This window comes from Mustela putorius, unplaced genomic scaffold (genome assembly GCF_011764305.1).
Source record: "Mustela putorius furo isolate JIRA1106 unplaced genomic scaffold, ASM1176430v1.1 tig00000145_pilon_pilon_pilon, whole genome shotgun sequence".
In the NCBI taxonomy this organism is placed as follows: Eukaryota; Metazoa; Chordata; class Mammalia; order Carnivora; family Mustelidae; genus Mustela; species Mustela putorius.
The window spans coordinates 32,678,660-32,739,607 of NW_025421294.1; the positions used below are offsets into that span (position 1 = coordinate 32,678,660).

The following is a 60,948-nucleotide window of genomic DNA, read 5'->3' on the forward strand; positions in this document are numbered from 1 at the left end:
ATCTCGTCTTTCATTTCTGATTTTGACTCTTTTTTCTTGATGAATCTATATACAGCTTGTCAACTTTTTCAAAAAAAAAATAGCCCTTAGATTCATTGAGCTTCTCTATTGTCTTTTTTGTCCTTATTTAATTAATTGGGCCTTTGTTGTAACCTTGTTTCTACTAGCTTCAGGCTTCATCATTCTTTTTTTTTCTAGTTTGATGGAGGCATAAAGTAGAGTTCCTCGTTTACTTGAGAGCTTTCTTGTTCTAATAGGGGCATTATTGTTATGACCTTACCTCCTAGAACTGTTTCTGCTTCATCCCATGAGTTTTGATATCTTGGTATGTATTTTCATTTGTCTCAAGTTACTTTTTGTTTTTTGTTTTTTGTTTTTTTCATTTCTTCTTTGACCCATTGGATGTGTAGCACCATGTTGTTTAATCTCTACATATTTGTGAAATATCAAGTTTCCTTATAATTGACCTGAAGTTTTAAACTCTTACAATCAGGGGCACCAGGGTGGTGCAGTTCGTTGGGCATCAGACTGGTGTGGTTCGGGTTGTGATCTCAGGGTCATGGGGTTGAGCCCTGCTTGGGGTTCTGCACTCTGTAGTCTGCTTGGGACTCTCTCCCTTTCCATCTTCCTCTGTCCCTCCCTACCACGTGCATGCTCTCTTTCTCTCAAACAAAAAAATAAATCTTTAAAAAGTTTTAAACTGTTAACAAAAGTTTTAACTGTTAAACTGTTAAAGCTACTTTTTATGATTTCAGTCTCCTTAAATGTATTAAGACTTTTTGGGGGGTTCCTGGGTGGCTCAGTGGGTTAAAGCCTCTGCCTTCGGCTCAGGTCATGATCCCAGAGTCCTGGGATCAAGCCAGGACACATCGGGCTCTCTGCTCAGCAGGGAACCTGCTTCTCCCTCTCTCTCTGCCTGCCTCTCTGCCTACTTGTGACCTCTCTCTCTCTCTGTTGAATAAAAAAAATCTTTAAAAAAAAAAAAAAAGACTTTTTTGTTGCCTAATATGTGATATATCCTGGAGAATGTTTCCTGTGCACTTGAGAAAAGTATGTATTTTACTACTTTTAGATGGAATGTTTTGTGAATACCCATTAAGTTCATCTCACCTAATACTTCATTTAAATCCAGTGTTTCCTTATTGGTTTTCAGTCTGGATAATCTGCCATTGATGAGAGTAAAGTATTGAAGTTCCCTACTGTTTATTACTATTTATTTGTCCCTTTTGGTTTGTTAATGTTTGCCTATCTATTTAATTACTCCAATTAATTTGGGGTGCATAAATATTTACAAGCGTTTAATCCTCTTATTTGCTCATTACTGTATTATGACCTTATTTGTCTCTTAATATAGTCTTTGTATTGAAGTCTCTTTCCCTTATATAAATATAGCTATCTCTGCTTTCTTTTGCTTTCCACTGGCACAGAATGTCTTTTTCTGTCCCTTCCTTCTCAGTCTGTATGAATCCTTATAGCTGAAGAGAGTCTCTTATAGGCAGTGTATAGTTCTGTCCTTTTTAAAAAAAATTCACTCTCTCTTTTAACTGGACAAGTTAGCACATTTATTTATTTTTTTACTTGAGAGAGATAACATAAGCAGGGAGAGGGACAGAGGGAGAAGAAGGGGTTGTAGACTCTCTGCTGAGTGCAGAGCCCAACACAGGGCTTGATCCCAGAACCCTGAGATCATGACCGGAGTAGAATCAGACATTCAATCAACTAAGCCACCTAGGTGCCCCTACTTTTTTTCTTAAAATACCCTCGTATTTTTAAGTAATTTCTATACCCACCATGGGGCTTGAACATAAAACCCCAAGATCAAGAGTCCCAAGCTCCACTGAGTCTATTAACTCTTAATTATTCATAGGTATGGATTTAATGCCATTTTTTAAATGATTTTCTGCCAGTTTTATAATACCTTTTGTTCTTCTATTCTTTTTCTGCCCTCCTTTTGTGATTTGATGATTTTCTACAGTGATGTGCTTCGATTCCTTTCAGTTTATCTGTTGTGTATCTACTAAAGGTTTTGGGGGCTTTTATTTAAGTATAATTAACATAGTGTGAGGTATTAGTTTCAGGTGTACAACATACTGATCTGACAATTCTATAAATTACTCGGTACTCACCACGATAAGCATAGTCACCATGCATTATTATGATATTGTCTATATTCCTTATGCATTATTTTTACTTTGTGACTTATTTTAGAACAGGAAGTTTGTATCTTTTACAGTCCATGAGCATTGAATATCTTTCTATTTGTGTCACCTTAAATTAATTTCATCAGTGTTTTATAGTTTTCAGAGTATAGGTCTTTACATCCTTGGCTAAATTTACTCCTTGGTATTTTATTTTATTTGATGCAATTTTAAATGGAATTGTTTTCTTAAATTCTTTTTCTGTTTCTCCATTATAGTGTGTAGAAATACAACAGATTTCTGTGTATTGAGTATCCTGCAACTTCACTGAATTCATTTGTCAATTATAATGGTTATTTTATTTTGCTTGGTGTGGTCTTCAGAGTTTTCTCTATGTAGCACTATGATATCCACAAATAGGGACGGTTTTACTTCTTCCTTAACAATGTGGATGCATCTTACTTATTTTTCCTAGTCTGATTATTGTGGCTAGGACTTCCAGTACTATATTGAATAAAAATGAGAGTGGACATTCTTGTCTTTTTCTTGATTTTAGGGGGGAAAAGAAGTCTGTTTTTCATCATCAAGTATGATGTTAGCTATGGGTTTGTCATATATGGCCTTTATTATGTTGAGGTATGTTCCCTCTTAACTCACTTTGTTGAAAGTTTTTATTGTGAATGGATGTCTTGTCAAATGCTTTTTCTCCATCTATTAAGAGGATCATAAGATTTTTTATCCTTTCTCTTGTTAATGTGAGGTATCACATTGATTTGATTTGTGGATACAGACTCACCCTTGAATGCCTGGGATATATCCCACTTAATTGTGGTGAGTAATATTTACATCTGTTATGTTTTCTCAGGGGATTGATCCATTTATCATTATATTATGCCAGTTGTCTCTTATTATTACAGTCTTTCTTTAAAGTCTATTTTCTCTGATACATGTAGAGCTTCCCTGCTTTGTTTTATTTATCATTTGGATGAAATAACTTTTCTCATCCCTTTATCTATGTCTATGTCTCTTTAAGGCTATAGTGAGTCTATTACTTGTATGCAATGTATAATTGGGTCTTGATAGTTTTTTCCCCATACTCTGAGCCATTGTTTTAGAAAATTTAATCCATGTACATTTAAAGCAATTATTGATACTTATTGATAACTATTGAAGTAATTATTTGATATTGGTAAGTAATTTTGTCATTTATTTTCTGGGTGTTTTGAAAATCCATTGTCCATTGTTTCAAATCCTCTCTTGTTTTGTGTTTTGATATTTTTTGATATTGGTATGCTTTGAACTATTTGTAATGTTGTTTTGCATAATTACTATAGAGTTTTCTTTTGAAGTTACCATGAAGTTTACATAAAATATTTGAAAATTGTATTTTAAACTAAAAATGAACTTGAGCAGCATCCTTAAACTTTACACGTTTTCTACCTCCGTTTTAAGTTACCGATGTTACAGTATGCATATTTTTAAATATTCTATATCTAGTAACAGAATAGTGCAGATATGGTTGTTTTTATTATGTTTTAAAACTTTTAAACTAGAAGTGTAAGTGTATTATGTACCAACATTCCATATTACAGAATCTGTCACTATATATTTGCCAGTGCCAGTGAGTTTTATGCTATCTTCTTATGTTTCTATGATGTTAATTGTCTTCTTTGTGTTTCCACTCAAAGAACTCCCATTAGCATTTGTTCTAAGGCAGATGTAGGTGAACTCCTTCAGCTTTTGTTGACTCAGGATCAGTCTTCATCTCTTTCTCATTTTGAAGAAGAGCTTTCCAGGGTATAGAATTCTTGGTTCAGATTTTTCTTTAAATATTTTGAATATGTCATCCCATTGTTTCCTGCCTGGAACATTTCTTTTGAGAGATGAATAGTCTTTCGGGTGAGCGGTGGGGGGGGGGGTCCCTTGCATGTAACTTTCCTCTTTTCTCTTGCTAGCTTCAAAATTATTTATCTCTGACTTTTCACAGTTTAATGATAATAAGTCTCTGTGCAGCCCTATTTGGGCTCAACCTACTTTGAGTCCTTTGGCTTTTGTGTATCTGGATTTTGTTTTCTCTCCCCAGCTTTTGAGATGTTTTCAGCCATTTTTTGTTTTAACATACTTCGTTGCTTACTCTTTCTCTTCTCCTTGTAGAATTCCCATGATGGTGGGTAGTATTTCTTTTGATGGTGTCCCATTAATAGTAGGAGATATATATTCAAAAAATTTTCCCTGATTGTAGAACTTCTAACGTTCTTTCAGTCACAGATTATTTCTTCTGCATGGTCAAATCTGCTTTTGAAGCTCTTTTTTGAATTCAATTCACTTGTCATATTGTTCAGCTCTAGGAATTGTTTGGGTTTTTGTTGATGGTTTCCTTCTTAGTGGAATCTCTCATTTTGTGCATGCATTATTTTTCAAATTTCGTTAAGTTGTCTGTGTGCTCTTGTAGTTCACTGAACATGTTTTAATTTTTTTCAATTTTTATAAATTTATTTTTATTATGTTAGTCGCCATACAGTACATCATTAGTTTTTAATGTAGTGTTACAGGATTTTTTGCGTATAACACCCAGTGCTCCATGCAATCCATGCCCTCCTTAACACCCATCACTAAGCTCACCCATCCCTCCACACGCCCTCACCTCTAAAACCCTCAGTTTGATTCCTGGAATCCATAGACTTTCATGGTTCCTCTCTCACTCCGATTCCCCCCCCCCCTTTTCCAAACATTTTTAAAAGGATTTTTCTGGAAAACAAGATTGGGGGGGGGGGTGCTAATTCAGCATTTTTATCTGGTAATTGATAGATCTCCATTTCTTTAAAGTCACTTATTAGCTTCAGGTTTTCTTTGGTGCTGTCATCTTATCTTTGATGATCTTGATTCCTTATGTTGGTATTTACACATTCAAGTAAGTGATTCCTTTTCCATTTTTCATAGGTTTGAGTAGGCCTAGACACTTCTCACCAGGAAGCTCAATATGGCTTTCTGGAAATATCTGCTAAGAACATCTTTGTGGTAGTGGGACTTGCTATCTGGGTCTTTTTGGGTGGAGGCATCTGCCCAACCTCTGAAGCTAGGGTAGGGAGGTGGGGTGTGGCTGTCTCAGAATAGTTGGATTAAATTGCTGGCTTGATTCCTTGCCCAAGTCAAGTGGTAGGATGGGCTCCGCAAGTTGCCTGGTCTCTCTGGTCAGCATACTAGACAGTTGGGACTGGGTACTATACTTAGCAGCTGGTGGGACTGTGAGTAGCTTCCATGCCCTGGCAGGACAGCAGGCCAGGGCCCAGGACACACATGGCACATTGATTGGGGACCTGAATCAGGCAAGAGTGTACACCGAATTTCCTGACCAAACAAGGCCACTGGTTTTTTTCTATGAATGGGGGCTAGCTTCCCATGGGCTCTGGCTGACTTCTCTGAGAAGGCAGGCTGAGGCCTTTATTCAGCAATAAGTGAGGCTACAGATTAGTTTCCCTGCCCTGGCACAGGGGGAAGACTAGCTCCAAGGCTGGAAAAGCCTTTTTTTTTTCTCAAGCCAACCCATTTCTCCAGTTTCCTAGCTCAGCAGGGTTTCCAGCCTTGCTCTGCCAACTATCAGCTCTGCCTTTTGGGTTCTCCACTCCAGAATTGATGGACTACGTAGCTTTCCAGGTGTTTGAGTCTGGCTTTCTGGTTTGGTGGTGTTGGGAGTTTTATTTAATGGTGAGTAGGGTATGAATTAGTTCCTCTGATGGGGCAAATCAGGGGAACCCTCCACTACCTGGCACTGGCTTCATTCTGTGGATGGTCAGCTCTGCCTGCTGTACTGTCTGCACAAGGATTGCCAGGCTCTGCAGCTTCCGGGGGTTCCTGTGGGCCTTTCTGGTTACCCTTGGCAGAGGGCTAGGCTCTGGCTCAGCTCCCCTGCCTGGGTGAGGGAAGACCAGGATCCAGGGCTGGGGAGGGTACTAATTAGAGGACCCAAAGGGGGCAGATCCGCCCTGTGTTGAGTTGCCAGGTCAGACTGAGCCACATGCTTGGTTCCACAGGTGAGCAAACTGCTGATCGGCACCACTGCTTGGGTGCTGCGGGGAGGAAATCTATTGGCAAAGATGGCCAAGTCCTTTAGTTTCACCCACAATTTCTGGGAGTTGAGACTAGAGTGGAGGCTCCCAAGAAGCAACCCATAATGCTGGGGTCACTGGATATCTACCCTGGGATCTCCTTTCCCTGTGAAGCATCCAGAGGCTTGGCAGGGGTCTCTCTGTGCTGTGCTCTGCCGGCCTCGGGGAAGACAACATAGGCAAGCAGCTGGCAGGGTCTCTCCTTCTCACACAGTGTCTCTCAGTCTCTGTGGTGCAGGGCTGCTTCAGCCTCATCACTGTTCTAGGATTCTCTCAGTGGTATCTTGTCCAGGAAGAGTTGCTAGTTGCTCTTCTTGTGAGGGAGGGAGAGTGAGGTCAGGAACAAAGGAAAGACCTATGCTATCTGGGTGATATCCGTCTCTAAAATATCTTAGGACATGAAGAGTGAAGCAGGAATGGTCTCACAGCAGAACATTAAACTATAATGTTCTATAAACTCAGAACATTAAAATATATTTTACGAGGTATGTGGTATCGTTCTTGAAGACTAGTTAGAACACTTCTGGCTCTAATCCTAAAAACAGTAAAATGTAAACCTAGTTTCTGGTTTCTTAAATTTGGGAGCAGAATATTCAATGACCACAAATATATTCTTAGACCAGTAGCAAAGCCCAAAGCAGTACTTAAAACTAAAATGAAAAATATGGAGTAAAGAGGGGGAGGAGTCAAGATGGTGGAGAAGTAGCAGGCTGAGACTACATCAGCTAGCAGGAGATCAGCTAGATAGCTCATCTAAAGATTGCAAACACCTGCAAATCCATCGGCAGATCGAAGAGAAGAAGAACAGCAATTCTGGAAACAGAAAAACAACCACTTTCTGAAAGGTAGGACTGGCGGAGAAGTGAATCCAAAGCGACAGGAAGATAGACCCCGGGGGGAGGGGCTGGCTCCCAGCAAGCAGCGGAGCAACGGAGGACAAAATCAGGACTTTTAAAAGTCTGTTCCGCTGAGGGACATCGCTCCAGAGGCTAAACCGGGGCGAAGCCCATGCGGGGGCAGCATGGCCTCAGGTCCCGCAGGGTCACAGAAGGATCGGGGGTGTCTGAGTGTCGCAGAGCTTGCGGGTATTGGAATGGGAAAGCTGGCTACAGAGACAGAGCCGACAGTAAGCTCGCAGCTCGGAGTTACCTTGAACTGGTCGCAGGCTAGGTGAGCTCAGAGCGTGGCCGGATGTCAGGCAGACGGTAGTTACTGGGCGCTGTTCTCTGAGGGTGCACAGAGGAGTGGGGCCCCAGGTTCTCGGCTCCTCCGGGCCGGAGACCAGGAGGCCGCCATTTGTATTCCCATCCTCCGGAACTCTACAGAAAGCACTCAGGGAACAAAAGCTCCTGAAAGCAAACCCGAGCGGATTACTCAGCCCGGCCCCTGGTAAGAGCGGTGCAATTCCGCCTGGGGCGAAGACACTTGAGAATCACTACACCAGGTCCCTCCCCAAGAAGATCAACAAGAAATCCAGTCAAGACCAACTTCACCTACCAAGGAGTGTGGTTTCAATACCAAGGAGAGCAGCAGAATTCCAGAGGAGGAGAAAGCAAAAGCACGGAATTCATGGCTTTCTCCCTGTGATTTTCTTTTATTTTTCCCCTGTGATTTTTTTAGTCTTGCAGTTAATTTAATTTTTTTTCATTATTTTCTCTTCTTCTGCTAAATTTTTTTAACTTTTACCCTTTTCTTTTTTAACGTTTTTTAACTAGTTTAATATAATTTTTTCCTTTTTTATATTTTTCTTTATTTGTTTTCTTTTTTAAAATTCTTTTCTTTTTTTTTCTTTCTTTCTTTTTGAACCTCTTTTTATCCCCTTCCTCCCCCCTCACGATTTGGGATCTCTTCTGATTGGTTAAAGCATATTGTCCTGGGGTTGTTGCCACCCTTTTAGTATTTTACTTGCTCCTTCATATACTCTTAACTGGACAAAATGACAAGGCGGAAAAATTCACCATGAAAAAAAGAACAAGAGGCAGTACCGAAGGCTAGGGGCCTAATCAATACAGACATTGGTAATATGTCAGATCTAGAGTTCAGAATGACAATTCTCAAGGTTCTAGCCGGGCTCGAAAAAGGCATGGAAGATATTAGAGAAACGCTCTCGGGAGATATAAAAGCCCTTTCTGGAGAAATAAAAGAACTAAAATCTAACCAAGTTGAAATAAAAAAAAGCTATTAATGAGGTGCAATCAAAAATGGAGGCTCTCACTGCTAGGATAAATGAGGCAGAAGAAAGAATTAGTGATATAGAAGACCAAATGATAGAGAATAAAGAAGCTGAGCAAAAGAGGGACAAACAGCTACTGTACCACGAGGGGAGAATTCGAGAGATAAGTGACACCATAAGATGAAACAACATTAGAATAACTGGGATTCCAGAAGAAGAAGAAAGAGAGAGGGGAGCAGAAGGTATACTGGAGAGAATTATTGGGGAGAATTTCCCCAATATGGCAAAGGGAACGAGCATCAAAATTCAGGAGGTTCAGAGAATGCCCCTCAAAATCAGTAAGAATAGACCCACACGCCATCACCTAATAGTAAAATTTACAAGTCTCAGTGACAAAGAGAAAATCCTGAAAGCAGCCCAGGAAAAGAAGTCTGTAACATACAATGGTAAAAATATTAGATTGGCAGCTGACTTATCCACAGAGACCTGGCAGGCCAGAAAGAGCTGGCATGATATTTTCAGAGCACTAAACGAGAAAAACATGCAGCCAAGAATACTATATCCAGCCAGGCTATCATTGAAAATAGAAGGAGAGATTAAAAGCTTCCAGGACAAACAAAAACTGGAAGAATTTGCAAACACCAAACCAGCTCTACAGGAAATATTGAAAGGGGTCCTCTAAGCAAAGAGAGAGCCTACAAGTGGTAGATCAGAAAGGAACAGAGACAATATACAGTAACAGTCACCTTACAGGCAATACAATGGCACTAAATTCATATCTCTCAATAGTTACCCTGAATGTTAATGGGCTAAATGCCCCAATCAAAAGACACAGGGTATCAGAATGGATAAAAAAACAAAACCCATCTATATGTTGCCTCCAAGAAACTCATTTTAAGCACGAAGACACCTCCAGATTTAAAGTGAGGGGGTGGAAAACAATTTACCATGCTAATGGACATCAGAAGAAAGCAGGAGTGGCAATCCTTATATCAGATCAATTAGATTTTAAGCCAAAGACTATAATAAGAGATGAAGAAGGACACTATATCATACTCAAAGGGTCTGTCCAACAAGAAGATTTAACAATTTTAAACACCTATGCCCCCAACGTGGGAGCAGCCAACTATATAAACCAATTAATAACAAAATCAAAGAAACACATCAACAATAATACAATAATAGTAGGGGACTTTAACACTCCCCTCACTGAAATGGACAGATCATCCAAGCAAAAGATCAACAAGGAAATAAAGGCCTTAAACGACACACTGGACCAGATGGACATCACAGATATATTCAGAATATTTCATCCCAAAGCAACAGAATACACATTTTTCTCTAGTGCACATGGAACATTCTCCAGAATAGATCACATCCTCGGTCCTAAATCAGGTCTCAACCGGTATCAAAAGATTGGGATCATTCCCTGCATATTTTCAGTCCACAATGCTCTGAAGCTAGAACTCAACCACAAGAGGAAGTTTGGAAAGAACCCAAATACATGGAGACTAAACAACATCCTTCTAAAGAATGAATGAGTCAACCGGGAAATTAAAGAAGAATTGAAAAAAATCATGGAGACAAATGATAATGAAAATACAACGGTTTAAAATCTATGGGACACAACAAAGGCAGTCCTGAGAGGAAAATATATAGCGGTACAAGCCTTTTTCAAGAAACAAGAAAGGTCTCAGGTACACAACCTAACCCTACACCTAAAGGAGCTGGAAAAACAACAAGAAAGAAACCCTAAGCCCAGCAGGAGAAGAGAAATCGTAAAGATCAGAGCAGAAATCAATGAAATAGAAACCAAAAAAAAAACAATAGAACAAATCAACGAAACTAGGAGCTGGTTCTTTGAAAGAATTAATAAAATTGATAAACCCCAGGCCAGACTTATCAAAAAGAAAAGAAAAGGACCCAAATAAATAAAATCAGAATGAAAGAGGAGAGATCACAACTAACACCAAAGAAATACAAACTATTATAAGAACATACTATGAGCAACTCTACGCCAACAAATTTGACAATCTGGAAGAAATGAATGCATTCCTAGAAACATATAAACTACCACAACTGAACCAGGAAGAAGTAGAAAGCCTGAACAGACCCATAACCAGTAAGGAGATTGAAACAGTCATTAAAAATCTCCAAACAAATAAAAGCCCAGGGCCAGACGGCTTCCCGGGGGAGTTCTACCAAACATTTAAAAAAGAACTAATTCCTATTCTCCTGAAATGGTTCCAAAATATAGCAATGGAAGGAAAACTTCCAAACTCATTTTATGAGGCCAGCATCACCTTGATCCCCAAACCAGACAAGGATCCCATCAAAAAAGAGAGCTATAGACCAATATCCTTGATGAACACAGATGCGAAAATTCTCACCAAAATACTAGCCAATAGGATTCAACAGTACATTAAAAGGATTATTCACCACGACCGAGTGGGATTTATTCCAGGGCTGCAAGGTTGGTTCAACATCTGCAAATCAGTCAGTGTGATACAACACATCAATAAAAGAAAGAACAAGAACCATATGATACTCTCAATAGATGCTGAAAAAGCATTTGACAAAGTACAGCATCCCTTCCTGATCAAAACTCTTCAAAGTGTAGGGATAGAGGGCACATACCTCAATATCATCAAAGCCATCTATGAAAAACCCACTGCAAATATCATTCTCAATGGAGAAAAACTGAAAGCTTTTCCGCTAAGGTCAAGAACACGGCAGGGATGTCCATTATCACCACTGCTATTCAACATAGTACTAGAAGTCCTAGCCTCAGCAATCAGACAACAAAAGGAAATTAAAGGCATCCAAATCGGCAAAGAAGAAGTCAAATTAACACTCTTTCCAGATGATATGATACTATATGTGGAAAACCCAAAAGACTCCACTCCAAAACTGCTAGAACTTGCACAGGAATTCAGTAAAGTATCAGGATATAAAATCAATGCACAGAAATCAGTTGCATTTCTCTACACCAACAAGACAGAAGAAAGAGAAATTAAGGAGTCAATCCCATTTACAATTGCACCCCAAACCATAAGATACCTAGGAATAAACCTAACCAAAGAGGCACAGAATCTATACTCAGAAAACTATAAACTACTCATGAAAGAAATTGAGGAAGACACAAAGAAATGGAAAAATGTTCCATGCTCCTGGATTGGAAGAATAAATATTGTGAAAATGTCTATGCTACCTAAAGCAATCTACACATTTAATGCAATTCCTATCAAAGTACCATCCATCTTTTTCAAAGAAATGGAACAAATAATTCTAAAATTTATATGGAACCAGAAAAGACCTCGAATAGCCAAAGGGATATTGAAAAAGAAAGCCAACGTTGGTGGCATCACAATTCCGGACTTCAAGCTCTATTACAAAACTGTCATCATCAAGACAGCATGGTACTGGCACAAAAACAGACACATAGATCAATGGAACAGAATAGAGAGCCCAGAAATAGACCCTCAACTCTACAGTCAACTAATCTTCGACAAAGCAGGAAAGAATGTCCAATGGAAAAAAGACAGCCTCTTCAATAAATGGTGCTGGGAAAATTGGACAGCCACATGCAGAAAAATGAAATTGGACCATTTCCTTACACCACACACGAAAATAGACTCAAAATGGATGAAGGACCTCAATGTGTGAAAGGAATCCATCAAAATCCTTGAGGAGAACACGGGCAGCAACCTCTTCGACCTCTGCCGCAGCAACATCTTCCTAGGAACAACACCAAAGGCAAGGGAAGCAAGGGCAAAAATGAACTATTGGGATTTCATCAAGATCAAAAGCTTTTGCACAGCAAAGGAAACAGTTAACAAAATCAAAAGACAACTGACAGAATGGGAGAAGATATTTGCAAACGACATATCAGATAAAGGACTAGTGTCCAGAATCTATAAAGAACTTAGCAAACTCAACACCCAAAGAACAAATAATCCAATCAAGAAATGGGCAGAAGACATGAACAGACATTTCTGCAAAGAAGACATCCAGATGGCCAACAGACACATGAAAAAGTGCTCCATATCACTCGGCATCAGGGAAATACAAATCAAAACCACAATGAGATATCACCTCACACCAGTCAGAATGGCTAAAATCAACAAGTCAGGAAATGACAGATGCTGGTGAGGATTCGGAGAAAGGGGAACCCTCCTACACTGTTGGTGGGAATGCAAGCTGGTGCAGCCACTCTGGAAAACAGCATGGAGGTTCCTCAAAATGTTGAAAATAGAACTTCCCTATGACCCAGCAATTGCACTACTGGGTATTTACCCTAAAGATACAAACGTAGTGATCCAAAGGGGCACGTGCACCCGAATGTTTATAGCAGCAATGTCCACAATAGCCAAACTATGGAAAGAACCTAGATGTCCATCAACAGATGAATGGATCAAGAAGATGTGGTATATATACACAATGGAATACTATGCAGCCATCAAAAGAAATGAAATCTTGCCATTTGCGACAACATGGATGGAACTAGAGCGTATCATGCTTAGCGAAATAAGCAGAGAAAGACAACTATCATATGATCTCCCTGATATGAGGAAGTGGTGATGCAACATGGGGGCTTAAGTGGGTAGGAGAAGAATAAATGAAACAAGATGGGATTGGGAGGGAGACAAACCATAAGTGACTCTTAATTTCACAAAACAAATTGAGGGTTGCTGGGGGGAGGGGGTTTGGGAGAAGGGGGTGGGATTATGGACATTGGGGAGGGTATGTGCTTTGGTGAGTGCTGTGAAGTGTGTAAACCTGGTGATTCACAGACCTGTACCCCTGGGGATAAAAATATATGTTACAAAAAATAAAAAATTAAATAATATATATATAAATAAATAAATAAATTTTTTTTTTGAAAAAAGCATGTTGAAATGTATTAGAATCATTACCTGTACAAAAAAAAAAAATTAAAATATAACCTGAAACTGTTCAAGTTCAGAAACGCTAGTCAAGTCCTTTTCTCTTGCCAGGAGAATGCCATCATCAGAGGGCTCTGGGTCATCAGCCAAGGAGGGGTGGAAAGAGAGACAGAAGCAGTAGCAGGTCCTTCACCAGACAGAGGGCTTGGACGTTTTTTTTTTTTTAAGGAAGCAACTACAGAAAGCTTTTATTTGTTTAAAGTAACCAGTGCTATAGATGCAAAAACCCCAACAACTCCCCCAATACTACTTCAAAACAAACATATCAAACTTGACTTTCATTAGAATGTTATTTCTTCACACTAATAAATCAAAAAACAAAGACCCAGATTTTATATATATATATATATATATATATATATAAATATATATAAAAAGCAATGCAAACAATTATTGAGCTTCATCTTCTGGACAAGAATGCCAAGTTAGTCTCTCTTCATAAAAAGCAATTACAATTTGAGGACACTTCATGTTTGCCTCTTTTGCCAGCACCAAGTCTGCCTCATCTGAATCTTTCCATTTCATGAGAAACATTAACTCTCCACTGCTGTCTGTGGCACCAATTATTCGTTCAGGATCAAGACCTCTGGCAAAGCCTCTTGGTTTATCAGCAGCATCTCTTTTCTTCTTTGATTTGCTATCATCAGATTCACTGTCAGATAAAGATTTTCTTTTTGTACCATCTTTTTCTTTACCAGCTTTTTGAGAGTTAAGAAATGCTTCAATTAACTCTGGACAATCTAGATTTTCTTCAGGCTCCCAAGTATTGTCAGCATCTGTAAAACCCTTCCACTTCAGGAAATACTCCACCTTCCCATTCACTACACGTCGGTCCAGTACTTTTTCCACCACAAATTCTTCAGGCTCTGCCTCTTCTACTTTTTTACTCTTTCCATTCTGTTTCTTTTCCATTTTTTGCAATGTAGTTTTATTGGAGGCCATTTTTTATTGCAGACTTGAAGAGCTATTACGTTCGCAGCGTGGCGCCTGGTGGTCCCCGGAGGGGAGGGAAAGGGAAGTAGGAGAGGGAGACAAACCATAAGTGACTCTTAATCTTACAAAACAAACTGAGGGTTGCTGGGGGGAGGGAGGTTGGGAGGGGGGGTGGGGTTATGGACATTGGGGAGGGTATGTGCTTTGGTGAGTGCTGATTCACAGACCTGTACCCCTGGGGATAAAAATACATGTTTATAAAAAATTAAAAATTAAAAAAAAATATGGAGTAAAAAGAGTGTTCCTTAAACATGTTGTACAACTGAGAGTATACCAGGGCAAAGTCTCAAGCTATTGTTTCAAGTAAGTTGAATTCAACAAATATTTACAGGACTAGCTATGTACTACTAAGTTCGTGAAGCAAACATGCAGGATGTTTTATAAGAGAAAGATTTGGGAAGTGACAGCCTCTGCTTCAGTCCCTTGTCTGTAACAGATTCACTGGGATGATACTGAGTTAGTAGCTGATTCTGTTTCCGTTACCACACCTAAAAAGGAAGTTTTTACTCCAGTACCAAACCAGCACTATGTACTTGGCACTTATCAGTTCCTTTTTCTTACTGCTTTAAATCATTAATATGTATTCATGTTAAGGACAATTTCAAAAATTTCCTTTATGTGTAAGTTTTTAAATCTTTATATTGGTCTTGCTAATTTTGTTTCTCTTGCCTAAACTGTTTTTTCTCCTCCAGTTGATTCTAAAACAAAGTATAAATTTAATACTTTATAGTATTGGGATATACTTTAATTTAATAATTTAATACTTTATAGTATTAGGATAGGATAGGGCCTATCCTGGATTCTGAATTGGTGTTTTTCTAGTGTACTAAAAACAGTACTGTTTTCCTTTGACAAACAAAACACCCAAATGAGTATTTCATGGTCTCTTGTGAAGTACCCCTTGCCTAACAAATCAAAACAGAAATCTCTGCCCTGAGATCACAGGCTCAGAATAGCAAATACAGTAACAAACCTTTTTTTTTTTTTGAGGAGATATTTGTGGAGGTTAAGGGCAAATTAAACTCCCCAGTCAAGGCATCTCCTCAGGAGCACAGGCTATAACCTCTTGCCCATCACCTCCAACTCCAAAATATCGTCTGCCCTATTGAGTTCTCTGAGCATGAAGTTAGCGATTCAGGTATATTTGAATCATTACCACTAAACTTGAAAGATATGCTTTTAAGTTGCTATTCTGTAGGAACTATTGGCAACCAGTAACCCGTTGGGACTATTAAAGTAATATAGGCCCTTCTAACAGAATATTAATATGACTCAGCATTTAAAAAAATCACTTTACAACTTCAGGAACTAAATTGAGGTATTATTTATTTGTAACATATTTACATTCTTATAAAATGGTTCTTATCCAATACATCATCCTGCATAGTATCTTAAGAATGAACATCATATGCTGGGAGTAAAAATCCAACTTTCTTAATTTATACATTACCCAACATCTTCTGGATCACAAAATACCATCAATTTGGATTCAGAGGACACGAACATCTGTTGAGAATTTTTTGTAGTCAAGGAACAATGTAAATTCAACAACATAAAGTAATTAACTTGACCCTGAGTGTATCAGTAATTTGCATAATTTTTGAATACATGCATACCATACTTTCCTTAACCTTACCAGTATACCACCACTCGGTTTAAAGTCAGTCATCTCGATTTTTCTACCTCATTAATCCTTAAGATAAAAAGGAACAAAGAATGGGGAAGTAATTAAGAGACAAGGAGGAGAAAACTGGACCCAGCCAGAAGTTTTCCAACAGTGGCACAGCTCTGGTCCAGGCTTATTAACCGAAGGGTCTTGGAGTCTCGGAGTTCCCTTCTGTCACCCAAGGCTGATGTAACATTACTCTTGCTGCATTTTTCCTGTTGTCTTTCACACTGCTTAATTAAAACAAAACAGTGTCCCAGCTGAGGAAGTTGACTAAATGATTCCTGGAGCGCTTCAGAACAAATATTGATGACCCGACCACAAGAACAGTGGTGAAGAACTGTGTTAGAGACTGGTTTTCCTGAGAAGCATGAGGGACAAAAAAAGCAAAGAGCCCAGAGTCTGACTCTCCCTCAGAAATGCTAGTGTCGGCAGGAGATGAGCCCGAAGGGCAAAGAACTGGAGACAGCTGGGTGCTGGGGAGGGGAAATGTGGCCTCCGACTGAAGGCTCGCTTATCTCAGGCCAACACTCACGACAGGCCTGCCCAGCCCAAGCCGCTGTGGCATGTACGAGGTAAGGAGTTACTTTTCTTGCCCCTCATATGACAAATCTAAAGATGAAAAAATAAGCATGAGGTGGGGAAAACAGCGTGTGGAGTCAGTCATGCTTGGATGACTTTCAACGGTAACTGTTGGCCAAAAAAAGCATCAGAGGCAAAACCCGGATGGTGGGTTTATCTCTTCCATGTGCCCTTCCCTAATCCTCCTCGCCCACTCACACTGTGACAAAAGGCCAAAGGCTCAGATGACCAGGGATGGGAAAATTACCTGGCTTCACACAAGCCACTACCTAACCGAAGAATTTGAAGACTGTGGAAAAATTGTACTCTAAGGGGATGTCCATGCTTGTGATTCTATTAAAAGAGCCCTCAAAGACCTAAACTATTTGAGACTTGGTAAAATAGAAAACAGATATTTTTTTAGGACCTCAAAGATTCCCTGTAACGGGAGGGAAAGTGGTCTATTCGCACTTGCATATTCCAAGAATGGGCATCCTTCGTCCCTAACTGTGATTTGTCACCTGGCCAATGCCATAATAAATACTGTTAGAGAAGTGTAGCTTTTTGAAAATAAAGGATAAAAAAGCAAATGGTACAGAAAGGCTTCTCTTTTTTATTAATCAGATGGAGAAAACATGAAGTGTTGCACAAATAGCAATGAAAGGGGAGAAAATCACTCTAGCCCTATCACGCCGCAGCAACTGGTTACATGTCTTTTCTCTCCTTTTAATGACAGACAAGTCTGAATTTCACCAAGCAATCATACAGTGCTTGGAAATGAACAGAGAGTTGTGAAAATAATGCTTCCTGTCCTCAGGTAAAAAAAGCAAAAATCGAGTAAGTACTCAAAGTAATACAAAGCAATGTTACCTGTAGTGACAGTGCAGGATAAGAGCTTCAACACCCTTTATAAGATTGTGCTAATTAATTTACAGCAAAGAACTGTAAGACGAGTAAGTAAAAATTAAATTACATTTGCGTAAGAAACTGTCTTCAAAACATTATAGGAACTTGCATACATAGAATCCAGAGTATAAGACAAACTATTTTAATTCTGATTTCTATAAATCCAAAAATGCTAAAATATATTATTTGGGGCTGGGGGGAGGGAGAAGCTTCAGTTACTAAATACAAACATGATCAACTAGATAAACCAGGTTGAATATTAAATAGTTTCACTGAAAATTCCATAAAGAGTAGTAAAGGCAGAATGGCACCAAGTTAGAAAAGCATTGTTTAAGGCAAACTAAATATCAAGTAACCTTAATTAAAAGAGGAGGCATACAACCCCATAAATAACAAAGTAATTCCTCTGAAAAATTTCTATAAGACACTTGAGAATATATGAATGGAAGCAGAAATAATGGCTGTTGTCGGAGTTTACTTGAAAATATTGAATAGTACTATATAAAAACAGGAACTGTTCTGATTTAAAATACACTCAAATCATGGGCCACTTAGTTGTCACATAGCAAAGAAAAACAAAATAGTGCTGCAATGTCTCAGAGTCTAAATATGTGAAATGCCAAAACTTACTTTGAAATAAACCTTTTTTCTTTTTTTTAGAGGATGTGTGTATGTACATAATGACAAAAAAAAAATCCCATTATTTTGGCCCATGTAAAAAGTATGCATAGAAACGTGCACCATCTCCCTGCAAGTAGGTGTCTGAGGGTCAGCTGTTGAGCACGTGGTTCGGTGTCAGACCTGAGATCACCCGCACACACAAAAAGCATCAAGGACTAAGAAGAGAGAAATCATGAAATAAACAATGACATGTTCTTCAATCTTCAACAAAATAATCAAGTATGTATCATTAAGTTAAAGGTCGAAGCACGTGAATTTGCACCGTACAGATTTGGTATATCAAATTGTCCTATAAAAATAATTGTTTTCTAAGAACTGCGGTACGTGAAATTGCACGATCACAGCAAGGATCTGTTTCTTTGCAGCTACTGGAATGACACTGTGCCTTTCTAGGAAAGATCAAGTGTAGCCTAGAGGCACATTCGCAAGACCCCGACATCTGCTGGAGCTCCCCACATGGGGATGGGACCAAGTCTTTACCGCCACGCTCCAAACAAAGAGGTCGCTGCGCCCTGGGTGATCTCCTGTCACACGGTCCTGGGGGGCAGGCGCTGTTTGTACATTCCAGCAATGGCTTTGGCCGCACTGTAGATCATCTGCCGGCGAGACATGCCGGTGAATGTCAAGTGCCAGTCAGTCCGCGTCACGTTCACTAAGCTCTTTTCCAGGACTTCACCCACTGTCACCAGAAGGCCTGACCACCTCAAACTGTAGTCCTGGGGAGTGAGACTTTGAGCCTGTGGAAGAATGAACCTGGGTATGATTTATATTGCATTGAAAACAAATGACTGGGTCTAGCTCTAAGTGACATCCCAAAGTCCCTTAGTATAGATGACAACAAACCCCGAGAAACACAGCTATGCTGGCAGCTCTATGAGGTGACAAGGCTGAGGCTACGAAGACTCAGAACACTACTACACACACATCCTCTCTTCAGTGTCCACTCAGTCTTAATCTCATGATGCCATCTAACAGCACTCAGTGTCCAAGGCCTGAGGTTCCAGTAGGAGTACGTGCTGCTTCAGGTTAAGAGGAAGAGGAATGCTGAGCACACATGCCTCCACCCCTAACCCTTCCTGTCCTTTTCATAGTCCCTCCCTCATCAGTGTGCTCTTCTGAGCCTTCCCATCACCTGACACGTTCACTGACATCTCGGCCTATATGTTGTCTATATATATATATAGCACCCGAGGTGCTATATATATATATAGCACCCGAGGATCTAATATTTGATCACCAGGTCTGATTTTTGTGTTGATTTTCCAGCACATATATCCTAATTAGCTAAGAGTTAACACTATGGTAGTTATTTCTAACATTTCAATTCTATTGAATCCTTTTTTCTCCTTTAACATGCTCATATTTGAACTGAGTAAACTGATGAGCTATTGCTTGAACCATCAGGCCATTTCTGGGGTAAACCAATCTTGGCCGGGCTGTTCTGTTTGTGATACTGTGATTTACAATTAAAAATACATATACACCTGATCCTTGAACCATGCAGAGGTTAGGGAGAGTGACCACCTGGTACAGCTGAAAATCCACAATATAACTTTTGACTCCCCCAAAACTTAATTACTAACAGCCTACTGTTAACCAGAAGCCTTAGTGATAAGTCAATTAACACCCTCTTTGTAATGTTATATGTATTATATACCATATTCTTGAAGTCTACTAAGCTACAGAAAAAATGTTAAGAAAAGCAAAAAGAGAAACTACCAAGAACGTCGAAGAGTCTCCTTATAAATGGACCTGTGTAGTTCAAACCCGTGTTACTCAAAGGTCAGTTATAGCTTGTCCTCCCACTCCCTCCCAGCTCCAGGATAGGGAGAGAGGCTGCAAGATGATTAAATAACCAATGGTGAATGATTGACTCCATCATGACTATCCAATGAAGCCTCCATAAAAACCCCAAAAGGCTGGAGTTGGGAGAGCTTCTGGGTTGGTGCCCATGTGGAGAATCCAGGAGAGCAGCAGGCTAGGAGAGCACACAGAAGCTCTGCACCCTTTCCCGGGATCTTGCCCTCTGCATCTCTTCCATCTGCCTGTTTCCAGGTTCTATCTTTTCATAATAAATAAGCAACTTAGTGAGTAGAGAGGGTTCCTGAGAAGGAGGGATTGCTAGAACCAACCTGTAGAACCAGACAAGACACCTGGACTTGTCACTGGCCTCTGCGATGGGGAGGGGCCAGTCTTACAGGACAGAGTCCTTATTCTGTGGGATTGGATACTATCTCCAGGTGTAGAGTCAGAATTGAGATGAAATGTCTGACACCATCTGGAATCCTAAAATTCCTTGGTGGTGTGGAAAAACCCCTCCCACACACAGGAATTGGGTCTGAAACCTCAATAGTTGGTGTCAGGAGAGGTACTTGGCTAGAACAGCCCTGGTTCCTTGAAATGTGTAGCTTACAAAGAGCAGGGAGGAAAGGATGAGGGCTGAAGAACCTCTGGCCACTGGGTGGCCATGTGGTCAGTGCTGGAATGGAGCAGCATCTGGGCTGCAGTCTGTCACTAAAGGTAAGGTTACCATGGAAATTAGAGATGGATCTATCTCCTGGAAAGCTGGTTTACTGAATACATAGAGAAATGCAAACTAGTAAGAAAAAGGCAAGACAGTCCACCACTTAGTGGTGATTCTCTACCACAGCTAACATCAAAGTAAAAAGACAATGCTTAGGGACACCTGGGTAGCTCAGTGGGTTAAAGCCTCTGTCTTCGGCTCAGGTCATGATCTCAGGGTCCTGGGATCGAGTTCCGCGTCGGGCTCTCTGCTCAGCAGGGAGCCTGATTCCTCCTCTCTCTCTGCCTGCCTCTCTACTTGTGATCTCTGTCTGTCAAATAAATAAATAAAATCTTAAAAAAAAAAAAAAAAGACAATGCTTAGTCTCGCCTTGATGCTGGATGGATATACGTAGGGACACAATTTGATGGAATTACAGTCAAATCTGTAAGGAAACTGTTACGTGTGAAAAGGCCTGAGGTGAAGTGGCCTTCTGATACCTGACTGTATTGTGAGAATGGACACTGCAGTCTCACTGGGGAAAGCTTCCCAGACCTAGTATGATGAAACTGAAACAGTGGAGATATGCCCTTCATGCATGATTAGCTGGACATGCTATGTGAGAACCAGGAAGACTGTCTGGGCCCACACGGTGTGGAACAGGAGCTGGTATGCTAGCAGGGGCTAATTCTCTGTGCCACTGCCCAACGTGGAGCTTAGACTAAGGCTTATGGCAAAAATTCAAGTGTGCCTGGTGACCCCTACTGCGACTCAGGAGTAGGATATTTCCACTTGGGGGGGGGGCATTTACTAGCAGATATTATTAAAGCTACTCCTTTCACTGAAGGATATAAAATGATTCTGAAGTGTTAAATATCCATAATATCTAGGATGGTGTTTGAGAAACACCCTCGTGGGGATGGCAGTGCCCAGGCAAGTACATAAACCACAGCGGTGGTTTATGTACACGGTCATGATGCTTAGGGAGACCATCATGAACAAGGCTAAATAGCTAAAGACCCAACTAACTCTTGAGAGAGTTTTAGATGACATTTAACAATGTCCATAAGACCAAATGTGTTGAAAATTTTGTGAAATGGAACTTAGGAAAAGGACAACAAAATGCCCTTTTCCATGGAGTACTAAGCCTTCCACATAAACCTTTATTTACATTCTGGATTGTTCAAGAAAGGATGAAAGGTAGGGAACCAGTTATTGTACATGATGCTTCTCTTCTAAATACCATGTAGACAAGTAAACTCAGAGTTAAATTTTTAACAAACCGAAAGCCATGTGCCTTTCGTGTAAGGTTTCTTTTCTTTTTAAAAGATTCTATTTATTTATCTGACAGAGAAATAGCACAAGTATGCAGAGTGGCAGGCAGAAGGAGTAGCAGGCTCTCCAGGGAGCAGGGAGCCCAATGCCTGAGCCAAAGGGAGATGCTTAACCAACTGAGCCACCCAGGTGCCCCACAGGTAAGGTTTCTAAACTGGTTTCCACTTATTACAAAAGATGAACGAAGACAAAAGATATGGAAATAATGGGGGACCAAAATGATAGATAATGAAAGGTAAACAGCAGAACAGGTAAATCATTTTTTTCTGCTGACAGTAGTGAACAGGATAATAAAAAGAAGAGGAAAATAGTGATTAAGGCTGTGACATATTACCTTTTCAAAGCCAGCTGGAAAAGAAAGGAGGAAGGTACTCAAACGACATGAAAGAAACTAGAAACTGAAAAACAGAAAAGGCTAAAAGTGCAAAGTTGTCACAAAATCAAGAATATATAGCCTATTTCACACAAACTTGTATTCTAAAAACGGTATTTCAAGTTTCTATTTAATAGGATGAAAAAGAAGAAAACGAACCTGCTGTACAAATTCCAAAGGCACGGGTGTGGCCTGTGTAAACGTTTCCAGGTGAATGCCATGGACGGGGTCTTCCACTATCAAACAGCCAATGTCAAACCACCTGCAACAGAATAGATGGTTGTTCATGTGCCAAATGAAGATTACAGTGACCAGATAGGACAAATCCACAATAGTTAGTATCATTCCCATAAACCACTGGAGTTCAAAAACGAAATGTTTATCAGTTTTCAAGAGAATAATCCATAAAAACTATATAAAAAATGACCTGTTGGCTTAATTCCAACAGGAATGAGGAAAACGACCAAAAAAAAAAAAAAAAAAAAAAAAGAACCACCTGAAACTTATCCAGGTGACGTTTTTCTTGCTTTTCTTGCTGACACTCAGAGAAGGATGGGAAGACGAAGATTCAAAAAAGCAACAGATAGTTACTCATCTGAATATGCAAATACTTAATCACAAGTAACTTTTTAAAAATGTCACTTGCTAAAATACAGGAAATTTTATTTTACCATCTCTATGGTTACTGTGTAGCCCACTTGCAAAGTTACTAGCAAATTAAATAAGCTCATTCAGAGGAAGTAACAAATCTTATTCTTGATAATCTGTCTTTGAAAACACTTCATGAAATCAAGAAAACTTTCTTCCATTTAAAGTTACTCATAAATTATAAAAATACATTTTATAATTGCCTTAAGTCATCTGTAACAGCACCAGCATTTTAGATAACCAGAATTATGCAACCACCAGATGCCATGAAATGAGTTTGGATAACAAGAGGATATACAGAGTAAAAAAAGTTCAGTCTGTTTTTAAAAATATGTAGATCTAATGGAATGTGATAAAACACGAAATGAATTAGGTAACTTCTATTAACATATTCCAAGAAACAGCAAGTAAAAATGGAGTAAGTTTTGCTGCACATTAAAATGATAACAGGTAGTATCTGTAGTATACATATCCTAAAACTTGGTTTCAAACAAACAACATCAAATAAGGATATGAATTTTATTTGGAACACTAATCAGTCAATAACTTGGATATAATGCAGACAGAGAACAATCGTGGTGATTAAGCTGGCAGGCATGGACTTCCTGAAAAGCAGACTCAGGGAAGGTGAAAGCACGCCCCCTCCCCGACCCGGCCTGGGCCCCCACCATCCCGTGATGCTGCTGAATACAGATTAGATCTCTAAGGTCCTCTTTGCTATCTGAAATTCAATGGTGCTCTTAACCAAGTCAAGAGGGATAGCCCACTCAGTAGCTAGAACTGCAACGACCGTCATGCCCATGAAAACCTCTTCCATCTCTTTCACTAGTACTGCTGGTGGGGGAAATGCTGGACTCTCCACTCCTCGTTACTGTCCTTCAACTTCCCCCACACACCCCACCTCACATGATTCACGGACAGTTCCTAAGGCTCTGTCTCCGTCCCTTCCTACCCCTCTCCATGCAGCTGCTGAAAGAACTCGGACTAGGAGGATCTCACAGGGGTCACTCTGACTAAAAAAGGGCTTAAGAAGAACTGTAGTTCCAAGATACTTGGATTTCATTTACCAGCAAAAATCTTAAAACGATGTCGGAACTGCCACTCTGTTTTACAAAAAAGACCTCTACCACCACCGGTCAATTCTCAGAAAAAAAGGACATGTTAACACACTTAACACACAACCCAAGATTTTTCAACTTTGTGGGTTAACCTCCAAATAAGGATAGTCCATACTTACACAGGATTTTGTCTAGGTCAGGGACACATCATGGTAGTTTTTCTCATGTACCATGGACTGATGTGAAATTCAGAGACAGGCAGGTCTGGCCTAGCTCTATTCTTTGTTAGGACTAAACACATCTGGGATCTCTTTTGGCTGTCCGGCTCTTTCTCTCTATCAGTAACCATGTTTTTGACTTTATCTTCTCAGCACTTACTTCCCACAGGACCACGGGAGATAGAAGTAACCAAAGCACCAAAGATCAAGTGGTAAGGATCCTGGCTTTGCTCTCCATTCACATGACCTCCCTCTCTGCTCCTCCACACCTTCTCACACCACCTTTCCATCCTCTCCTCTTTAATCCCACACTAGAAACCAGTGATTTCCTAACATTACAGTTTACCCTTGAATAATGCGGAGGTTAGTGTTGCTATGACCCCCTGGGACAGTCAAAAGTTTAACTTTTGACTCTCTAAAAGCTTCTAATAGCCTGCTGTTAACCGGAATTCTTACTGGTAATAGTCTATTAATACGTATTTTGTATGTTATATATATACCATATTCTTATAATAATAAGTGAGCTAGAGAAAAGTTAAGAAAATCACAGCAAGAAAATACATTTTTTGTACTACACTGTATCAAAAAAAAAACCCCACATGTAAGTGGATTTGTACAGTTCAAATCCACGCTTTTCAATAATCACCTGTTTCTACTATTCCTAATCTTTCTAATAGGCTACTGTACTTGTCAAAAGGCATTTGGTAGGAAAAATACCACATACTACATCTACATAGGATGGGACAGCTGACGGCAGACTAATGTTCCCAAAGAAAAGCTGTAAGAGGTACACAAGTCCTGCAGCTACCAGTGTCACAGAGCTGTAGAAGGCAGGAGGACCACATGGAATAATGCTGGTGACAGGGGATAAACTTTGAGAGTGAGGTGCACACCTGGACCCAAATGCCACCCAGCCTGAAGTCACCCAGCAGACTACAAGTGAAGGAAACCCACCACTAACATCTAGGTAGGGAAATGGTTAGACTTTACTCTGGGGGTTGGAAGTGTTCAGGAGCAAAGTTATTTATGTGCCCCTTCCACTTTGACCATGCAAACAGAAGCAGAGTTTGCGCATTCTAGCCGGCCGGTGGCCTCAATGATCCCCGTCCCCCTGGTGCGCACACACCAGCTCAAGCCATCTCACTGCGACGGCCCCAGCATGGGATGCAGTGGTACACCCACACCTCAAGGCTCCCATCAACTGCATCGACTCTCATCGACATCGACTGCACATGGAACATCCCTACAGAAGGCCACCCTTTCAACACTGGGAGAACTAAGTGGCCTAATTCACAAAGTCAAAATGGGAGACAGGAATATGCTTAAATGAAACAAAGATTCAGTCTACTGGATGAAGAGTGCATAAATTCAGCAAATATAAAAAAGCCAATCAGATTGAAATACAGTAAGTGAAATGACAAATACACTAGAGAGAATCAGCAGCAAAGGAGAGGATGTGGCAGAACAGACCAGTGATCCAGAAGACAGGGTATCATAATGCAACCAAGCAGAAGAGCAAAAAGGAAAAAAAAAAAAAAATGAAAGGCTAAATGGTCTCTGGGACATTAACCATACTATATACATACTCCCATTATAGGGATCCCAGAAAACCAAGAAAGGACCTGAAAACTTCCCTAGCCTGATGAAGGTAGCAGATACAGGCCCAAGAATCACAAACCAAAGTAAGATGAACCCAAGGAGGTCCACACCAAGAAACATAGAGTATCAAAAATTAAAGAGATAATCATAAAGCCACCAAGAGGTAAGCAGCTAGTTACATATAAGGGAAACCCCATAAACCTACCAGATTTCTTAACACAAACTTTGTAGAGCAGAAGGGAGTATCATGATCTGTTCCAAGTAGAGAAAGAAAAAAACCTACAATCAGGAATACTCTACCTGAAGAAAAGTAACTTATCACCACTCAATCAACCTTTTAAGAAATGTTAAAAAGACTTTTCTAAGAAGAAAAGGCCATGCCTAGAGGTGAAAACTAAAAAAGGGACAAATTTCACAGGTAAAAGCAAACACACAGTAAAGGAAGTAGATAAATCACTTACCCAGCTGTTGGGAACATTAAAAGGCAAAAGTAGTTAAATCAATTATATCTACATTAAAGGATTTACAAAATAAAAATATATAAAATGACTTCATATACATAAAAGGTAGAGGGATGAGTAAAGTGCTTTTTGAATGTGTCTAAACTTAAAATAGATCAACTTCAGATTGTGTAATGTAACACTACAGAAAGCCATCAGTCACAAAGAGAAGGGAACATGGCAGAACTACATAAATTACAAAACAATGAAATGGTAATGAGGTCCATAATGCTCCCATCATAAGACATAGGGTGACTGGATAAAAATACAAGACCCATCTACATGTGGCCTAAAAGAGAGCCACTTTATACCTACAGACACACAAGAGACTTTTAAGTGAAGGAATGGAAAAGGCATTTCAAGCAAATGGAAGTGAAAAAGAAAACCACCAAAACAAAAACTGGGAAGCATGGCATGTATCAGAACAAATAGACTCTGAAACAAAGACTGTATTAAAAGACGAAGAATGGCATTACATAATAATAGTAATAAGGGGATCAATTGAACAAGAGAGTAGAACAATATTATCTACGTACCCAACATTAGAACATCTAAATATGTAAAACAAGTATTAGCAGATCTCAAAGGAGAAAGTAACAGACAGTAAAACAATAACAGTAAAGAAATTCACGCTCAGACCCCAAATTACACATCAATGATGCATAGATCATTCACACAGAAAATCAGTAAGGAAATGGTAGCTTTCAACCAGATGGATTTAATGCATCTGTATACAACACTGCTTCCCTAACCAACTGAAGACACATTCTTTTCAATAGCAAATGGATTGTTCCCAGGATAAATCATATATTAGGCCGAAAACAAGACTTAGTAAATGTCAGAGAATAAAATCCTATCAAGCACCTTTTCCTACTACAAGGCTATGAAACTAAAAATCAATTACAAGGAAAAAAATTTTAAAAACTGGGAAAAACATGAACATATGGACACCAAATAATATGCTTCTTACTAAACCAAGGAGTCAACATAGAAAGCAAAGAGGAACTCAAAAAATCCTTGGAAACAGCTGAAAATGGACACCCAACGGCTGAAAGCCTTTGGGACACAGCAAAAGCAGTTCTAAAGGACCACCTCAACTAAAAAGTTCAACCTTACAACCTAAAAGACCTAGGAAAAGAACAAAGCTCGAAGATCACAGAAGGAAAAAAATAACAATGATTAGAGTGGAAATAGAAACCGCCCACCCCAAAAGAATCAAGAGCTACTTCTTTGAAACCATAAACAAACCGTCAGCCACAATAATCAAGAAAATAGAGTAAAATGAGAAATGAAAGAAAAGCAACAAATGACATAAGAATTTAAAAATTTTTGAGATACTTGTGAATACTATGAAAATATTGGCACCACCAAAACAGACAACAGAATGTAGAAATGTATACATTCCAAAAAACATACAAAACTGAATCAGGAAGAAACAGAAAATGTGAACACATTAATTACTAATAACAAAACTAAGTAATCAAAAAGCCCCCAACAAACAAAATCCAGGACCAGGCAGTTTCACAAGAGAATTCTGAGTTATTTATACTTACCCTTCTCAAACTATCCAATAAATAAATAAATAAATAAATAAATAAATAAATAAATAAAAGAATAGGAAGGAAAACTTCCAAATTCATTCCACAAGGCCAGCATTACCCTGATAGCAAAATCAGACAAAAACTACAAAAAAGAAAGTTATAGGCCAATATCCTTGATGAACATAGATGCAAAAATCCTCAAAACATTAGCAAGCCAAATTCAATATACATTAAAATAATAACAATTGAGTGGGACTTCTTTCAGGGATGCAAGAATGGTTCAACATCTGCAAATCAATGTAATGTATCACATTCACAAAACCTGGGATAAAAACCATATATGATCATTTCAGTAAATGCAGAAAGCGCACTTGATAAAATTCGACATCCATTCATGCTAAGAATTCCCAATAAAGTAGGTTTAGAGGGAACACACCTCAATATAGCCACAGATAACAACATAATGGTGACAAACTGAAATTTTCCTCTAAGACTAAGATGTACACTCTGACCACTTTTATTCAACATAGTGTTGGGTCCCCTAGTAATGGGTCCATGGTCAAAGGAGCGAAATTAATACAAAGCGAAAGTCAAGCAAAGCTTTATTTTCGTGCCAAGCATCAAGAATCAGACCCCCACTGGTTGGGGCCACCCCTTACAGAGAGGACGACCCCTCCCTGCCTCACAGACTAACTTTTATAGAGCAAAGGCCATGTGGTTGGGCCTGGCCACACACAGGTGGCTAACTGAATTATAACTCACCCCACAGTAGCTATGGAAACTTGCCTATCACCTTGGTAGCTAGGAGACAGTATGGCCCCCACTGATTGAAGACCTCCACCTGGCCTGACCCATCCTTGTATTTGGACTTTGTTACCTGGGATTGGTTTCCTGGACTTGCTTTTAAATAAGTTCCGGGGGGGGGGGGGGCGGGACAGGGTCAATTTAAGTTTTATTGCATAAACAACAAAATGGCTGTTCGACCAAGGTGGGGCCACCCTGGCTAAATAAATAGGCCCTTACAATAACACTAAAAGTTCTAGCCACAGAAATCAGACAAGAAAAAATAAATAAAAGGCATCCAAATTGGATAAGGAAGAAGTCAAACCATCAATAGTGAAAGAGCATATGATATGATGTACAGGAAAACTTAAAGATGCCACAAAACTCAAAGTTGCAAGACACAAAGTCAACACATGGAAATCTGGTATACTTCTGCACACTAATAACAGAAAACAACCCCATTTAAAAGTGCATCAGATGAATAAAATACCTGAGAATATATTCCGCAAAGAAGGTGAAAGACCTGTACTTTCTTTTTTTAAAATATTTTATTTATTTATTTGACAGAGACATAGTGAGAAAGGGAACACAAGCGGAGGTGGGGGGATGCGGGGGGGGGGAGCGGCGTGGAAGAGGGAGAAGCAGGTTTCAGGCAGAGCACAGAGCCCGATTTGGGGCTTGATCCCAGGACCCTGGGATCATTACAAACACCAAAAGATAAATAACATCTCAGCATGACCCTGGGATCATGCTGAAGGCAGAGCTTAACAACTGAGCCACCCAGACGCCCAAGACCTGTAATCTTAAAACTATAAGACAATGAAGAGAAGCTAAAGGTGACACAAATGGAAAGATATTCCATGCTTATGGATTAGTAAAAGCAATAGCATTAAGATATCCACATTACCCAAAACAATCTACATATTCAATGCATCCCTATTAAAATACTGGTATAATTTTTCACAGAACTAGAGAAAATACTACTAAAATATGTATAAAAATACAAAAGACCTTGAATAGCCAAAGCAATCTGGAAAAAGAACAAAGCTAGAGGTATTATAATCCAAAACTTCAAGCCCTACACTGTGAAGCTAAAGTAACCAAATTACTAGGATACTGGTACAATAAACATAAAGACCCATAAAACAATGTAGAGAACCCGGAAATAAACGCACATTTACATGGTCAGTAAATTGGACAAAATTTACTGAACAAAAATACTTGGACAAAATTGGCCAGAATATACAATGGGGAAAAGTTTTCAATAAATGGTACCAATGGACCAATTTCTAACACCATTCACAAACTCAAAATGGACTTAAATGTAGTATTTGAGCTTAAACATAAAACATAAACAACTGAGCCACCCAGTTTTTTAATTAATTAAAAAAAATTTTAATTAATTAAAACTTAAACATAAATAATTCCTAAAACAAAACACAAGACAGCAGTATCTTAAACATCAGCCTTAGTAACTTTCTTTCTAAATATATCTCCTCATGCAAGGGAAACAAAAGCAAAAATAAACATTGAGACTACACCAAAATAAAAAACTTTTCCACAACAAAGGAAACCATCAACAAAACAAAAAGGCAATCCTACCTAACAAAGTATCTTTGCAAAGGATATATCCAATAAGGGGTTAATATCCCTATAAAAAACTCATATAAACTACACCAAAAACCAAATAATCCACTTAAAAATGGGCGGAAGAGGGCACTTGGGTGGCTCAGTAGATTAACCATCTGCCTTCAGCTCAGGTCATGATCCCAGGGTCCAGGGATTGATTCCCACATTGGCCTCCCTGCTCAGCAGAGAATCTGCCTCTCCCTCTGCTCCCTCTGACCTTCACCCTGCTCATGCTCTCTTGCTCTCTATTAAATAAAATCTTTAAAAAAAAAAAAAAAAGAAAGAAAGAAAGAAAGACATGAACAGACATTTTTCCAACAAAAGACATCCAGAAGACCAAAAGACACATTAAAAGATGTACAACAAAACTCATCATCAGAGAAATGCAAATCAAAACCACAAAGAGAATGCCAGAATAACTAAAATTTTAAAAAGATAAATAACAAGTATTGGCAAGGATGCAGAGAAAAAGGGTCCTTTGTGCACTGTTGGTGGGAATGTAAAGTGATACAGCCACTGTGGAAAACAGTATGGAGGTTCCTCAAAAGATTAAAAATGGAAATACCTTATCATCCAGTAATTTCACTCTGGGTATTTACCCAAAGAAAAAAATACTAATTCAGAAAGATACCTGCATCCGTATGCTGACTGCAGCATTATTCATAATAGCCAAGCTAGGGAAGCAACCTAAATGTACACTGACAGACGAATGGATTAAGATATGAGACAGACAGACACACACACACACAGAGGAATATTAGTCATAAAGAATGACATCTTGCCACTTGGAACAACATGGACCTAGAGACTACTATGCTAAGTGAAATAAGTCTGACCCAGGAAGACAAGTATCATACGATTTCACGGACATGTGGAACTAAAAAACCAAACACATTAACAAACAAACAGAAAGACAATAAACTGGTGGTTGCCAGAAGAGAAGGGTGTGGGAGGACAGGCTAAATAGGGAAGGGGATTAAGAGGTACAAACTTCCAGTTATAAAATAAGTCAGGGGGACAAAAATACAGCATACAGAATAGTCACAAACACCATAATAATTTTGTAGAGTGAAGATGATAATTACACTTACGGTGAACATTCTGTAATGTACAGAATTGTTTAATAACTATGTTATATACCTCAAACTAATAAAACATTGTACCACAAGTTTATTTTGATTAAAGAAAAAGTAAAGTGCCAAATGAAAAGAACGGCCAATCTAGACTTGTATATTCAGCAAAAACAGCCTTAGTAAATGTGAATTAAAAGTATCTTCAGAGGCACGTGGGTGGCTCAGCTGGTTAAGTGTCTGCCTTCAGTTTGAGTCATTATCTTGGGGTCCTGGGATCGAGCCTCGTGTCGGGTTCTGTGCTCAGCTGGGAGTCTGCTTTTCCCTCTCCCTTTACCCTTACCCCTGCTCAAGCTCACTCTCTCAAATAAATGACATCTTAAAAAAAAAATTTTTTTTCAGACAAACAGTAGCTAAGAAAGTTTGTAGGTAAAGTCTTCCATTACAATGTAGTACACCAAAGGAAGTCCCTGAGACAGAAGAAAAATGATCCCAGAAAGGAAAACAAAACTATAGGAAGGAATTCAGAGAATAAGTATCAATGAATACTGACAGTAAAGGACAACACTACTAATACCTTAGGAGTGTAAAATGTATGCACAATTAAGAAAACTGAAAATAATACCATAAAAGATGAAGGGGATGTTGGGTAAAGAATACTAAAAGTGGTTCAGTATTACCAAGTCACAATTTTTATTAAAAGACTAATTTCTAAGATAACCAATAAATGAATTGTAAAAACTTAAGATAAGGGAAAAATGAAATAATGATCACTAGATGGCTCTTTGGTGCTTACACGGAAAGCATTCAAAGCTCTCTGTCCCAAATCGCTTCTTGATTTCCTAATCCAACAAATGATCAGCAAAGCTAGTTTAACTACTGACCCCAGTATACTATACTGACCTCTTCATCATCTTCAAACTCTTCCTCCACTCACAATGTCCTATATTTGTCACTTACCCAAATTTTACCTACTCTTCACAATCCCGTCCAAGTCCCACTCACTCACATATCTCATCTGACGCTACCTCTACATTCAATTATTTCTCATTGAATTGCATATATTTCCTACAAAAAATTATACACTATTTTATACAGTCACTTAAAACAGTTCATCTGTGTACATTATTTTCTCCCAACTGGCCAGCAGTTGGGAGAACTTCTCAGAGCTGGAGAATATTTTTAATATACTATAGCCATTAAGTCCCAGGCACAACGCTATTCAATAATAAATAAACAAAAAAATATAACAAAACCAAATGTGATTACAAAAGAGATCGATTTCAAAAGTTAGGAAGCTCTTTCAGTATAAATAAATTCAGCATTTTAAAAATAATTTCTCCCATAAAAAAGCCAACTAAAGTACAAAGCCCTGAAAAGACCATAATGAATACGATTCTCTGAATATCCTCCAAACTAAACAGATAAGCATCATTGCTCAGATCTCAAACCTGATGACTGGCACCAGGCCCTGTTTCCCATACCTTCCATTACGCTGAATAACTATGTGAATGATTATGTTGGCTACTGGTGGTCAATTACCTCAGCCAAAACAGTACTGTATCCTCTTAAAATTGTGTATATAGTCACTAAATATAATAGCACCAATCTTAAGATGTAAACATTATTATCTCCCATTTTATAATTAAAAAAGAGAAACCTAGGTAGCAGAGATGACACAGCTGGTTAGATGATAGGATAGTTAAAGACTGAATACCTAAACATTTTTAAACTAGATATTCAGTCTCAGTAACCCCAGAACTAACTGTATTCTGCTCTTAAGATAGACAAAATAAGTCTCTTACTGAATAATTATATGCCATCAAACTAAATAACCTAGAATACATGGATACATTTCTAGAAACATATAACCTACCAAGACTGAATCATGAAGAAATCAAAAATCAATCAAAAATAGACTGATTTCTAGTAAGGAGATTCTAGTCAGTAATCAAAAACCTCCCAACAGGCATCTGTCAGAACCAGACCTCTTCACTAGTGAACTCTACCAAACATTTAAAGAAAAATTACTACCAACACTTCTCAAAGTCTTCCAAAACAAAAAGAGAAGGGACACCTCCAAACTCATTTTACAAGGCCAGCATTACCCTGATACCAAAATCAGACAAAGACACAACAGAAGAGAGCATCAAAGGCCAATTTCCATAGAAACACATAAGTAAAAATTTTCAACAGAATATTAAGCCAAATTCAACAATATATCAGAAGGATCATACACATCATTTAGGGTTTATTCTAGAGATGTAGAGATGGTTCCACATCCATAGACCAACGTGATACAACACAATAACAAAATCAAGGGCAAAAATCGTTAAGATCATCTCATAATATAGAGAAAAAGCATGTGATTCAACTACTGGTAATGATAAAAACTCTCTGAACAGGTTTAGAAAGAATGTACTCAAAATAATAAAGGCCACATATGATAAGCCCATAGCTAGTATCACATTCAGCAATCAAAAGCTGAAAGTGTTTCCTCTAAGATCAGGAACAAGACAAAGATGCCACTCTTTCCACTTCCTTTATTCAGTATGGTACTGAAAATCCTTACCAGAGCAATTAGGCAAGAAAAACAAATAAAAGGGATCCAAACTGGAAGGGAAGAAGAAAACCTGTGATTATTTTCAGATGACATGATACTACATATGGAAAAACAATACAAACAAGTAAACAAAATAAAAACTCTAAAACTTGGAACTTATAAATGAATTCAGTAAAAGTGCAGAATAAAAAATCAAAATCTGTAGTGTATAGATATGCCAAAATCTGTTGCATATTCTATACACTAATAAACTACCAAAAAAGAAAACTTAGAGAAAAAATACCACTTAAAAATCACATCCAAACACTGAGGAATGACAGAACACTGTGACAAAACACTGAGGAATAGATTTAACCAAGAAGGTGAAAAATCTCTACTCTGAAAACTATGTAAGACATTAATGGAAAAAACTGAAAACTCAAATATATGAAAAAAATATTCCAGATTGAGGGATTCGAAAAATTAAAATTGTTAAAATATCCACAGTATTCATTAAGCAATCTACAAATTCAATATAATCTCTACAAAAATTCCAATGGCATTTTTCACAGAAACAGAACAACCCTCAAGTTTGTATGGAACAAGACCCTGAATAACCAAAGCCATCTTGAGAAAGAAGCAGCGTCACACTCTTTGATTTCAAACTATATTTTGAACTATATTACAAAGCTATACCCATCAAAATAGTATGGTATTGGCATAATAATAGACACAAAGATCAATCCAATAGAAAAAAGAACTGAGGAATAAACCCACACCTATATGGCCAATTAGTTTACACCAAACTGCCAGGAATATACAATGGGAAAAGTACAGTCTGTACAATACATGGTGTTGGGGAAACTGGAGTACTTACACCATACACAAAAAGTAACTCAAATAGATTCAAGACTTGAACTTAAGACCACAAACCAAATTTCTAGACGATGGTGTAAGTTGTTTGATACCAATCTTGGTGATAATATTTTGGATTTGACACCAAAAGCAAAGGCAACAAAGGCAAAAATCATTAAGTAGGACTACATCAAACTAAAAAGGTTCTATACAGCAAAGGAAACCATCAACAAAATGAAAAGGCAACCTTCTGAAGGGGAGAAAACATTCACAAATCACATACCTCAGAAAGTCTTAACATCTAAAACCTATCAAAAACTCAAAGAACTTAAGAGCAAAAAAAATAATCCAATTAAAAAATGAGCAGAGGCTCTGAAAAGTTTTCCTAAGACACATGAAAGTTTTCCAATAGACACATGAAAAGATGCTCAACATCACTCTTCATTAGGGAGATGCAAATCAAAACCAAAATGAGATATTACCTTAACACCTGTTAGGATGGCTACTACCAAAAAGTAAAAAAATAAAAGTGTTGGAAAAGATATGGAGAAAAAAAAAGTTCTTGATAAGAAAGTAAACTGGTGCAGCCACTATGGAAAACAATCTGTAAGTTCCTCAAAAGATTAAATGAGCTATATGATCCAGCAATTCCACTTCTGGGTATTTATTGGAGGGAAATGAGAACACTACCTTGTAGATATATATGCACCTCCCACCCAGTTCACTGCAGCATTACTGACAATAACCAAGACATGGAAGCAACCTACGTGCCTGTCAATGAAAGAATGAATCAAGAAAATGTGTGTGCATAAACACACACATACACACACACACTACATTATTCAGCCATGGAAATCGAAGGAAATCTTGCCATTTCCAACAGTATGCATGGACCTTCAGGGCATTATACTAAGGGAAAAAAGAGAAAATAAATACCATATAATCCCACTTTTACATGGAATAAAAAAAAGAAACTCACAAAGACAGACTGATGGTTGGCAGGGTGATGGCGGAGGTGACTAAAATGAGTGAAGCAGGTTAGAAGATAGAAATTTTCAGTTATTAAGTCATGAGGATCAAATGTACAGCACAGTGACTACACTTAATACTACTATATTGTGTATATGAAAATTGCTAAAAGAGTAGATCCTGAGAGTTCTCACTACAAGAAAGCAAATTTGTTATTATGTTATTAAAAAAAAAGCCTCTTACTTGTCAGGTAGCAATTCTGCAATGAAGTTTTCTACTGACACAGCAGTCTGTTTTTCATGGATCACTCCAGCTCGACGCAAGCTGTCTATCCGTTCCTGGGCACCCTGAATGACAACCATGGAGGTTAGAGACTATTTCTAACCATTCAGTATCAAATATCCTAATTTATGATTATACAATATTACACAAATACATTTACACATGAACACCTATACACCCACTGTAAATATTCAAAAAATATGGAAGTATAAAGAATAGTAAAAAAATAATCCAATCATGTGCCCCTTGGTATTAACAGTTCATACAACACATTCTAAATATTCCCACATACACTATTATTTTGGTTGCTCTATAAAAGGACATTTGTATTAATGTTTTAATTGGTCATTACTAATATAATGAAACTATGTACTTCTTAATGTTGATCTGCTAAGGGCTACCTTACTGACAAAAATCTTTTTTCAGTCCTAGTCGTTTTTATTTAATTTTCTCTTGAGGTATCTAGGTAGGCAGTCATATCAAAGTGGATTTTTTTTCTCTGGCTTCTTACTTCCTTTAAAGATAGCCTTAAAATATGCATGAAAATGACTGGTGATTTATTTTTAACTACAAACGTGTATATTGCACTGAAACTTATTTAAGAAAGTTATTAATATGCAATAAAACTGAGGGACTAGAACACTGTACAGATAACTCAAAATCATCAATACATTTCTTATGGTAGAAAACTCCAAGTTTTCTAATAAAATTGCTACTTACTACTTTATCTGAATCACCTCATTAACAGTGTTCATAAGGGAAGTGAAAGTAAGTATTCAAAAAGCAAGACAAAATGTGTTCTACTTTCTTGAATAAAACTACCATTGATAATACATTAACCTACTTTTACTCTGGACAGCAGAGGTAAGTAGTGAATAAGAAAAAGTGGTCAATCCTTATCAAATGAGAATTTCAAAAGCTAGGACACTTCTAGAGATAACTAAACTTATTTCAGAGACAACAGAAATAAAGAGAAGCTGACCAGTGCATGAAAATGGATAAACCAATTTAAGACATTAGCTTTTAATTATGAAGGATGAAAGAAGGTATGAATTAAGCTATACTAATATTGACTATCTTACTTTTATCTCTCTAGTACCACGCACAGTCTAACCCAACAAAAGGTAAGAAATAAGGGCCTTCTTAAAAATTTGTATCGCTTATGTTAAAGAATCTGAATGATGTCAATCTAGTAACAGTGAATGAGGCAGCTGTTGAATTTGAAAGAAAATTTAACAGATGTTACACTGAATAATGTAAATTTGCCTAAATCATTTTCCTCCCAAGAGGAAATCAGTAATGGTTAAATTTGGTTATGAGTAAGTTTAAATAAATGTTAATTTAGTTGGGGCGCCTGGGTGGCTCAGTGGGTTAAAGCCTCTGCCTTCAGCTCAGGTCATGATCCCAGGGTCCTGGGATAGAGCCCCACATCGAGCTCTCTGCTCTGCAGGGAGCCTGCTTCCTCCTCTCTCTCTCTGCCTGCCTCTCTGCCTACTTGTGATCTCCGTCTGTCAAATAAATAAATAAAATATTTAAAAAAAAATGTTAATTCAGTAAAAACTATTATAGGATTAGTGGGGTATTTAGGAGATTCATTCCTGGCTCTTTGAAGATATCTCAGCTAAGCACTGCAACAAAATAGCCCTAGATCTGATGCTTCCAGGAAACTAAGCTTGTTCATTTTCTACTATCCTACAACACAGGATAAAAAAAATGAAGTGAGGGTTATATGTGCCTCTTCTCCTCTGATGTTAATTAAGTGTGGCATCTTCTGGAATCACAAATATAGACACTTTAAGATTAGCCCTTACACTTAAGATTAGCCCTTTCATTTTGAGAATGAAATTTTAACTTTATTTTCAGAAGTGTAAGGAATCAAGAATTACATAGTTTTCAAACCACACTCAAGTAATTGTCTCGAACAGAAGAAAGATACAGAAAGGCCCCCAGAGTTTACCCTGTACTCTAAGAGTTTATACTAAGCAATTTTGTTTAATCAAAATCCCATGCTGCTTCTAATGTGCATGTAAATGTTATCTACATCTTTGATGAATATAAGTTATAAAACAGCGGTGGTAACTATGACAGGCTTTTTGATGAAATTAATGGCTGGCACATAAGTTTCAGGGCTTCCTAACATTAATTATAGTAGATTTATTTCCTTTAAACTTCAGTTTTCCTTCAAAGAGCCAATCACTTCAAACACAATCTGAAGGGGAGTAAAAAAATCTGGATTGAAATTTTAATATTTTAGGATTCTACATTATTTTTCTTCTCATTAGCTCCCTCTACTGTTTCTGAAAAGAATTAAAAACTGATAAATTTATAAATGATTTTCCTATGCATGTTATCAGTTTTAATGAATTTTTATTTTAAGCTTTTATTAAAAATTATGGAAAAGGGGGCACCTGCGTGGCTCAGTGGGTTAAACCCTCTGCCTTCGGCTCAGGTCATGATCTCAGGGTCCTGGAATCGAGCCCCGCATTGGGCTCTCTGCTCAGCAGGCTCTCTCTCTCTGCCTGCCTCTCTGCCTACTTGTGATCTCTATCAAATAAATAAATAAAATCTTTTTAAAAAAATTATGGAAAAGAAACCCAAATGTCTGAATTTGAAGAGCAAAACCAATAGCACAAATGAATCTGTCGGACAGTAGTCAAACCACAACATAACTGAAGTATGATCTAGAAGATGAGGTTTTTCTTTCAGAAAAAATCTCAGCCTTACAAGAACAGCACCTAATGATTTTTAAGTATCTTCTATGTAATAATATTTACTATAACAAAATATTTAAGGCCCTTGTTTTAAAAACTGTGAAATTTTGAATTATACTCCAAATATCACAGGGTGATTTATCATCAAAAATTAATGACCTATCAGCTGACAACTCAGTCTGGTCCCCTCTTTATTTCTGATGGGAACAAACAAAAGGAAGCCACATGACTTCCAAAAGGGTTTTACCCAGGCATTATGTCATTTGTATTCCCAACATCAAAAACACTATTTTGAATTGTCCCTTCCTTCCGATGACACTTGCGAGTATTTTATGTTTGGAGGCAATGTATCATGTGAATATTTAGTGGATACAAGGTATGTCTCATTTCCCAAAGGAAGCGAAGTGGGTTTTGTAAGGGGGAGATGGGAAAGGAGAACAAGTTACCTTAATTAACCACAGGTAAGTATTCAGGCAGAAAATTTTTAGGCAAGAGTACATATGGAAGCTGAAGAAGCTGAGTTCCTTAAAACTCTCTGGGTCTCTTTACAGCTTGTAAATTCTTTGTGTATCAACAGAGGTACTTCTAGAACAGTCTGAAGATCACTGATTGATTGTGGAGGTTTGATCAAGGTATCACAATGGATGGGCCACTAGAGTGCTATTAAATGAAAAATCTTTATTCTCCTCATGAAACTGATAGGGTGTTAAAGTAAAAGTGAAAGCAAACCTCACAATGAAAGTATTTTGCATACTAGACTGTTTACTTGAGAAAATAAAGAATTTTAAAAACATACTCCTGGCACTTTTAATTCTGGTGTTTAAGGTTTAATTTATTAATTTATTTGAAGATTTTATTTATTTGAGAGAGAACATGAATGATAGATCACAAGCAGGGGGGAAGGGTAGAGGGAGAAACAGATCCCCACTGAGCAGGGAGCCCGATGCGGGGCTCAATCCCAGGACTCTGGGATCATGACCTGAGCTGAAGGCAGCCGCATAACTGACTGAGCCACCCAGGCACCCCTGAAGTTTAGCATTTGGAATTTTGATAAAACTGCTAGATACTCATTTTAAAGAACATCTGAGAGTTCACATCCATGACTCAAAAAGAAAGGTCCTGCTCTTGAGGACCTTAATTCCTATGGGAAAACATAAAACACGAATATAAAACTAAATGACACAGTGTAGGAGAAGGTGCTGAGTACTACAGGAAAGGAAACAGAGAGGAGAGAAAGGGTGATCTTGGTATGTAAGTGTGGAATGTAGTACTCAGCAGGCAATGAGGACAGACCACGCCATGCAAGGAAGACTAGAGTGAAGACTTAAGGAAGGTTTAGAAAGTCAACCAAGTATATATTTGAGGGAAGAATGTCCCAAAGAGAAGAAAGAGCTAGAGAAAAGGCTAAGAGAGGAGCATGCCAGCCAAGTATGAAGAACAGAAGGAAGACAACGTGACTGGCATGAGTGGGCAATGGGAAGGTCCGCTGGAGAAGCAGCCAGAGAGGAAACAAACACCACATCAGCCAGACTGTGTTGGGGCCATGGAAGCCACCCTAAGGAATGTGGGTTTACAATGAGTAAAATATAAAGTGCTGAAACACAAGTGACATGTTCTGACCTATGACTTAAAAGGATTACCGGTCTACTCTGTTCAGAATGACCTAGAAGGCCACAAAGTTACCTTATCAGATAACACTAAAATTGGATGGCCTCGTAGTAGGCAATGTCAAGGTTCCAGAGAGAGACGCAGTGATGTGAGGAGTCAGATGCTGGACACACTGTGAACAAGTGTGGAGATGAATTAAGATTTCCTGAAGAACCAGACATGGATAAAGAGAGAAGTTATGGGTGACTCTAAGGTGGCTCACCTGAGAAACGGGAAGGATAGTACTGCCATCAATGAACAGAGATGGACAAGGCTAAAGGAACAGGCTTGGAGGAAAGAAAAGCAGATGGATGCTAGGTACAGTATAAGTTTGAGACATTCAGTTTAAGGTGTTGAGAACTCAGACAACTTCAACATGCATCTAGTTTAGGTGAGAGGCCAGTGCTGGAGATAGAAACTTGAAACTGTCCACTCACAGATGGTATTTAAAGCCATGAGACACTATGAGCTCACGAGGGAAGGAATGTAAAGACAGGATCATTAGGGGAAACCAAAAGAGGCGGCACAGAGGAGTGAACAAATAGTGAGGCGGGGGAAAAAAAACAGTGCGGCGCTTCAGAAGTGAAAGAAACAATAAAGAATAAGAACTGTCTCAAAAGCCACTGACAGGCAAAACAAGATGGGGAACACTGCTGATCTGTACAGCATTCTCCGAGGAGTCAGGCTGAGCACCTGACGGAGCCAGGGGGAAGAGAATATGCAGGGAACAACTAGAGATAAAATGCTGGCAATTCTTTGTGGAGGAGTTCTGCTGCAAAAAGAAGCAACTAAAAATTAAGGTATTCGATCATGAGAAGAGGAGGTAAAAAAAAAATCTGCTAAAAATTTCTTTTGTATGCTTTTTAAAGCGGGAGAAATATTTGTATGCTGATGACCTGGTTCAGTGTTCATTTGTTCCTGTGTGTCTATATACTGGTGGTAATAAATAAATAAATAAATAAATAAATAATATGGGAGGACAGGATTCTTGGAACTTTAACCTTCACTGGTTTGGGGGGGACCAGTTCTAGTTCACTGGAAATTGGCCTGGTTTTATGCAGACATGGGACAAATTTTTAAATAGTAACAGGCCAGAAGACAAACTGTGTAATACTGAAGTGGTGGTGTCACTATGCACTTGTATGAAATTTCTCTTTAAAGTAAGTTATCCTATCATCTGTCCCTGTTATGGAGAGTTTATTATGTATAGACTTGATCACAAGATCCTCTTCTCTCACTATGGAAAAACTAAGGCAGTGCCCTCCTTTTGATATTACTACTGATAGTAAGATTTAATAGGTCTCTATTAAAAGAGATCCTGGCCAAAAAAAAGAGAGAGAGAGATCCTGGCAAACTCTGGTTATATAAAGGTGTAATACATACCTAAAAGGTGCTAGCTAGTTGGGTCTTTTAAGACAAGGGAATTAAAAGAATGGAGAAAGGAAGAATCAAGCCGAGGAAGCAAGGGAAAGCTCTCTGAAGAATGCTGAGTCCCGTCAGCAAGCACAAGGGAAAAGGCAGACTTAGAGGGTCAATCTAGAACCTGCCTACTGGAGCCCCATTACTACTCTGGAAAATTTCAAATATGTTAAGAGTTTCCAAAACCATGAAGAAATACATAAGTATAAATTATTATTATTAACAGTGATAGTAATATAAAGCTTAGAGAATTCAAGTAATACTATAATTTCAGTATAAAATGTTTAAGTTCAGTAGGACTTACAGGTTAGCAATCGATTAAGATTTCTTCTGAACTACTCTCTGTATTCTCTGCATGTGATTCCTCCCTGCCCCAAGCATCAAACCTGACCCTGTATCGTTGTAACACAACAGTTGTCAAAATAAAAACCAAGACGATCAATACCTCAGAATGTAAAAACCCATTAGCTCCATAAAGACCAAAGATTATCACCAGAATTATGAAAAAATTAACTGCCAGTTTCTTTATGCTGAAAAAAGGTATTGTATTACTCACTTTTAATCCAGCTGCATAGCCTACTGGCTGTGGGGCAATATTGGACTGTCCAGCTTCCCCTATGACCACAGCTAAGCCAAAGACCTCCTGGAAGGCATCTCGGACAGCAGCAACTTTTACTTCTTTATTTGAGGTCACTACAATATCCAGTTCACCTCCAGATTCTACAAAGATCAAAAGAAAATTTTAATTCCAAAATAAAATGATAAAATTCTCTTAAGCAAAAATGCCATATACTAACATTTTAGTATATAATTATTACCAACCTCACAAAATACCGCAAGACACAAATGATGAACTTTTTTTATAGGCTGAGGAAACTAAGACTTATAATACCTTGTCCAAGATGACAAAGCAACTTACTTAGCCATGATGTCGGGACTCAAACCTGTATCTGCCAAACTCCAAAGTCCTCTTCACTACACAGCTGATCAATCACACACATTTTCATCCCCTCATCTCATAGCATCTTATTACAAGTGTTTAGACCCAAACTACCATCTTCCCAACTTAAAAAGGAGCATTTTTTTTTTTAAGATTTTTATTTATTTATTTGACAGAGAGAGATCACAAGTAGACAGAGAGGCAGGCAGAGAGAGAGAGAGAGAGAGAGAGGAGGAAGCAGGCTCCCCGCTAAGCAGACAGCCCGATGCGGGACTCGATCCCAGGACCCTGAGATCATGACCTGAGCCGAAGGCAGCGGCTTAACCCACTGAGCCACCCAGGCGCCCGGAGCATTTTATTTTAAAGAAGATTTTATTTATTTCTTTGTCAGAGAGAGAGAGAGAGAGAGAGAGCGCGAGCAAGTACAGGCAGACAGAGTGGCAGAGGGAGAAGCCAGCTCCCTACGGAACAATGAGCCCGATGTGGGACTCAATCCCAGGACCTTGAGATCATGACCTGAGCCAAAGGCAGCCGCTTAACCCACTGAGCCACCCAGGCGCCCGGCCTTTTGTTAATAAGCAGTGCCACCTTTAATGATGATGGGAAAAGTAATTCTAAGAATGTAGGAACCTAAACTGTGTTACAATCCATTTCTAATAGTTCTTGTGTTTTCTTGATATCTCTGAAAGTGTTATGATGTCTAGAATATTTCTCTAAAAATACCTTGGGTTTTAATTCAAGTTTTGTTACATCAGAATGGCCTTGCTTTCACTGCCTGTCAATAAGGTGTCAACTTTTTCATATTAGTTTTACTGCTTTTTACAGTTACCTGATCAAGATCATATGTTAAGTTATGATATTCACTAACAGGCATTTCATTTTGTACCTTCCTCCAGAATCCTACCCCCTTCACCTTTTGCCTTTTTCTTGATGTCAGGCAGACTACTGGCCTGAGATAAAGCCTTGGGTTTGAATCCTGACTTCATTAGCTCTGTTACGTCAGTGAAGTCACTGAGCTTGTTTCTTCACAGCAAAGTATCGGCCACCTCATAGGGCTTGTTCTAAGGAGTAAATAACTGCTTTCACAGTCTAACACAGTACCTATTAAAATAGCAAGGACTCCAAAAATACTAATTTCTTTCTTTCCCTCATTCAAAATATGGGCTTGTGGCGGGTGCCTAGGTGGCTCAATCGGTTAAGCATCTGCCTTCAACTCAGGTCATGATTCCCAAATCCCAGAATCAAGTCGCACATGGGGTTCCCCACCTACTAGGGATTCTGCTTCTCCCTCTGACCCTCCTGTCTCGTGCTCTCTCTCACTCTAATAAATAATGTCTTTTTTTTTTTAATTTTATTTATTTATTTGACAGAGAGAAATCACAAGTAGGCAGAGAGGCAGACTGAGAGGGGGAAGCAGGCTCCCTGCTGAGCAGAGAGCCCAATACGGGGCTCGATCCCAGGACCCTGGGATCATGACCTGAGCCGAGGGCAGAGGCTTTAACCCACTGAGCCACCCACGCGCCCCTCTAATAAATAATGTCTTAAAAAAAAAGACCTCATGAAGAAAAAAATATATATGATGTATGAATTATGTCAAACTCGATTATTATGAATATAGGAAGTCTTATCTATGGTACAGTCCAATTTCTAAATCCTCGGGCAGTTATAAGAACAATTCAGCTGACTTGATACTTAAATCGATTTTCTACTTTCAGGGAAGCAAAGTAGCTAAGTGCAGAAACAAACTGAACATGGGCTCAATCTAGCTCCACCAAGCTGTGTGGCTAAGGATAATCATCTCTCTGAACCCAAACTCAGAGAGATCATCTCTTCCTCATCTACAACTTGAGGAAAATACTTAGCTTGCAGAGTTCCTAAGTACTGTCTGGCAGAGCAAGCACTTAATAAATGATAATTCTGATAATAAAGGACAAAGATCTTGTTCTTTGACATTTACTGGTTTGTAAACTACCAACAGGATCAGGACTGCTGAAAGCAACTGATTTTTTATTGCTATTGAAAATCTCTGTTCTAGTGCACAGCTTTGGCTTCCAAGGTGCTATGTTTAACAGAATGACTAATAATTGCCCACGGATCCCATTAAAGTGGTTATTTCTTCACATAGTGGACAGGTACACTCAAAATTAAATGGCAGACAACATGTATGCCTATGTCATGTCTACAGAATTCTTGGGAAGGAGGATTCAAGGGTGGCTAAAACAGCTCCCCCGCCAAACCTATTAATCAGATATTCTTAATAAATAGATTAATTTCCTCTAAAAATATTATTCCCAGGTTAAGTCTAATCACATTTAATTAAAACAGATAATTGGACACTTACCAAAATCAAATATAACCAATATCACTTCAAATGTCCTTAGTGAATAAAGGAAAATTCATACAATGCAACGCTAATCATATTTACAATTAAAATATACTACTTACAGTTAAAGCATACTAATTAGTATACTAATGCATATTGGTCTCACTCCTCCCAAAGTTCATCCTATGGTGTTTTCAAAATTTGTGACTAAGAAAAAGATAAATTAATAATACTAAGACTTATAAGCAACTTACAACATAGGATTTTCACTGATTACAAGACTATAGAGTAAGAGTGAGAGCCTGACAAAGGCATATACTTTAAAAACACAGGCAGATGCTGCTCTATCTTAAGTACATACTGATATATGGAGCCATGCCGGGGTCCAGCGTTGTAATCATGCTTTCTACTGAATGTTTTGTTTTATCAAGCACAGATTTCACCATAGGATTTCCGGCCACACCCTGCACAAGATAAAATAACACATAAACACCCATTCTAAGCAAAGAACACCTGATGGTGTAAGAAAACTCTTATGTTTCTGATACATCACAGACTTGTAATTTGGTAAAATATAAGAAAAACAAGGCTACAGCAGTGTCAAATTGCTGTTAAGTTTTCAAAAGGCTCACTCTCACATTCTCTTTTTCTCACAGACCCATGGCAGTGTGCAGACCACATTCCGAGGAGCACTGACATAGGAATTCCATGTACACACACATACATGTATTCATTTTATGGATGTATATATTCATATGTATTCATTATACCCATGTATCCCTATATATGCATCTTATTTCTTTGTATGTATATATTTTAATTTCATTTCACATCTTTTTATTTATAACAAAGACTAGGCAAAACCTATCCATCAAGGTCCCAAATAAAAACTATAATTAGTTGTCTCCATAAACACATACTTCGCTCCCTAAGAAAAAAATAATATCAACATTTCTCATCATTACTCCCCAAATTTACCTATTAATATATATTACTCTGCTATCTTCTATTAACATTTTTTTCTACTTCCCATTTGTTGTGTTTATTCCCAAATTTTTTCTTTTAACTCAGCCCTATTCCTCTGAATTCTTAAAACCACACTATTAAACAGAAGGAACCAGGTCTGAGTATTCCTTTCTTGTGCTCTACTTCTCCCGTGGTAAAAAAGACTTCAGGGGAGCAGTGGCTTCTGAGATGGCACCTGGCTAACAGGCCATCATTCCACTTCTTCCAACCAATCACTGAACCAAGGTGGTTCAGAGAAAAGCTGAATCCTTAATATTGATATTTAGAACTGTTGACCAATCTTATGCAGAATATTAGAAGAATGATTTATAGGACATGTAGAGTTGAGTTGGATACAAGTGCTAACAGACACACTGACACATGCTCTTAACCAGGGAAAGTAGTAGTAATCCCTGTATGAAGAAAACCTTGAAAAGGTACAGAAGGATTAAAAAAAAAGGAAAATGGGAGCGCCTGGGTGGCTCAGTGGGTTAAGCCTCTGCCTTTAGCTCAGGTCACGGTCTCAGGGTCCTGGGATCGAGCCCCACATTGGGCTCTCTGCTCAGCAGGGAGCCTGCTTCCCCCCTCTCTCTGTGCCTGCCTCTCTGCCTATTTGTAATCTCTGTCAAATAAATAAATAAAATCTTAAAAAAAAAATTACTATTACAGAATACTAAACTACATTAGCAAAATACAGGAAATAAATGCCCTATGGCATGCAGGGCAAAAACAGCCATAAAGGAAAAAAAAATTTCTGCAGAATATTTATGACTGGGAAGATGTTCCTAATATATGCTAGATACAAAACAGTATCCACATGTTACTAACCCATTTTGAGTAATCTAAAAAATTACAATTGTAGAGATACGCACATAAAAAGACTGAGAACTACAGAAAACTGGTAATAAGAATAAAAAGAATTACTATTTTTTCTTTATAGCATTTTACGCTTTCAAAATCATTCTAATGAACATCTAATAGTTTCGAAATTAAAAAGTTCAGTATAACTTTCAAACTCAATACCCGTTACCTTAATAAAACCCCAGAGTCCACCAGCAGATGCTTCATCCTGACCTCTACCAACTCGAGGATCTTCTTGTTCCTCTGGAAACGTAATGGCTGATGTGGTTCCTGGTCCTTGGGCCAGAGATGTCAAACTGGCTTGCTGAGTAATGGGAGTTGGCAAAATACCTGGTATGTGGCAAAAATTTCCAATATATATAATTCATCTCATAAGCGATTTTCTATGAAAAGAAGATACACTGTAGGAGATGAGTACTCAAAATAGCTTTCATATTTTATAAACGTTTTGGTGATTCTTGGCGTACATAATGTAAATACATACTCAGGCATTTCAAGACTGAGGTATGCACACCAAGAATCACCTAAACCTTTATAAAATGCAAACAAAACAAAATTCTCAAGAAATTTCCTGCCCTTTCTGTAGACTTTTTAACCAAGTGTCCTGAAAAAGGACAAAATATGTATCAAAAAGTACTCCCTGTTGGTCCTATTTAGCACATGGATGTGGACAACTGTAATTCTAATCCCTTTAATGCATAAAAATAATTGATGTGAGCACCCAAGACCAACATATAAAAGCATGTAACAATATTTATTTTATATGCCCTACTTTAACTCAAAAAAGAAAATTCATATATTCAAAGAGATAGACATAATGCCTATACTATGCAAAAAAATTTATTAGTAAAACTAGATTAGCAAAGTTGGATTAATAAAAATCAGAACGAAATTACTTCTTTTCCTAAAACTAGATGTAACAGGCAAAGGATGACAAGGATGGAGTTTTGTTTTGTTTTTTTTAAAGATTTTATTTATTTATTTGTCAGGCATAGAGGGAGAGCGAGCCAGTGAGCACAGGCAGACAGAGAGGCAGGCAGAGGCAGAGGGAGAAGCAGGCTCCCTGCCGAGCAAGGAGCCTGATGCGGGACTCGATCCTAGGACGCTGGGATCGTGACCTGAGCCGAAGGCAGCCGCTTAACCAACTGTGCCACCCAGGCGTCCCAAGGACGAAGTTTTAATACTGGTTTCCAACAATTATTCCAGGGAAGCTAGAAAAGTAGGTGTAACCGATTTAGAAAAGAAGATGGCCCATTACCATAAACTTAAGGCACACATGAAGCTTTTATTTGGTTTTAAATTTTTACCTGGCTAAATAAAAATACTCCCTACTCCCTGGACCATCCTTTTAAGTAAAGCTTTTAAAAAAACTCTCAAATATCGCCTTGCTGTCTCTCTGTAAGTATACAAAATATTAGAACAAGTATTTAAAATTTTATCTGACACTACATATAATATACATACTCTACATTTTACAACACACAAAATTTATCACTAGTAACATTACCTTTATTTTGATAATGTAAATATCAAAACATGAGAAAAGAAAACTCCAGAAATCAAAGACATGAGTTGAAAGTAAAGCGGCAAAAAAGAAAAAAGTTTAAAAAAAAAGTAATGCAGCAATACTGAAACCCTCAAACAGTACTGAAGAGAAAGTGAAATGGTAAAAATGCCTTGGAAAACAGTCTAGCAGTTTCTTGAAAGCAAACAATTCCATGCCTAGTTATATACCCAAGAGACGTGAAAATATGTCTTCACAAAAACCTGTACACAAATGTTCATAAAAGCAGTATGTGTAATATCAAAAAGTAGAAACAACACAGAAGTTCATCAATGGATGAAATGAATAAACAAAACGTGGAAGGAAAATCCCTACTACAGAATACTGACCCATAAAAACAGAGTACAGACACATGCTACAACATGGATGAACTTAAAAATACCCTGAGGGGAGCCTGGTTGACTCAGTAGGTTAAATGTCTGCCTTCGACTCCAGTAACAATCTCAGGGTCCTGGGATGGAGCCCCGCATCAGGCTCCCTGCTAAGCAGTGAGTGTGCTTCTCCCTCACCTCTTCCCACACTCATGTGCTCGCTCACTTGCTTTCTCAAATAAAATCTTCAAAAAAAACACACTAAGTGAACGAAGTTTGTCACAAGACTATATATGGTATGATTCTATTTATATGAAAAATCCAAAATAGGTATACTCATAGAGGCACAAAGCTCATGAATGGTTGTTTGGGGCTGTGAACATCGGGAGCAAGTGGGGAGTAATTGCTAATAGGTAGAGGGCTTCTTTCGGGGGTGATTAAAAGGTTCTATAACTGATGACAGTGATGGCTGCACAACTCTGTAAATACTGTGACAACTACTGAATTATATACTTTAACGTAAGGGTAAATTGTATGATATATAAATTATTTGCCAATAAAGCAATTATTTTAAAATGTATTTAAACATTAACTGTAGCCATTTATTTCAAAGTATCAGTAAGAGAATTACCTGTTACCGGAGGTGCGGAGAATGATGGCATCAGGGGTGTCTGGGGAGCTCTTCCTGCATGTCCCCTTGTAATGTCGTAAGTTGCCCCAACGGAAAATCCCGATGTGGGAGGACCAGAAGGGGGTGCAGATAAAAGAGTGCTTTGGGCAGACGATGAAGCCGGGAAGTGGGACAGAGGAGGATTACTGAAGGCAGCAGCAGGTGGTGGAGAGACAGGAGGTGGGACAGAAGTCGTGAGAGCTGGAACAGAAGGGACCGGTGAAGGCGGCACGAAGGGCAAGGGTGCCGAGGGCCTCACGGGAGGGAGGGACGGCTGAGGGGTGGAGTACGCATGTGGCGGCAAAGACTGTATGGAGGACACATTTGGAGAAGAGAAAGAACTGGTTGCAGCTGGAAGATGGGAAGGAAAAAACCCCACAAAAATTAGAAATGCTTTTCATTCACTTAGTTTTCAAAGTATCTCATTACTTTTTTACTGCAAAATTTAAAAATTTAACAGACCATAACCCATTAATTATCTTTAATGTGTTATTTAAAATATACAACACCTACGACTAAGTGCAAATGACTTTCAAGTCCCCTAACTAAAAGTAGCAGTTACATAAAATTAAGTTACAGTCCTATTCGTAAATAGATCTTTATGTTTCCATTCATTTTGCTTCCCACCCCCCACCCAAGAAAATAGAGCTGTTTTTCACCCTTGATGCCTTTAGCATAAAAACCTACAAAGTGACTCCAAAATTTTGGTCAGTAGGCTGATCATCACAAAGTGACAAGACTATGAGACAAAACTAACACATGCTTTTTGGGATACTTTTGTCCTAAGATGACGATCTGTAGTCAGTATGAATATAGAGAACAAAAGTTTACCCAAAGGAAAACAAACTTTGGGCTTCAATAAAAAAAGTTCACTTCCCTTCATCGTGGGAAAAGTTAGAAATGTTTTCGTCTATGTATTTTTCTTATAACCCACTCTGAGGAAAGTTAACATCATTACTACCGTCCAGCCACACCAGATGCTGGCGACGCCACGTACCTAAAGGCAGCGGGGTGGAAGCTGAGGCAGCTGCAGCCAGGCCTGCGGGGTGTGGTGGAGGAGTCCCCGGCGGAGTTGTCTCTATTCCGCTCTCTTCCATCATTTTTCTTCAATTATGGTTTACTGTAAAAATAGAGAAATGGAACATATATTGCACAGTAATCAAGTGTAGTTTCAAAGAATAATTTTAGGAAAAAAATCATCAAGACACAGAGGTCTATACAATTTATAATGCCACTTATTTCTGGATAAAGGCTCTGTCAAAACTCCTAGAAAAACATTGTCTGTGACAATGTTTAATGTGCACATAACATTTTCATACACATACCTTATAATTGAGAAATAATTTTATATTATTCATAAATTTCAAATAGTAACTCACTAATACAATTTTTTGCCACATGAATCTACGTTAGACTTTTATCTTCATTCTAGTTACTAATACATTTAAAATAAAAAATATGTTAATTTATTTTTCTTCTTCTTTTCCCATAGAACATTATATATGGGCTATTTCTATTAACATGAAAAAAAAACCTGAAATGTGCTCACTTTCCAGCACCTCTAGTTCACATTTAAAATCATATGTAGTAATGGCTAAATGATATGTCTCATATTTTAGAAATGTTAAATAGATAGCAGGATCCTAAGAGAAAAATGGATTATCAAATATGGGAAAACTTCCTTAAAAATTAAAAACTTCAAGTCTGTCTCAAGTATAAAATCAAAACTTCTAAATAAAACTTCTGGTTTTGATTTTGATGTGTTCAGTCATTTAACAAATACTCAATGAAAGTCAACTGCTAGCCAAGCACTGTACCAGTGCCTCTGGACATACAATGTAAACAAAGACAAACAAGATACTTACAGCCCAGTACAGCAGAGGGTCAAGTAATACCACCAATGAACTGTACCCTTAATTATGTGCTCTGAGGGTAAGAACACCATCCTATTTGAGGGGGAATACGATTTTCAGTTGAGTGAGGAAAGGAAGTCACATATAAACAGAGATCTAAAAGATACAGAATTTCATTAGGCAACGGGAAAGAAGTAGGGAAGGTTCCAGAAAAAGTGAATATACACCAAGTGTACAAGCGTAAAGTAGAGGGAACAAGACATATTCAAGAAAACCCATGTGACAAGGAACAGAAAAAAAGATGAAGACTGGAGACACAGGCAAAAACCCATACCGTGTTGAACCTTATAAACCACATCAAGGAGTTGGATTTTTTAAGGACACAAAGGCACCGTACAGCATTCAAGCTGGGGATGACATATTTGCCTTCTAACTTTTTTGAAGAAGTTTTAGATTTGCAAAAAGATGCAAAAATAGACCAGAGTTCCTGAGTATCCTAACCCCAGCTTCTCCAACCAACAGCATCTTACCTAACTGCAGTAGAGTGATCACACCCAGGAAATTAACACTGGTGCTGTACTAGTAACCAGTGATTTTATTTGGGTTTTCACCTGTTTTTACATGTGTATGCTTCTGTCTGTGTGTGTAGCTCCATGAAGTTTCATCACACACAAAGACTCATGTAACCAACTCCACTATCATTCTAAAGAATCTCCTTTGTGGTGCTCCTTTGTCAGAGCCTCCCACTAACCACAGGCTGTGGCAAGAGACTGTTCTCTATCATTTTCTCATTTAATGAATGTTACCTAAATAGAACCATATAGCATATGACATTCTGAGACTGGCTTTTTTTTTTTTCTTCAGTCAATATAATGCTCCTGAGACCTATCCAAGTTGTTGGATGTATCACTGGTTGGGGTTTTTAAAAAAATTTCTGAATGCTATTCCATTTTACTCATGTGCCACAGTTTATCTATTGGTCTGGTAAAGGACATTTAGGCGAATTCCAGCTTTTGGCAATTCATATTTGTGTTCTGAAAACACTCCTCTGACCACAGTATGTAGGTTGGGATATAGGGCAGTCAGAGTAAATGCAGAGAGACTATTAAGAAGGAGAGAAGTTCATATAGGAACTGATAACACCCAAGGCAAGTGCCTCTAAAGTGCACGGAGGGGAGGAGGGACCCAGAGGTCATTGGACAACATCTGAGACATTTTTCATTGTCAGAACTAGAGGGACTACTGGTATCTAGTAGGTAAAGGCTAGGAATACAACTAAAAATCGCACAGGGCACAGGAAAACCCTCACAAGAATGAATTATCTGGCCCCACATATCAATTGTAGCAAGAGTGAGAAGCTTTGGCCTAGACTAATATGATGACAGGGGAGATAAGGAAGAATGAGTAGATTCAAAAACTGGAGATGGGGCATGACTTACACAAATGTATAGATGGCCATGCATTCACTAAGACAGGGAACACGGGAAAAGGTCAAGAGGTTTGATGTCTTCTTTTTTGGGAAGGGGCATTATGCGCTGTTTAAAATTGGACATACCGAGTTTAAGCTCCTTGAAACAACCAAATAGAGACACTGATGAAGTCTGTGGTTTAGCCGTAAGTGTAGGTTTCTTCAGTTTACTGAGTCCTAAAGTCGTGTTCTGGGATAAGGTTATCTAAGGAGAGAATACCAAGTGAAAAGGAAAAGATGACCCAACCAATCCTTGAAAAAATGCCTGGCAGGTGAGTTTGCGAAGAGTGAAATGACCAAAAAGGAGAAAACCAGGAGACGGTGGTGTCCAAAAGCCAAAGAAGTTCCAAGGTAGGAAGGGACAGCAGTAATGCTGCAGAAATGCCAAAGTACTGTGATATCTGAAAGAATGTCATTGATTTTCCAAACTGAAGATATGAACACAGGGAGAGCAGTTTCCATGGAAAGAGCAGGGCTAGAAGCCAATTTCAATTGGACTGAGTAGGAGGACGTGAGGTAGAAATACACAACACTTTGAAAGAGTTTGGTTGTGAATGTGGAGGAAATATCTATGGCATTTAAGTCGAGACCAGGGATCTGGGAGGCAAGCATCTTTTCACTCAGTACCTCAACACCAAAGTGAGATAAACTGGAACACAAACAGCCTTCTGGGGACTTGATCCCTCCCTGCCAAAGCCACCTCTTTTCATCTCCCCGTTCTCCTCCTTACAGATGCTACCAAATCCTCACAATGGCCAGTAGAAGTCCTGTTTAAAGATAATCTTGATCCCTAAATTAATGAATGTGTTGGCAAAACAGTCTCTGCAATGAAAACAACTTATAACCTGCAACAAAGGGTCAATTTCTTTCCGTCTTTAAAAGACACACTAAGAAGTGGCTTAATGAGGTTATTAGGTAAATTAGGTGTACATAAACATGCCTTCTTACTGAAGAAAAGCTACTGTGATTACAGCGAAGTGTCAGACTTGGTAAAGGTTTTAGTGCATACCTTTTCAGCATAAGAAGTGTTATTAAGGTGTCAACATTAAAGAAAGTAATGAAAAATAGCTTAGAAAATTGAGTCCTCAGTCTCTTCGAATTTGCATCTATTATGGTTTTTCTAATACAAAGTGAATGGCTACTTATAAGAATACAATAAAGAAATGGAATAATGCAGCTTTGATCAAAGTAAAAGCCTTAAAAGCAGTTATTACTGGTGCTCTAACAAACAACGAACGCCAAAGCAGGATGTGAGAGTTTTGTCTACGCATTCTCAGCTGTGACCCCAAAATAAACTTCCATAAACGTTAACTGAATGAAAGAATGGCTGTAAAGCAGAAAGACCGGAACGCCAAAATGTCATGTTCCCAAGCAAGTACATGTTGTCACTCAAAAATACCTACCCTGATAGGCAGAAATGAATATAAATTCTGCCCATCTAGGATAGGAGCTATCCTGCCAGTTTGCCGGAAGCCGGTCCCAAAGGCGAACAAAGAGCAGAATGCAAAAGCCAGGGCACCTGGGGAAAATAAACTCCTTCCCACTGCCATTCCCAGGGCACGGACCCAGGAGCCGGGAGAAGGCGGGAACGGCCGGCATCCTGTGCCCGGAGACAGCGGCCTTCCCGCAGGCCCTGCCACGTCTCCAGGCCGGGCCGGGCTAAGGTCAGCGGGCGCCTGTGCCGCCCGTCCCGGTCGGCCGCCCGCGCGCTGGAAGGCGGAGCCAAACGGTCAGGGGCGCCAGGCTGGGTCCGTACCCCGGAGCCAAGGACGGGAACCGGACCCAGGACCGGCACCCACAGTGCTAAACGCGCGGCAGGGACTGCTCGCCTGGCCAAGGGTCCCCGTGCCGGGCCGCACTGTACACGCTAGCACAGCCTGCGCTCGGGACTCCACTGCGGGGCTCCGAAGCGACCCTAACCATCCCGCGGCGCTGCCCGCTGGCCCGCCCACCTGGAGGGGTCGGCGCCCGTTGGCGCCCGCATCCCATCCCACCGCCCGTCAGCACCTGCGTCGCTGCCAGCCTGACGCTTACCTGGGGGCCCGAGAGAGCGTATGTGTGGCAGTTGGAAAGTGCAGGACAGGACTTCGGGGTGCTAAGACTACTGCTCGGAGAAGACCGCGAAGACGCCGGCAAGAGCTCACCGCTGCGCGTCCCCGCCTCCAAAATGGCCACCGAAGGCGCACGCCCCTGCGGCTGCCACGTCGACCACGCACCGCCCCGCCCGCTGGGAGCCTCTGGGTCGCGCCCGGCCCCGCCCCGCCCCGCGCCCCGCCCACGGGGAGCCTCGTCGCGCCCCGCCCCTCCCGAGAACGCAGGTTAAACTCGTCTGTGTACCTCGGCCCTGAGGTGCTGCTACCGGGGTACTCGGCCCCGGCCCCTCTGGGAGCAGGTCCAGCAGCACCGTCATGCTTCCCACTCCACAGCCCTACACGCGAGAACGGCATCCTCGTTACCAGGTGTAGCTCGCTTATCCTGCGCGGTGGCCGCCCACGGAGTGGCGATGAGCCAGCCAAGGTCGTCCTGTCCAATCCCCAACTGCAGAAAGGAACCCCCTTCACAAACGCGACAGGCAGGGGACTTGCGTTATTTACCAAAATTTCCAGAAAACAGCAGTTGCATCCGGAGAAATAAAAAGCGGGTGGGTAAAGGATAGCAGCTACTGTTACTTTTTGCCCAACAATATATAGTACATGTACATTCTTTTTCTTAATTGAAAAAACGAAAGGCAAAGATTATTAACCTTCTTAACCTAATGTGACACACTTAAAGCAGTTCCTGAAACAGTCTGTGCTCAATAATGCACATTAAATAAATAAGTGAACGGTGTGCGAGAGAGGGAAATAAGGAATCTGAAACCAGAAGTCTGGGTTTGTAAGGTGCCCGGGTGGCTTCCACACACGTCATGATCCCAGGGTCCTGGACTGGAGTCCTACCTCAGGCTTCCTGCTTACTGGGGAGCCTGCTTCTCCTTCTCACTCTGCCACTCCCCCTGCTTGTCCTCTTGCTCTTTCTCATAAGTAAGTAAGTAAATAAATAAGTAAATAAAATCTTAAAAAAAAAAAAAAAGTCTGGGTTTGGGTCTGACGCTACCCTAACACTAGTCATGCAGCTGTGCCCTTGTATAGTTAGTTCACTCAGCCTTCTCCAGTCTCCCTAATTCCATCTGTAAGATGAGAATATTATACTCAGGCAGGTAACAGTCCAAATGAGTAGTATGAAAGCACTTTTTCAACGGCTGAGTGTTAAACACATGAAAAATTGTTTTTGTTCCTTCCAAATTCCTTTAGGAGCACATGAATAGATCTCTTGGACTTGACAGTTGCAAGCATTCTAAAATGTCTCATTAAAGAGCTGACAGTATTAAACTATGCCTTCTCTTCAGATCTTCCTTCGCCATTACAGTGTGTTGTTTCTTTTGGTGGTGACTCTTATTCCATCCACAGAGAATGTGTGTAGGTAGCTCTCCAGGTTACTTTTCTAGAAGTGCCGTTTGGGCGGGCCTGAGAGTAGTCACCATCTCCATCTTCTTTGGTCGACACCCTTAATAGCTATAAGGTTTATTCGTTTCTTCATTCAACAATTATTTATCACTGACTGCACTGTACAGAGCATTAATACCAGAAATGTAGAACGAACACGACGGACAAGGTCCTGACACTTAGGAGGCTTTCATGCTCAACAGGAGAAAGAGAGGCTATGAACAGGAACACAGAGTATTTACGATGAGCACTTTCAGGATAATCAATAAACAAATTTGTTTAGACAGTAATTGGCCACTTTGGATAGGATGGGTGAGCAAGGCTTCTCTGAGGAGGTGGGACTTGAGCAGGGACGTGTAAGGAAGCAGGCCTGTGGTTATCTGGCTGGAAGGAAGGGCACACAAAGGCTCCAAGGGAGGTGTTTGGCACCTTTGTGGAACAACAAGGAAACAGAGACTGGGTGGATAGAAATGAGGTCAGAGGGAAAGTAGGGCCAGATCATATCCAGCTTTTCAGGCCCTGGTCAGAACTTTGGGTTTTATTCTGAGAGAAATGGGAAGTGGAAAGGTTTGAACAGAGGACTGGCAAGATTTGAGTGTAAAATCACTGATTGCTGTGACTATAGGGGACAAAGGGACTAGCACAGGATGGCCAACACCACCACGTTGGTGGCTTGTGCAGCTAACTGGGCAGAGAGGGAGGTGATGCTCGTTCTAGATATATCTTGAAGGTTGAGTTGTCATAATTCACTGATGGATGGAACATGACCTGTGTCAGTTTCCTCAGACTGCCCAACAAATCATCACAACTGTTTAGAGAAAAAGACAGCAGTCTTTTTTTTTTCCCCTCTCATAGTTCTAGAGGCCAGAAGTCCAAAATCAAGGTTCAGCACGAGCTCCCCAAAGACTCTGGAAGAGAATCCTTCCATGTCTAATTTCTGGAGGATCCAGATGTTCCTTGGCTTCTACCAGCAAGACTTCAATCTCTACTGGTCTTCATTGTGGCCTTCTGCCTCTGTGTCCTGTACCACTGTATTTCAAACCTCCCTTGAACTTTTTTTTTTTTTTTTAAGATTTTATTTACTTTTTTGAGAGAGAGACAGTGAGAGAGAGCATGAGCAAGGAGAAGGTCAGAGGGAGCAGCAGACTCCCCGTGGAGCTGGGAGCCTGATGTGGGACTTGATCCCGGAACTCCAGGATCATGACCTGAGCCCAAGGCAGTTGTCCAACCAACTGAGCAACCCAGGTGTCCCTCCCTTTACCTTTCTAAGCATACATACCATTGCATTAAGGGTCCCTCCTAAACCCAGAATGATCTCATTTCAAGATCCTTGGGGGGCGATCTAAACCCAATTCCCAAATAAGCTCACATTCACACTTATCTTCTGGGGAGGCTGCCATTCTGCCCACCAGTTGGGTGGTATTTCCCACATGAGTTGAGGTTTTTTTTTTCCTAGCTTACTTCATAGTCTACTCTTAATTATTCTCAAAAGAGTCCATAATATGTGTAATATTCATATAGATACTGAAGCATGTATTTTGAGGTGAGAAGGAGAAGATGCTGGGACCCCGGGCATCTGCAGCATTGCCTGGAGTAAAGACAGACCTGAACCTGGTCAGAAATACCACAGGCTCTGCAACTCAGAAGAAGTCTTGACCCAAACATTGCATAGAATATACTTGTACTGAACAATTATTCATTGTTTATCTGGAATTAAAATATAAAGATTTATTTATTTAGTTATTTAATAGACAGATGACAAGTAGGCAGAGGCAGGCAGAGAGAGAGGAGGAGGACCCTGGAATCATGACCTAAGCCAAAGGCAGAGGCTTTAACCCACTGAGCCACCCAGGAGTGCCTGGAATTCAAATTTAGAAGGCAAGCAAGGTGTGACTGCAAGACAATGTGGTAGAGATAAGAACATAAGTCTTGGTACCAGACAACCTGGATTTGAATCCTGGCTCTCTAGCACCTGCTAGGTCACCAGCTAGCCTTGGGCATGTCATTTAAACTCTGCCTTGATTTCTTCACCTATAAAATAAGAACTTATATTAATACCTACCTCATAGTTTGTTGCTTAGGGATTCAATGACTTCATACATGTAAAATGCTGGCAATTGTGATCAGTGCCCATCACAGGGTTCTCTCTGTGTTAGCTCACATTCTTGTCTTTACTAGTCTTGTCATCAACTCAAAATTTCCTTCAGTTATAAATAGGGTAGTTCTGACTCTCACTTTGCCAGGACATCCCCAAATGCGGATGGCTGCCCTAACAAAATTATTAAAAGTTCCCACCTCCTGTTCTCCAAAGGGTTCCAGTTTGGACAGTCTATCTTATGGTCACTCTAGTTACAGAGATATTGAATCATCACTCTTTCTTAAAAAAAGGAGTTGCTCTTTTTGCACAGGTAGCTACAGCATGAATGTTTCAATACCTGCCTCTCAAACATACACATGTTTGTTGTTACCAGAGTTGATTTCTATTGCCTACAAAGAACTAACTTCTCTTTCTAAAACATATATTTATACAAAGGCCTCCTTTGTATAAATTCAAGGACTCCTCATTGCCTGAATGATAAAAATCTCAAAAATCCAGCTGACCTTCACTTTATAGATACTTACTCTTTCTGAATCTTCCTCCATATTCCCCAGCCACCAGCTGCATACATGTGGCCCGTCCAGAAACCATATGCCTTCGCTTCTATCGGTCCCTCGGCCTGAAATGTTTTTTTTCCCTTTCCACCTCCTACTAATAGATATACTTCACTTTTTAAGGACCTGCTCAAAGTTTTCTTCTATCATAAAACCTTCTATCATAAAACCTTTCACACTGCATCTTTGTTGGTTGCACATGTCTACAGCCCATCTTTGTATGTGAGCTCCTTGATAATAATCACTTTGTTTCTAGAATCCTATTACATTGAAATTTTTAGATAGATTAATCTATGGACATTTTATTGAATTGATTTGAATATCTGGTGAGGACTGATGTAGAGTATATACACGGCAATGATTTTTTTTCTTCCCTAGATATGATTTTACGAAAAATAAATTGTGGGAAACAGAACAAATACACCTCCTTTGGAAAACCAGAAAATTCATTTTGAGCAAGGAACCATGCAACCAAATGAATTCTCTGCCCAAGGAAACACTGTTAATATGCAATAACATATTACAAAGGATTTAAAAACTTTTTCTAAATTTTCACATTTTTACAAAGTTCAAAGTTTGCATAACTTCAGCCTACAGCTCCCAGTGCAAAATAACTCTTAAATATTTATATCTTGTAGGAGTGTTTCTCAAGTCTTTGAATTCATAGAACACTTCACTTTTTCCCTGTAGGTTTTCTATCTGTTTAGAAAAGAATAGGAAACAACACAGATGTTCTTACAAGCACCTTCATTTTCAAACAATGTTTGAAACTGACAAGTTGCATCCATTCCCTTGGGCAATTCAGTCTTTCCCTAAGGCCTAGAAGTGAAATTTGGGCAAGAGAGTCTAGGAGAGGAACCAGTCCAATCCCTGTAATTCACATATCAAACCAAGTGCTTGTGAACTGACATCCAGTGTCCTTCTCCCCGGCGTCCCACAGAACTGCTTCTGAGTGGGTCATCAGGGTGAAGTGGAAAACACACTGGTGTGGGAACCCAGTACCACTGCTAATTAACAATGCGACTCTGGGGTTACCTTCCCTGAATTTTCATTTCCTCCCCTGACAAGTGAAGGAGAGAGAGCTGAGGGATTTCCATGAATTGTTTCAGTTCTTCCTTGATCTTCTGGTTGATCCAAGCATTCTTACGCAAGGTGGTCTTTAGCTTCCAGGTGTTTGAGTTCCTTCTGAACTTTGCCTTGTGATTGAGCTTCAGATTCAAAGCATTGTGATCTGAGAATATGCAAGGAATAATCTCAATCTTTTGGTATAGGTTGAGTCCTGATTTGTGACCCAGTATGTGGTCTATTCTGGAGAAGGTTCCATGTGCACTTGAGAAGAATGAGTATTCTGTTGTTTTAGGGTGGAATGTTCTGTATATGTCTATGAGGTCCATTGGTCCAATGTGTCATTTAATGCTCTTGTTTCTTTATTGATTTTCTGCTTCGATGGAAGGCTCATTACTGCTGGCTTCCTAGCAAGACAAGCAAAGAAAATTCTAAAACTTACCAGCACAGATGGAAAATCCTAGATGAAATCTCAGGACCTGGAATTGGCTGGATGAGCAAGAGGACGATAAATATTACGATTAAGGAGGGTTCCCCCCCCCCCAGGAATTGAAGGGTGCTTCCACTTCAGAAAAAATATTTAACCTGATAGAGGACATCTACAGAATAACATGGCAAATATCATACTTAATGATAAGATATGGGAAGCGTTTTCGCACATGTATATTTCCAGCTGTAACAACACACCTGAACTTTTGTGTCTAGTCAGGACACTAATTAAAACTCTCAACGTTTAAAAACAAAATAAAACATCACTCTGTTCCATCGACACTTCCCCTGGTCAGCAAACGGCAACTCTGCTTTTCAAGTTGCTCTTGTACAAAACCCCTAGGCTCACAGTCGACATCCACAGTGATAAGTTCTGTGGGTAGACTCTGCCCCGATAGGCTGTGAGGAAAATG

The 60,948-nt window shown here is 39.3% G+C and overlaps 2 protein-coding genes across 3 annotated transcripts; both read right to left on the bottom strand.

The window, feature by feature from the left end:
- Positions 1–13,534: 13,534 nt before the first annotated feature.
- On the bottom strand, positions 13,535–14,339 carry LOC123390792 (chromobox protein homolog 3-like). Its single transcript, XM_045075554.1, has one exon. It carries the CDS (start codon positions 14,303–14,305, stop codon positions 13,754–13,756), a length of 552 nt encoding a protein of 183 aa, XP_044931489.1. The 5' UTR covers positions 14,306–14,339; the 3' UTR covers positions 13,535–13,753.
- A 2,837-nt stretch (positions 14,340–17,176) lies between these two features.
- On the bottom strand, positions 17,177–55,008 carry PRRC1 (proline rich coiled-coil 1). 2 transcript variants are annotated; one of them, XM_045075556.1, is made up of 10 exons: positions 54,882–54,993; positions 51,392–51,472; positions 50,524–50,646; positions 49,488–49,877; positions 47,151–47,311; positions 45,477–45,579; positions 42,409–42,572; positions 36,037–36,140; positions 22,541–22,643; positions 17,177–18,907 (listed from the first exon to the last, which is right to left on the bottom strand). In XM_045075556.1, the coding sequence occupies exons 3-10, from the start codon at positions 50,624–50,626 to the stop codon at positions 18,698–18,700; spliced, it is 1,338 nt and encodes a 445-aa protein (XP_044931491.1). In that variant the 5' UTR covers positions 50,627–50,646; positions 51,392–51,472; positions 54,882–54,993; the 3' UTR covers positions 17,177–18,697. The 2 variants fall into 2 exon arrangements, with proteins under 2 accessions (XP_044931491.1, XP_044931490.1); XM_045075555.1 differs by lacking the exon at positions 51,392–51,472 and having other exon boundaries at positions 54,882–55,008.
- Between the last annotated feature and the right edge of the window lie 5,940 nt (positions 55,009–60,948).

What these genes read in the sequence shown, in the direction of transcription:
- LOC123390792 (XM_045075554.1), bottom strand. Translation starts at nt 14,305, where the DNA reads ATGGCCTCCAATAAAACTACATTGCAAAAAATGGAAAAGAAACAGAAT.
- PRRC1 (XM_045075555.1), bottom strand. Translation starts at nt 50,626, where the DNA reads ATGATGGAAGAGAGCGGAATAGAGACAACTCCGCCGGGGACTCCTCCA. An exon ending in CGGCATGGCTCCATATATCA is followed by an intron (nt 42,573 to 45,476) that starts GTATGTACTTAA and finishes TGATCTTTGTAG; the next exon opens with AATCTGGAGGTGAACTGGAT. An exon ending in CTTTGGAATTTGTACAGCAG is followed by an intron (nt 18,908 to 22,540) that starts GTTCGTTTTCTT and finishes ATTCTTCCACAG; the next exon opens with GCTCAAAGTCTCACTCCCCA.